Source organism: Buteo buteo, chromosome 8, assembly GCF_964188355.1.
Source record: "Buteo buteo chromosome 8, bButBut1.hap1.1, whole genome shotgun sequence".
NCBI classification, from domain to species: Eukaryota; Metazoa; Chordata; class Aves; order Accipitriformes; family Accipitridae; genus Buteo; species Buteo buteo.
The window spans coordinates 33,981,719-34,053,807 of NC_134178.1; the positions used below are offsets into that span (position 1 = coordinate 33,981,719).

General features: G+C 38.1%; 3 protein-coding genes across 9 annotated transcripts in view; 1 reads left to right on the plus strand and 2 right to left on the minus strand.

Moving 5' to 3' along the window:
• Positions 1-11,153: 11,153 nt before the first annotated feature.
• On the minus strand, positions 11,154-34,206 carry NSUN3 (NOP2/Sun RNA methyltransferase 3). Of its 2 annotated transcripts, XM_075034055.1 has the most exons (7): positions 33,749-33,963; positions 33,031-33,189; positions 32,699-32,808; positions 30,800-31,143; positions 29,152-29,306; positions 28,509-28,630; positions 11,154-12,841 (listed from the first exon to the last, which is right to left on the minus strand). In XM_075034055.1, exons 2-7 carry the CDS (start codon positions 33,043-33,045, stop codon positions 12,580-12,582), a joined length of 1,008 nt encoding a protein of 335 aa, XP_074890156.1. In that variant the 5' UTR covers positions 33,046-33,189; positions 33,749-33,963; the 3' UTR covers positions 11,154-12,579. The 2 variants fall into 2 exon arrangements, with proteins under 2 accessions (XP_074890156.1, XP_074890155.1); XM_075034054.1 differs by lacking the exons at positions 33,031-33,189; positions 33,749-33,963 and adding an exon at positions 34,071-34,206.
• A 4,623-nt stretch (positions 34,207-38,829) lies between these two features.
• ARL13B (ARF like GTPase 13B) overlaps positions 38,830-72,089 on the minus strand; it is a 52,038-nt gene continuing 18,778 nt past the window's right edge. For 2 of the 6 annotated variants that reach the window (XM_075034060.1, XM_075034061.1), the window contains exons 5-11: positions 54,459-54,564; positions 51,592-51,794; positions 49,094-49,190; positions 47,009-47,240; positions 46,435-46,551; positions 45,899-45,967; positions 38,830-40,922 (exon numbers count right to left, since the gene is read on the minus strand). In XM_075034060.1, coding sequence (XP_074890161.1) covers positions 40,846-40,922; positions 45,899-45,967; positions 46,435-46,551; positions 47,009-47,240; positions 49,094-49,190; positions 51,592-51,794; positions 54,459-54,564 — 901 coding nt within the window. In that variant the 3' untranslated portion in view covers positions 38,830-40,845. Of the gene's footprint in view, positions 40,923-44,163; positions 44,208-45,898; positions 45,968-46,434; positions 46,552-47,008; positions 47,241-49,093; positions 49,191-51,591; positions 51,795-54,458; positions 54,565-72,089 lie in introns of all 6 variants that reach the window. The other 4 variants (XM_075034063.1, XM_075034065.1, XM_075034062.1 and 1 more) reach the window with 3 other exon arrangements.
• STX19 (syntaxin 19) lies at positions 57,941-70,612 on the plus strand. Its single transcript, XM_075034742.1, has 2 exons — positions 57,941-58,693; positions 68,879-70,612. The coding sequence occupies exon 2, from the start codon at positions 68,965-68,967 to the stop codon at positions 69,841-69,843; it is 879 nt and encodes a 292-aa protein (XP_074890843.1). The 5' UTR covers positions 57,941-58,693; positions 68,879-68,964; the 3' UTR covers positions 69,844-70,612.

The following is a 72,089-nucleotide window of genomic DNA, read 5'->3' on the forward strand; positions in this document are numbered from 1 at the left end:
CCGGGTACGTGGGCGAGTCCTCTCACAAACCACGCACACCTGTCACCAAAACAATACACCTTATATTGAACTCACTTATGCATATTCATAAGATTACAAAGATGTCATTTGCATATTCATCAGATTTCCAGGAAATCATTTGCATATGTTAATGTCCATCACGCAGGCGCACTAAAGGTCTCTGGTGGTCTTCTAGAGTCCTCTGGTTGTCTTTCGTAGTCTTCCTCACTCGTCCGCTTCTTGACCTCTCAGGTGTTTCCAAGCAGCAAGCTGGTGTCCATAACGGTTTCCTTAGCCTTTAAAACAAACACTATAAGACTACCAATCTTTGTCAAAACTTCTGTGGTTAAATGATTTTGAACGATACTTAAATTCTTATGGTTACACATTACACATTTTCTAAGCTCCTAAGTTCCTAAGGCTACATTTCAAACTTAACACTCCCATACTTATACTTCACAATTTTCTACTTTTTAGTCAAACCAAACTCTTTTATAATCAGATTTTAATTTCTTTTATCTTGTTATCTAAGTTCTAAATGTTCCTACTAGATGATCTTAGCCAATTTCTCCGGCCTTGGTACAGGGCTATACAGGGGATTTCACAACAACACTGGTTGTTGGTTAAATATATAAAATACAACATACATATAATTTTGCTAAAATATTAAAATTAAATATGATTAATTCTAACTAATAACAAATCAATGACAAATCAGTAACATACAGGCTGTTAGAGATGAGCTGGTATGACGGCATTTCTACTGCAAAATTTAACACCCATTTGTGCCTAGTCCTGCTGTACTCATCATAACAACAATCAATTAAAGAGTGTAAACCAGTTGCAGGTATTCCACCAGAACTTAACCTTTTCTTTTCCGAAACAATTCTACACAATGTTTTCATTAAAATCCCTTATGGCAGATCAAATGCACTTTCCCATTCACCATCAGCAATAGCAGTTGTGTACCTGAAGTAACCGAGGTAGCAGGAGGAAGAGCTGCCTTATAGAACTAACTGAAACTCTGTCCATTTTGAGCTTTAAGTTAACATTTTCAAAGTGCTGAAATGATTTTGAAAGCCTAAGTCTCCAAGGAAGTGAATATGACTTTGACACATAGGTCATAGCCACTGTTAACCTTACTCTGTTTCAGACAGACTAGAGGTATCATGTAAAGAGTGAAAGAGTTCTCATTCTCCTTTTAATGTAGGGTTCAACAGAGGATGTGCTTTCTTAGAAAGCTTTTTATATTCCCCTTGTTTTATAGCCTGTTTCAGAAATAGCAGTTTTGCCACTTTCTTTAAGAAAACAAACAAAACAAAAAAAAAGGAAAAGAAACTTTGGAAAGCTTAAGATTATTAAGACATTTATCCCTAGCATAGTTTGTTGTTGTTTTTTTTTTCCTTCCAAAAGTTCTGCTTATTCAAAATATACAAAAGAAATCAATAATCCAACAGGGGCAGAAACAGAAAAAACAAAACACACCCCAATGCATTTAATCAGGTTTCACTTCCTTATCTCTGATCCTATGAACCTAATCACACTCTAGCTATTTATAAGTATTTTTCAGGCAGAAAACTAAAAGGCTCTGCATGTGTGTACATGTGTGTAGTGGGCAGCTGGAGCTTTTTTGTTGTTTAAATACTGTTTGGACCATTTTTCACAGAAAGACAGATATTTCCTTCTCGCATCAAACAAAGCCTATACAGTCAAATCTAGAATCCCTGCAAAGAGTCACTGTCAAACACTTCAGAGGAAAACGTGGATCCATTCAGTAGAGCTGGCAAAGAGCAACTCTGCCATGTCATCTTCCGTATAGTTCTCCAAGAGACTGCCCAATGCATGATGTTAAAACAACTCATCCAAAATTGGTCACCAGTAATGATAATTCTGTCTCTTCTGAGTCACAGCTTGTTATGCCCTCATTCTCAGAAACACCTTGTGAAAAAGAGCTTCCAGTTGAAACACAGGCATTGCATTTCAACTTCCTGAACTTGGAGCTTCCCAAGTTCTAATGATAAAGATCTTGCTGCTTGCATAGTATGAGAAACGCCATGTCTCAAATTTATGCAAATCAGACCATAGAAAGGGGACAACCCCAGAAGTTCAGAGTTCCGTTTTGTTCCTGAGACTCTTTTTTTCACTTAAAGCCAGTGTTTCAAATTTTCTGTCACTTGAAAACACCTGGAAATAACTGACAGATTGGTATTCCAGTCAGTACAATAATTATCTTAATTTTCTTTTTACCCGTTCTTCCAAATAGTTGGTGCACGCTACACTATTTTGGTTCCAGCATGGGAAATTTGGAGCTCAAAATCCATCTTATACATATTTTTCTATTTACCAATATGTGTAATACTCATTCTAATCATAGCCCCTGTGAACTTCTTTAACTATAGAAATTAAATCTAGCATAAAGTCTGATAATTTTATTTTTCTTTAGCTCAACACAACTCTTCTCCTGTTCCTTCTCAGACATCCCTTCTTGTCAGGACTAGCATCTATTTCCCCCTTCCAGAAACCCACTTCTGCTGCAAATCCACGCCAAAAGCCACAAAATGTTGTGTTCCTTTAAGCAGCAGAATAGCCTTCAGAGAGTGAATTTTTATAACGTCCCCTTTTGACATCCCCTGCCTCTGCAACCCCATAACTGTAAATGCTTTTCCAAAACACTTTCTCTTCTGCATTGGGACCAAATTTGTATGATGCAACTTCAAGAAAAATAAAACATGCCCTTTGTGTTTCTTGGGTCAAGCATCAATAATTTAAAAAAGCAGCAGCATAGCTCTCTCAGACTAAAGCAAAACTGAGTTTAGAAGTTAGGGCATTTTGTATTCTGCAAAAAGGAAATGTAAGGGAGACAGGCTTTTGTCAGAAGCCCAGGCATTTATAATTTTTTGTCTAAGAAATAACATTTATAGCTTTTTTTGTTTAACAGCTTTCACTTATTTTAGTCTTTGACATCTCTGGAGTTCACAGTATACTGCCAACTGCCACTGTGACATCTGCTAGGGAGGGCAGAAATAATTTGCAGGCTACCAACAGCTGCTGTGGGTTGCAAGACTGTCTTTTAAGAGAGGACACATGAAGAAAATGTGTGGCAAAAAGCTTTCCTCATCCCCACCCTCTGCTATTAAAGCATTGTACATTCTCAGTAAAAATAATGAATCCTCTCATTAAAAAGTAGCCTTATAATTTAAAAAATAAATTCCCAGGTTAGTCAGCTTCTGGAAATTGGTGGAGTCAGTCAGACCTTTACAAAGTAAACAAGTGCTACTGGGCCAAGCTTGCTTTTTGTTCTCTAAGATCTGTGTAGCTCACACATATCCAAGAATTTATCCTCGCATCATTTCTATGAGTAAAACACACAATTCTCAGTAGACAGATGGAAAAATGAGACTGGGAGACTTTGAGGACAAAACTTCCAATGTGCTTCAGTAAGTCTTTGTTTTCAGATAAGTCAACAGGAATTTTTGATTTTCATAGCAGAGTCAGGCCTACACTAAGTGTGTCTAAAAATCACCTCAGAAGCAAATTACCCAAAGGAAATCAATAGAAAAACTAGGAACTGAACTTGGACCTCCTGAACTTCAGGCTAGTGCTATAGGCACACCACCATCCTCTCCACAAAGCCATAGTGGTGGTTTATAGGTGCTTTACAATGAATGGTGTTCTGCTGCACAGTTCAGCACTTGAGACATAGCTCTAAGTGAAACTGTTTTCAGCACTTTGTGTTTTCAGTGCTTGAATTCAACATCTGCACTCCCTTGAGAACCACCCAGGAATATAAATTCCGGCCTAACAGTTCAAGTCAACTTTGTGCCTATAATTTAAAAAAAAAAAAAAGACTACTTATGTATTTTAAAAAACAAACAAACAAACCTCTGAAACTACCAAGATGGTGAAAAACAGCCAACCAAAACCAGTCAATTCCTATGTGTCTTTGATAACTACTGTTTTCCAAGAGTGGCTGTAAGGGACTGGATGCAAGAGGACTGCTTGTACGTTTAGATGATGCTTATGTCCTTCAGAATGGTCGTGGTTGTCTCTCCAATTACTGTGTCACCCGAACATAGCACAGCTACTTAAATCAACACATTCATAAAGAGATACTCTTCAATGTCATGGCACTAACTAAAGGCAAGCATACTTCAACAAGCTGCAGATACTCTTGCATACATCCAGTCAAGGAAAGAGTTCGTAACGAAGTCTTTGCATAATCCAATTCTAGGACCTGTGACTGCAGCAAGCATCAAGTGGAAGAGTGTATTGTACGGTAAGGCTCGGTGATCCGTCACCTGCTGTGCAGTCTGCTGAATTATCTAGTCTCTACTGGTACATAGCTCACAACTACATTCTAAGAGTTTTAGTTAAACTGCAAACTTCCCATCTGAGTCCTCTACAAATCCTGTTCTCTCATTAAGCTGGGAATGTGACTGTTCTCCAGCATACATTATTGTGAAGAAAGGAAGCTTCTTGAGTGAAGACAACAGCCTGTCAAGCAATTCCATTCAGCACATGCTGAATGCTGCTATGAATCCAAATCTTTCAATGCGTAACCAACAGGGTTTACAGCTACTAAAATATGGCTTATACATTGTACATTTTCTTTAAATATGGTCAAGGATGATGGATTCTAGAGGGAACAGACACCTTACCACTGTTTAAAATGTTTCTCGGTAAGAGCACTAGCTAAAATATCCAAAGAATCAATAATTAACCTTTTTTTTTAATTGGTTTGCATCTTGCTAATTGAGTGAGTACCTATCCAAACAGATGCTTTCCAAAAGGGACCTTTCTCATCCTCTAGTGCTGCAGGCTGTTGTGTAATGTACTAACCCACTGATCCATGCTGCCTTCAATTTTCTTTGATGCTTCCTATTTTTCAAACGCTGAAGCATAATGTTAACCTTGCAAGTGTAACATCTATTTCTAACATAGTTACCTCCTACAATTTATTTGGGCAAATTTTTCAAAGACAGTACTTTGTACATGGAGACCTTCTACGTGCATACTGTGCCTAAAATAAATAAATAGATAAATGTCAACCTTTAAATCTCGTTTTGGAGACAGATCGTGTTATCTCATCAGCTGGAGACTACATCAATGGTTGTGACTTAGCCATTTTATAAAACATTCTCCGAAACTCAGACGAGAGGCACGTTATACACAAAATATAGTGTGTGCAGGAAATATACATTGTATATCTACAAAATGGGCCATATCCCACCGCTATTAAAATTGATGGGAGTTTTGCCATTCACTTCAATGGGATCAGCAGCAGTATATAAAGATGAATTGGCTATAAGCGCACACACTGGCGCTTTATGGGCGTGACAATATAAAAGCCCTGTGTGAAGTAATGGAATGAATTATAACAGTGCTGGGTATGTCAATCTTCCTTCTTCTACCTTCAGTTGCTGTATCAGGAACATTAAACATTTCCCCGGTTAGCCATAGAATCATAAAAATTACAGCTAAAAAAGTACTATTAAGTCTACTTCCTGCCAATGCAAAATTATTCCTCCCTGTACCTTTTCTAATCCTCTGTGCAGTCTGGTTTTACACCACTCACATGTTCTGGCATCTTCTCCTCTCTGTAAAGAATTATTCCGTCAGCTACTTAATCACACACTCAGCCAAGCTAGATTTTTCCTAGAAAATAAATCAACAAAGCAAAAAAACTCTACCAAAAACCCATGATATATCACTCTGAATTTCCTCTTATCATCTTATTTCACTTTGGAACAATTAGAAAAATGCTTTTTGAGAATGTATTTCCCTGCTTTTCACAGGCCACCACATCCAAATGCAGGTAATAGTAGCTGCTCATTTGTTACTGGTGTGATGGTGAACACCAGAAGCAGGCAGGGAAGTGAACTGATCATTTAGTTCTTTGTATTTTGAGTAACATAATTCCAGAACTGCATTCCAGTGGAGACAGAAAACCTGAAATCTTTGTGGTAAAGTTTTAGCATTTTATGGCAGGCATATTGGAGACTTACCAAAGCAGGGAAGTGGAACTGGTGATACAGGCAAACACAATGCTAAATCCCTTGATACAGGCAGTCTTTATTTTGTCAGCCAGATTGAATGAGGAGTACGGGGCCACAGTTATTTCTGGACAAAATCTAATGAAATGTTCAGTCTAGAAACCACTGTTTAATTCTCAGCAATATACACATGCTTGTCTTACAGTTCTCAATAAGGCTGAAATCATTAAAAAATGAAGCTATCATTGTTACTTTCATGTTGCTCCTTCCCCATCTACTCCCTACTGCCTTATCACACTTCTGGACTTCACCCTGTTTTAGTTAGGGCAAAGACCACCAGCCTCCTTTCTCTTTTAGGGCAGGATGTTTAATAGGCACTGAGTACGTTAAAAAAAGGGGAAAACTCTGTCTAAAATATATGCTACGTTTTTAAGCACCTTCAAATCAAAGGACCTCAAGCAGGTTAAGATACTACAGGAACACCTATTCAGAGATGAAGTTTTGCCTTGTTAGTCTGTGCCACACTAAAGTACATCAAAAGATAGTTTGAAAGCCATTCATTCACAGATTCTCACTGAAGCAAGACAGGCACCTCTTGAAGTCTCCCCAGTAGCCAAGAAATTTACGTGATACAAAGGGACAATCAGGGGGAGTCATGTCAGGGCCCATACCGGATCTAGGTGCTGCTATACCAGTATTACACCAGAATAGCATGGGTGGCCATGACACAGCACCAGTTAACCCAAATCTCTTTTGGATCGTTGAGAACGCTACTCTGATGCTGCATGTAAACAAGCCTCTCGCCTATCTTGACTGCTTTATTTGATTAGCCTTGTCAGAAGTAAGGTCAGGCCAAACTCTTACGGTCATTAAAGATGAAAGCCATACATCAGGGAAGCATCACTTTGTAAAGAACAAGGTAAGAATGTCACTAATCAGCTGAAGTGCTAGTGTTGCAAATATTTTGATAAAGAAATTAAAATCTAATTATATAAAAGAGTTTGGTTTGATTAAGAAGTAGAAAATTGTGAAGCATAGGTATGGGAGTGTTAAGTTTGAAATGTAGTCATAGGAACTTAGGAACTTTAGAAAATGTATTATGTGTAACTATAAGAATTCAAGTACTGTCTAAAATCAGTTAACCACAGAAACTTTGACAAAGATTTGTTGGTTTGTAGTGTTTTGTTTTAGGAAACTAAGGAAACCACTATGGACACTAGTTTGCTGCTTGGAAACCCCTTACCCTTCCCACCTCGATCTAATTATTGAGGATTCCAATCAGTAGAGTTAAGTGAGATTAACCAATGATTGTTTTAACATAATAATATTAATAAGATGGTGTGACTTAAGGACCAATTATTAGAAAGGTTAAATTTAAAAATAGACATAGTATATATTTTTATGTAAACTAATATAGATGATGGTGAGAATCGTACTGCGTAGAATCACCTAAGAGAGGTCGAGAAGCGGACAAGTGAGGAAGACTATGGAAGACCACCAGAGGGCTTCTGAAGACCACCAGAGACCTTCACTGTGCCTGCATGAAGAGACATTTATATATGCTAATGATTTATCGGAAAGTTAATGATTATGTATAACATTTTCCAGAAATTTAGTGAATATGTATAACAGGTGTGTATTTAACCTGCATCATTAGACTAGCCAGGTGCACACGGTAGGTGGAGCGATCCCCCATGTTGCCCAGCGCTGCAGTAAAGGAGTGCCTGCTTCTTAACTTCTCATTGCTGTTAAGGAGTTTTATTCTGGATTTTGGTAACACTAGCCTCATTCAAATTTGGGTAGCTGTGCTGCCTTCTAGTGCTTCTATCTTCTTTAACAAAAGACTTAGTTCTGCACAACTTTTGGAGCACTTCTTACTATTCAATTGATTATTACCTGTGGTTTTAGGGTAGCAGATCCATTTCCTTTTCCTCTGTGACCATGAAGGGTTACATCACCACGACACACTGCTGAGTGACCACAGTACTGCCATGTCCACACTGACATGCTATCACAAAGTGAAACAGCGAGGAAGCATTTATGTAAGTGACGACCTTAAACACAGCTGTAGGGAGTGGAAATTCTTCAGTGAAATACAAAGGCTGGCAAGAAACCCAGGTTTATGTTCCATCCCTTTCTCTCAAGAGTAGTTGTGACTCTTTGATCGAGGCATTTTATTTTGGTACCACCTGAAACACATTTTTTAAATGGAGCCATGGGAGCTCTATGATGCTTGCCCCTGTTGAAAACCATGTACAACTACTAAGAAAATAAAACCTTCCAATGCCATTAGGCCTTGACCTTAAATCTTAGGAGGCAGCCAGGAAGATCTGCCAATGAAAGCATTTTCTGACAAATGTTTCATGATTGCTGTGATCTGTCTTATAAAAACCTATCTTTAGTAAAAAATCATGTGGTGGGGATGCAGCAGCACCATCTAAAAGCTAAGACAAGTGACTGCATATGCCCTGTGCTCTCTGATCCAAGTTTGACAAACTGGTAACTGAAAACTTAAAAGTTTCACTTTTACCTGAGTTTTTACGTGGCAGTTAAGAGACTACACCAATATATGCTGTTCAAGTTTCCCCTGGTAGCCAACATTGCATAAAGTTAAATTGGCTTACCAGCAGGCCATATTCTATGACAGAACAGAGTATTTAAGCCAGATCAGATTCTCAAAATTTCCTCCCACCAAATAGATTTGTCCGATAGGAACACTGCACTGATACAGCTATTCATTTTGCAAGAAACAGCTAGCCATGCTCTATTTAAGTGCTCATGGCTAATTTAAATACCCTGCAAATTTAAAGCAAGCCCCCTGCACTTTTCATGATTGATGTCCTCAAAAGACATTTTTCTCCTCAGATAGACAAATGAAGTAAGGGGATCCTCCTACCCCAGCACAGGTAACTGTGGCTCCAACTGCCCCAAAGGAACTCTCCTCTTCCCAACACCCAGAGACTCACAGAGCTTTTCCTGTGCAGGGTGCAACATTGCTGCTCTTCCATGCTAAAGGCCATGGCATCTCCTCTCCCGTATTTCACATTGTTCTTCCACTGCTGTATTCTTGATCTTTTCATTTCACCCCTCTTTCAGTGTGCTTCACCTTCTCTTTGCACATCTTAGTAAGAAAGCAAAGAGTTTGTTAGTCCCCTAGTTGAGTGTAACAGTCCACTGCCATTTGTGTGTAATCTGTTTTTCCACTCTATTCCACAGTGGAGAATGCTTTTGACAAGCCATAATTGAATTGTGTCAGATGTCACTGAATAAAGGATAAAATTTGGCAAATACTGAAGTAGCCTTTATGTAAGGCCTTCATTTCTTATTGTGCCAACCCCCCCGAAACTAACAGGGAAATTACTTTTTGTATGTTTGAAAAGGGAATGGCAGAAAAGCATGATAGTATTTGAGCTGCAGTTATCTCTGCTGCCTCTGAGGTATACTGGCACTGATGTGTGCTATGCATATGATTGTGAGTAGTCAGACAAACACTCTCTTAATTGCCTTCATTAGAGATTATGCAGATTTCTCTGGCTACTCCACGATCCAACAAAAATGGTCATTTTCTTGCCCTCAGCTTGCTTTCCTGCCTTTTCCCTGGGGCTGCAATTTCCTCCAAGTTAGACAGCCTGACTTGTTTGCTACTTCATTTCCGCCAGAGTTGCTTGTGAAAGAGGAGGCAGGACGTAATAGAGGCATTAAATCACAATTCCCTGAGAAAAAGGTGTAAAAAGGGAAAATGTTGCAGCCTTGTCCTGAAGGTGAGCAGAAGTTGTCTTCGGACATCGGAAGTATCTAAGAGCTACCTGAATGGACACGAAAGCTTTTTTAGTACCCTTGAGTGGATGCTGCTTCCCCACACGTGCAAACCTTTTATCCGTGTAGATGCCCTTACACCCACAGGCACGCTTCCCATCATTTCTGCTTTTCCCTTCTCACCCCCCCTTTCTCCACATGTGCTTACCAAATCCCTGTCACCAGCCAGAACTGATTAGAGCAGAACAAAAAACCTCTGCAAAATAAGTATCACTTATTAATTAGCCTTGTTTTTTCTTGCCTTTTTGGTGCACTTTTAGACTAGTTGAAAAGAAACTCCAGGAGATCAGCAAAGGGTTATGCAGAACTCTGCAGCTTTTACATACATCACGAGGCCTTGCTGCATAATTTAGGTCTAATGCAATGCAGTTCACAGGGACTCGCCCATATGCTGAGATTGAGCGAAGTTCAGTTTTCAAGGATCCCTTTGTTCTTTCTGTGATTACCTAGCCCACGTTCTCCTCAACCATTCAGTTTAACCACATATTTTAATTCCATCCCTGAGTAAGTTACATTCTTGGCTTTCCATTTCAATTTCCACAGGGCAACTAAAACTGATGGAAAGCGTTTTGACAAGGGTATTGTTATTGCATCCAGTAGCCTGAGATGACTCCAAATCTGGATATTACATTTAATGTTTCTGGGACAGATGCTGTTAGGTCTTTTCATAGGAACACAGTATCATCTGCATACATTAGTAACTTCTGTGCCTCAAGTTGCATACGCTTTATATCCTCTTAAGTTTTCAGACACACTGCTGACAATTTAATGCTGCAGGGGCACCTCAAACATTTTTCATCACAAAGTAGGGGAAAGGATAATTGTGGAAGCTCATGCACCAAAGGGGCTGAGTACCTTGCGCATTATTTATTTCCTTCAGCAAAAGGTGCAGCAGTGAGAAAAACTGCCCAGCCCATCCTCTTAGTCACAAAAGCCTGAAGAACCAAAGCTACTGCTCACAATCAGCATCTGCTTTTAGGCAACTAAGACTTTCTTCAGTTCAGGTGCTGTGCTTCTGTACTCTGCCTTCTTACTGCGCTAGATACTACGGACAGGACCTTCCCAGCAGCCACGATGCTCAGAACAGGGACAAACGTTGAGTGCTCCATGACTACGGGTGTACTGACAGAGAACTGCCATGAATGCAGAGTCAAGGCTCACCAGTGTAACAAGGCAAGTAGAGAATAAAGGCAGTGACAAGTCAACTGAATTTTTCAGAGACAAAAGGCAATCAACTTTTTTCCTGCCTTTGTTAACGAGGTGCAGAATCACCAATTTGATAGTTTTTCCAGTATTTACATGTTGATGTTCTTTTGTATTCAGAAAAAAATAATCAAATCTGCATTAACAAGTCATGTTTGTGATTGTAAAAACCGTATAATTACATATATACACAGACAGATGTACACAGTCTCACACACACAATTTCTACATGAACAACTCACCTACCAGAAAAAAATTCTGTTCTTTAAAACACTATTCCTTATAAACAATTATTATAAGTTTCAATCAGGGAACAGACCCCTCTTTGCTTGGAAAGGGATGCAAGGGCTCCATTCTGCTTCAAGACAAGCATTTGACCTAATATATACACCGTTACATGATCCACTCAAGCATAATTCAAGCACTGCTGGGTCAGAAGTTTTTACAGGTTTTTATAGGAAGGCAGTTTGCCTGTGCATACGCATGAACATGTGCACATGCATGAACATGTGCACATATGTCTAGATATTTATCCATAGCATCGTGTGACAGAATTGAGGGACCCTCTAAACAACATCAGCACTCACTGGGACTCTCTTTCCTTACACACCACGGATACAACATCATGAATTCACGTAACATTTCCTAAGTCGGTGGATAAGCCACTTCTCCAGAATGTGTGTTGCTCATCATGACTGTAAATATGTAACAAAACTCTGAATACTGTACTATTACAGCAATTATTAATCATTATGCTTCTGTTTCATATAAGTGCTCTAGAGACTGCTGGATATACTGCATTATGCCACAAACTAAACTAAAAAAAAAAAAGCTAAACCGAAGCTAAACACATCTAAATCTACTGTTTTAAGGACATTTCAACATAATTTACTCTTTGAATTTATATTTTTGTAAGCTCAAAAATATAAAAAAAGAAAAAGCTGGTGTTGATATAGCTGCTGACCTTTGCGACTGTAAACAAAACACAGTTTTTAACCAGTAAACAACTTAGAAAATGAAACCTGTTTTGCCAGTGCTTGGAATAGTCAGCGCTTAAGATGACAAACTCTGCATACAAATCAGTTCTTACAGAAAAACAGATTTCTAGATGTGTTTGAGGGAGAATGCAGGATTTCCATGCCTTCAGACCATTGAAACAATTTATTTTAAAATATACTGTATTAAAACCAAATTAGTAATTAAAAAACAAACAAAAAACCCCCAGTGCAAAAACCCAAAACGGTGCAAAACCCCACCACATTAGGCCTCTATTCTAGGATACAAATCCATTCCATTTAAGAGCATCACCTTGAAAATAATACAAAGCTCCCTCAACTTCATAAGGACTTCACAGAGGCCCATTAGTCCATATCAGAAGACACATTCAGTATTTTAAGCTAAATCAAGTTGAGTGTCTAGCTTCCTTTTTATTAGGCAGCAACGAATACAAAACTGCAATGCTTTAAATTCAGTTGCCTTGGACATGTTCCTGTACACACACTATACTAGAAATAAGTATTAATTTTTCACATATCTCTTATAAAAAACTAACAGACATCAGATGGGACTACATTTTCTTTAATTTAGCTACATACATTGGACCCCATGCTCTCCCTTTCTCTGGGAGAACCAGAAGTTCATGCTGTTGCATACCACTGAGAAAAGTGAATTCCTGAGAAACAGCTCTGGCCATTTCACTTATGTCTACAGGCATTACATTACTGCAGGAGTTTAGAATGAGATTTATTACATCGCTGTTTTCTGCCCTTGAGAGAGTGCACGTAGAATAGACCAATGATCCGCCAGGACGCAGTGCTTTAATAGCAGACCTGCAAATAATGAAAAAAAAAAATTCAACGTAAGTGACATACTGGGGGTGGGGAACATGTAAAGATTTACAAATCTAGAGTTATAAATAGGTATAAATAAATATGAGAAAAATAACATTATGAAAATGTCTTAACAGTATATAATTGACAGTTCAGGAAACTACCTGCAACACATTTTTGCTTTCTCATTTATTAATGTATTCTCAGTTAACTGAAGGTATTTTTTATACAACAGTGACAAGTAGAAAGCAGCATCCATTCGGAGTTGCAGAATATACTTCAAGCATTTATATGCACAGCACAACTGTGAAAATGCTGCAACTGTGCATACAAAATGGGTTACACCACATTGAAGTGCTAGTTAGATACTTAGCTAGCTGCTTGTGTGAACAAATATCAGAAGGTACAGTTGCAGTAATAGCCTGAATTAATTACTGGGCTGTAATTTTACAAACATTGGTGCAAATTCTGCAACTTAATTAGCAGGTAAGAGGACTCGGGGGTTTCACTGAGACAGTGCACTTCAACCAGATTTCCTAAGGAAATATGACTTATGGGAACATATTGTCTGTTTATGTGCCCTTCCCCTATTAACCTGTTGACAAATTTTAACTAAACAAAGGCAAAATAGTGGCTTAGGATTTCAAGTACCCTAAAAGCTTATGAATACTGGTAAACAGAGGTTCTTTTTCATATCCCTGCTGAAACTGACTTTAAACAGACTGTTCACTTTCCATTAAACCAGATCTGCAAGGTCCTTTTTCAGACGGACAAAATATAACCTATGAGAGTACAGAAATGAGATATGCAATCCACATTCACCTACTGCAAATTAAAAGAGTAAGGAGAAAAATCCCAAATCTTGCACCACAGAAGAGCAATCTGGTACCACCACATAACTGAACGAGGAAGCTACACTGAAGGTTAATTTGCTATTAAAACGCTCTCTTAAAATAATCCCTTTTAATCATACACTTTGTAGCCTTCAAGGACATAATGGCTCAAAGACTGAGTTGTAAGCTAGTATTCAAACAGATCACCTCACTGCTTCTGGAAAACAGATACCACTGGGTTGAAGCAAATACCACATTAAAATACAACTGTTCCCTAAACAAAACTTCTTTTGTTTACAAACAAGAGAATCTGAACAGGTGAATGCTGTTACTCAGCTTGCGAATGTCAGAAAGACAACAAGGTAGGCGCTCAGGGGACCACAGGTGTGTCACTGGGAATTTAGCAGGTGCGCAAGGGCAGGGCAGATCCTGGAAGCACAATGACACACACAGTCATGCTGCATGGAAAGACACAGAATAATCTTAGATTGGTAGATATTACCGATAATACAGCATTGACCCAAAATAAAAACATCTTCAGGGAAAAATAAAAAGAAGAAAAAAAAAAAGAAAAAAGAAAAAAACACCGTATCTTCAAACTAGATGAGGTGAGAAGCCCCCAAATGCAGCAAGCCTGATTCTGAGCCCAGATAAACAAACACAATGCCATTGAAACAGCAATTCCTCCAGAGACAAGCTGAGGACTTGCTAAGGGTGATATCTGGAAAAAAACCAGGTGAGAAAGGAAAGAAGAAAATACAAGGGGAAAAAGGCAAGTCCTTTTAACAGGATTGGGCCTTTTCAGGAAAAGAATCAATAAAGAAAAGCCTCATCACAAGCAGCATCAAAGCAGATCACAGGTCAAAGCTACTCTGAAAGTCCTGTCCAAAATAATAAGGAAACACCAGGACAAATGACTGTTTCAGACAGAGATAATACAACTCTGTTCACCTTCCCTGGTGAAAACTTCTGTGTATTCTACCCAGTCTGTTTCTCTGGGGAGTGTACACATTATCTTGCTCAGTTCTTCTATGAGTCTTGGTTACGTTAATCAGCAAGCCACATACATATTTTACTGGAGTCTATAGTACTCCAATTTTAGTTAGTGTAATATAAAAGAACAAAGCTCTATCAACTGATGATGCTCAGAGAAAAATCAGTGTTTAATGCCTTTGTTGTATCAGTCTTCAGTAAAAAGATGGAGAGTGAGCAGATGGCTAGCACATTTAGCCTAAGTGAGTGAGCAGTTCAAGTTCAGCCTGTTATAGGTAAAGAACAGGTTAGAGAGTACTTAAGCAGTCTGAATACTTTCAATTTAACTGGGCCTAACGGACTCATTCTAGAATAATTCCAAAATTAGCTAAAGCTATCACAAAACTGCAAGCTTATCTCAGACCTCTGAGTAGCTTTTGAGAGTCTGCAAAAATGTTTAAGAATGTTTTAGACACAGGTTGATATAGGATGATGTTTACAATGTCACCTTGAGACAGTAAAACAGAGCAGGTGTCATCCTAACGTCCCTTCCAGATCGTATTTTCTAAAATTCTGCAGTTACCAGCATACATTTGAATTGCCTAGCTCCAGATATTCATCCTTCCTCCCCTCCACATTCCAACACACATATACTCCTTTGCAGGCCACAAAAGCGCCAGTACTGGACCCCAGGCTCTAAGCTGTCTCCACGGTCTCTCCAGCTACCTTCCTTGCCTGCGGCTGTCCTCCTGTGGCTGCGGCTGTCCATTTAAAAGGGCAGGGCTTATCCTGCTGCTCTCTGGCCTGTCTGAGCAACTGCAGTGCGCCCAGATGTATGGAAGGTAACTATTGTAAAGCAGAGCAGGAACATACAACCTTCCCTTCTCAGGAACAACAAGCCAGCAAGAGAACTGCACACTGATCCCCTGTCTCCTTGGCCTCATACCAGTTCTGGAAAACATAAAAGCGTTTTTTTTCCTCCATGTAATAGTTGCTTGCTTTCTAGCTTTCACATCAAAACTCAAAGACAACAGGGCTGAAGTCTAAATGGGCTCTCAAAGTTGAGCAGATCTTCACAGTATTATTAGAAACCACCTACTGATCTTCATAGAATTTCCCCCTACAGCTACATGTTTTCCATGCATACAGGAATGCTGAGCCATGAGAGGACAGCTAGTTGGCTTGAAAATGTTTTTGCATGACAATCAAGATGTACTTTTAGCATACCTGATAACGTTACACATAGAAGCAGATAATGACAACTACTTTCCTACCTATAAGACAGATACTACATGAACATTTAAATAAGTGAGAAAATATTTTTACCATGTAAAAGTGGAAAAGGTAAAAGGTACAGGTATATACCAAAAAAGTAGGCTTACACAGTTAAAAGCTTGGGCGCTTCCCAAGTGTCCTTTTCTTACCATATATTAAGTAACAACCATTCAAGACAATACTTTCAAAGGCACCATGCTTCTACAACTGAGTCACTGGGGCAGTGATTCAGAGGAAAGAGCAGCACAGGCTTCTGAATGAAATCCTGAAAATCTCACACCAAACCCCCCGTAACTCTAAGCTTTCTTAGCTTGGGAATCTTCACTGGCCCATGACCCAAAAAGGTCAGGCTGCTCAGTGCAGTTATCTTTATTCTGAACCTAAGTCACGAATTAAAATATCTAAGGAGGATTACGTTACGCTGCAAGGTTAATCAATGTATCTATCCATCTTGTCAAGTTCAGCAACAGTTGTTTCAGTGGCTGTGTTCAAAGTCAACCGACCGCCATCCCTGATTAAGCCGTGCTTGGCTTTTGATAAACCTGCACTGAGCTGCAAAATTCAAAGTGAAGAAGTGCTGGGCTCAAAGTCACAGGGTGATACTGTGCTGGGCTAAGCAGATTCAGGGAGTTTGGTCTCCTCGTCACCAGCATGACAGAGAATTCATTCGTAAGAGAATTTGTTCAAATAAATTTAAGAAACTAGTCTTCCTCTATAATCAACGGAGGGAAACAAGCTTATCCAAGGGATAGGCAGGAGGTGGAGCATAATTTATAGACATCTAGCAGAACCCACCACTGCTACTATGACTCCACCATCTAAGAATGTAAGATTCCTCTTACATTAGGCATCTTAATTATCCCCCAAATCCTTACTTAAAGCTCGACTCTTAGCTGAAGGAATATGGTACCTGTTATAAGGTACTTTGTAACTTCCAAAACCAGGGTCCAGATCTAGAATGATTAAAAAGGATGCTAGTGCAAAAAACCCTAAAATATTTTTTCACCTTCCCCTTATTACAGTATGTTGGTTAAAAATAAAACACATTACTTAAAGGTAATTAATCTGCAGTTATTTTGCTCTTAGTGGTACAGATGACCTTCAGGTTTATTAAAGAACTAAAATTTTCAGTTTAAATGTAGAGCTAGTTATAATTAATTTCATAATTTTAAATTCAGGTATATACATTTACCATAATGGATTTTACAAGTTGCAGGAACTAATACTGCAAAGTTTCAAGTTTCATATGGAGAAACATAAGAACACACAGTAAAAGCACAGGAAACTTTTCCTTGGAGCCTCATGACTTGCTCACCTTTCTCTATAACCATTTTTGCTTTCATAACATGACAACACCTTAGTGCTAGCAAGGTCCTTTGGACTCTCATCTCAGTGGAGGCAGGGGATGGAGATCCATGCCGCAGCAAAGACACAAGGGTTATTCATGCTAGAAACCACGGAAGCGTCTGAGAATGGTCATGTAGGAATTAGGGCTTCTCCCCCCAAAATGGTGGTGGGATCAATAGCCCGACTGAAGTGCATCTACACCAATGCACACAGCATGGGCAACAAACAGGAGGAGCTGGAAGCCATTGTGCAGCAGGAAAACTATGATATAGTTGCCATCATGGAAACATGGTGGGATGACTTGCACAACTGGAGTGCTGCAATGGATGGCTATAAACTCTTCAGAAGGGATAGGCAAGGAAGGAGAGGCAGTAGGGTAGCCCTGTATGTTAGGGAGGGTTTTGATTGTCTAGAGCTTAATGATGGTGACAACAGGGTTGAGTGTTTATGGGTAAGAATCGGGGGGAAGACCAACGAGGCAGATATGATGGTGGGAGTCTGTTATAGACCACCCAACCAGGACGCAGAGGCAGACGAAATATTCTATAAGCAGCTGGGAGAAGTCTCACAATCCCTAGCCCTTGTTCTCGTGGGGGACTTCAACTTCCCAGATGTCTGCTGGAAATACAGTACAGCAGAGAGGAAACAGTCTAGGAGGTTCCTGGAGTGTGTGGAAGATACTTCCTGACACAGCTGGTGAGCCAGCCAGCTAGGGAAGGCGCCCCGCTGGACCCGTTGTTTGCGAACAGAGAAGGACTTGTGGGTGATGTGACGGCTGGAGGCCATCTTGGTCATAGCGATCCCGAAATGAAAGAGTTTTCGAGTCTTGGAGAAGTAAGGAGGGGGGTCAGCAGAACAGCTACCTTGGACTTCTGGAGGGCAGACTTTGGCCTGTTTAGGAGCCTGGTTGACAGACCCCCTTGGGAGGCAGTCCTGAAGGGCAAAGGAGTCCAGGAAGGCTGGACATTCTTCAAGAAGGAAATCTTAAAGGCGCAGGAGCAGGCTGCCCCATGTGCCAAAAGATGAGCCAGTGGGGAAGAAGGCTGGGCCTGGCTAAACAGAGAGCTTTGGCTGGAACTTGGGAAAAAAAGGAGAGTTTATGACCTTCGGAAGAAGTGGCAGGCAACTCAGGAGGGACTACAAGGATGTCGTAAGGTTATGCAAGGAGAAAATTAGAAGGGCCAAAGTCCAACTAGAGCTTAATCTGGCTACTGCCGTAAATGGCAATAAAAAATGTTTCTATAAATACGTTAGCAACAAGAGGAGGGCTAAGGAGAATCTCCATCCTTTATTGGATGCGCGGGTAAACACAGTGACAAAGGATGAGGAAAAGGATGAGGTATGGAATGCCTTCTTTGCCTCAGTCTTTAATAGTAAGACCAGTTGTTGTCCAGGTACCCAACCCCCTGCGCTGGAAGACCGGGACAGGGAGCAGAATGAAGCCCCCACAATCCCAGGGGAAATGATTAGTGACCTGCTACACCACTTAGACAGTCATAGGTCTATGGGGCCAGATGGGATCCACCCAAGGGTACTGAGGGAGCTGGCAGAAGTGCTCACCAAGCCACTTTCCATCATTTACCAGCAGTCCTGGCTAACTGGGCAGGTCCCAGTGGACTGGAAGTTAGCAAATGTGACGCCCATCTACAAGAAGGGCTGGAAGGAGGATCCGGGGAACTACAGGCCTGTCAGTCTGACCTCGGTGCTGGGGAAGGTTATGGAGCAGATCATCTTGAGTGTCATCATGCGGCACGTACAGGACAACCAGGTGATCAGGCCCAGTCAGCATGGGCTTATGAAAGGCAGGTCCAGCTTGACTAGATCTCCTTCTGTGACAAGGTGACCTGCTTAGTGGATGAGGGAAAGGCTGTGGATGTTGTCTACCTAGACTGTAGTAAAGCCTTTGACTCCGTTTCCCACAGGATTCTCCTGCAGAAACTGGCCGCTCGTGGCTTGGATGGGCGTACTCTTTGCTGGGTGAAAAACTGGCTGGATGGCCAGGCCCAAAGAGTTGTGGTGAATGGAGTTAAATCCAGCTGCCAGCCAGTCACAAGTGGTGTTGCCCAGGGCTCAGTACTGGGACCAGGTCTGTTTAATATCTTTATCAATGACCTGGATGAAGGGATGGAGTGCACCCTCAGTAAGTTTGCAGATGACACCAAGTTGGGCAGGAGTGTGCATCTGCTTGAGGGAAGGAAGGCTCTACAGAGGGATCTGGACAGGCTGGATTGATGGGCTGAGGCCAAATGTATAAGGTTTAGCAAGGCCTAGTGCCAGGTCCTGCACTTGGGTCACAACAGCTCCATGTAACACTACAGGCTTGGGGAAGAGTGGCTGGAAAGCTGCCCGGCAGAAAAGGACCCGGGGATGTTGGTCGACAGCCGGCTGAATGTGAGTCAGCAGTGTGCCCAGATGCCCAAGAAGGCCAATGGCATCCTGGCTTGTATCAGAAATAGTGTGGCCAGCGGGACTAGGGAAGCAATCATCCCCCTGTGCCCTCAGCACTGATGAGGCCACAAATCAAAGACTGGGTTCAGGTTTGGGCCCTTCACTACGAGAAAGATATTGAGGTGCTGGAGCACGTGCAAAGAAGGGCAATGAAGCTGGTGAAGGGTCTAGAGAACAAGTCTTATGAGGAGCAGCTGAGGGAGCTGGGGTTGTTTAACCTGGAGAAAAGGAGGCTGAGGGGAGACCTTATTGGTCTCTACAGCTACCTGAAAGGAGGTTGTAGTGAGGTGGGTGTTGGTCTCTTCTCCCAAGTAGCAAGCAATAGGACAAGAAGAAATGCCCTCAAGTTGTGCCAAAGGAGGTTTAGATTGGATATTAGGAAAAATTTATTCACTGAAAGGGTTGTCAAGCATTGGAACAGGCTGCCCAGGGAAGCAGTTGAGTCACCATCCCTGGAGGTCTTTAAAAGACATATAGATGTGGTGCCTGGCACATGGTTTAGTGGTGCACTTGGCAGTGGTTGGTTAGCAGTTGGACTTGATGATCTTAAAGGTCTTTTCCAACCTAAACAATTCTATGATTCTACTTGCAATCAAGACCATAAAGAAGAAGCACCATTGTCAGCAGCTAGTATGTGTAACTTAAGCTTTTATGTTACATGCTATCATACTACACTGCACAAGTATGAGGTTACTGTTTTAGTACCATAAGATAGTCATCACACAGCAGAAAAGACTAAAATCGGTGAAATGCATGGCAATCCATTAACATGCCCTATTTACCAGGAAAGGCCCGTATAAAAAAATCTCCAAGGTTAGTTCTTCCAGGAGATGATATAAAACAGTATGCAAAAGAAGTAATTATAGAACTGCAAGTACTATCACACGTTTGTTACAAGACAACATACATGCTGAACTAAAGAAAAAAAAGTCAGCCCTTTTCTGGGGTTCTGAACACAGCTTTAGTATATATCAGCATATCACAGCTTAGGAGACTTTACTGATATCAAATAGTCCAAAATTTTAATGACCTTTTCAAATCATCAATAGCTTTGAATTACAATAGCTGAAAAACTGCAGGATAGAGCGAGATTCACTGACATATAATTCTATAGAAATTTGCCTGATGTTTTTTCCACACTTATTTTGAACTATAGACATCACTTTATAGCCACCAAATCCACACTTAAATCTTTCCAGCACAGTAGCGCAAGACACCTCTGTAATCCAAACAAAAAGGGTGGTTGATGTCCATCCCATTCAGGAGGTACTCTAAACCAATTCACACACACAGTTTGCTCCCCTCCTCATTGTAAAAAAGGTTTTAAGAAAAAGAAAAAAAAAAAGAAAAAAGGAAAAAAAGTATTAGCAATACTTCATATTTTTGCAGAGTGTGTCTTTGGATACAGGTTCAATGGCACATATAGTACTAAGGAAGTCAGAGGTAGGAAAGATGCATTAGAGTAATCTATCCTAACCCCTTGTATTACAGGAGTACTGGATGAGGTTTTTTTTAAAGAAATATGTTATTTTAAAGCAGTTTATTTTATTTCTCAAGATTTACTTTAAATCTAACAACGGAGGAGATGCTAACAATAAACTAGGGAAAACAGAGCAGTATTATTATTTAATATCTCAGGGAAAAAAGACCACTCTAGAGCCACACGACAACTCTAAAGGGAAAAAACTCTTTCAAGCAACTAAACATACTTAGCCAGAACCCAAAAAGAGGATTTTTCACACTTACAGAAAATTAAACATGATAGGCTGACATTTTGTTCATTCTAAAAGTCTTGGAGTCTCAAACATCCTTTTAAAAATAGGCAGACACTAAATATGTATTTCATACTACAGCTAGCACCTACATGTCCAGCCTATTCCTCCTGTGCTTGGGTTTATGTTGCATGCCATTGGAAGGGTCAGCTTTAATTATGTTAATCATTCAACCATTTTCAGTATTAAAGTAAAAAGATTACCTATATTTTAGGGCAATTTTAAAATAATACAACACTTCAACAGTGCCATCTTTTGGCAATTGGGATGTATTTCTGCTCAATATGCAAGATAATGTCTGATCAGAATAAAAACTACCATACCAACCCTTTTATAAGCTAGTCAAGAAACAAAGCATCTCAAGATGCATTTGCTTTTATCTTCAATCCTATTCTTTTTATTGACTAAAGATATTACACATTTCTTTCTTCCTCTTACAAGAGTCCAGATACATCATGGTCATATGGCCTGCAAGTTAAAGGTTTTGCTTTTATTTCTCCAAACCAAGTCAAAAAAGGTAAGGAAATTCCTCCTGTGTCAAAATACTGATTTTTTTTTAATGCTTTGTGATGGGCAGTGACAGAGGTGCATAGGAGACAGAGACACTAGTTTAGGTATTCTCTCCATACCCCAAGCATGCACTCCCTCTGCTTCTCTCTAAGTAAGCTTTGCTACTGTGGAGAGAGACATTGCAGCTCAGTATAACACGGTAGCAAGATGAGAAACATGAAGTGAACTGCTTTTTTTAAGCATTAGGATTGGACTATAAATAAAAGCAGACATAGCCACCAAAAAACCCCACCCAAACAACCAAACACCACAAAATCAAAAAACCCACTCTGTTCTGCTCTAGCCAAAATTTGTCCCCAAAATTATGATAAATAACATTTCTATAGCAAACAACTTTAAATTCTTTTAAAGCAAAGACCAAACCTTCAGTTTAACATTACTGAGCTTTCTCCTCTAATGCATGGTGACTTTTGAAATACTTATCCTGTTAACACAGAGCTACAAGATATGCTTTACAATACTAAAACTGCAGTGCCTTTGTAATGGTAGTAGAGTGGTTTATTTCCCATTCTCAGATTTAAGAGCCACAAGCGCCAACACAACACTCAAGAATTTTGCTTCCACTCTCCACGTTGCAGTTACCTTGCTCACTCACATGCTGGGGTTCCACACACTCAGTAACACTAACAGAAGGGCTGTTTCTAGCTGGCTATCCTCCAGCAGCCAGAGGTAGTCCACTGTAAGAAATCTTCAATCCTTCTGTCGTTTCAGTCATCCCAGAATTACCTTCTTACCTTATACACTCTCAGAGGTCCATTCCTCTTCCCAACTTAAACCTATCATTTACACGAAGAAAAAAATATATAGCCCAGGCAGAACCTTCTCAGCTAGAGAAGGGAGAACAGAAGAGAACATGGAGCCACAACAGTGGCCACAGTACTCACTCTTTGTGAGAAATTCAAACCAACCATGAGTCTAAAAAACTCAGTAAAATGACTCATACCTCCAGCAACATAACCAACAGTGTTTTGGGGAATGGCACAGTGCAAACATGCCACGTTTATGCATACACAATTAGACCAAAAACCAAAGCCTCCTTGTCCAGTCAGCAGCTATCTAACCTTTTTCATCCTGAGGGGCAAGGATGCACAGAGAGTGAACACGGTTTGCACAGCAAGACACCCTGGACAGCACGCCCAATTTGGAGCCTGGGGCCAGCAGTCTATATAAACTATTCAGCTTTTCCAGCATAGAAAGTGGTTAAAGAAGGAACCATCCACACAACCCATATAAGATTTGTTGATCCAACACTTGCAATTCTAAAAAAATTCCCAGTGGAGCTAACTGACTAAATGGTTATGGATAACGAGTGGATTAAATGGGCAGCTACAGAAGAGCAAAATTCCAGGGAAAGACCTGAAGAACAGTGTGATGAAGCCATCCTGAATGTGATTTTCTCCACTTTCCTATGCGCCTTTTTTCCCTTCTCCACAGAAAATGGCATCCACTTTACTACTTTCCTCAGCTCACCTCTCCTGCACCAGTACTGCGGTTCAGAATTCCCTCAGTCACTCCAAAACACCCCTGAACTTCACCCAGGGAGGTCCTGTGCAGGAGTCCCATGCACACTGAAACAGAAATCTGTGACACAAGATGGCTGCTGTATTTCTGGAGGGACTCCTTTGTGTTTCTCCTTCCCTCATGACATTCAGCCCTGTCATCCTTTTAATGCCTGACACAAACTCAAGCAACTTCTACGATGGTAAATTTTTTTAAAGGTTCGAGACACTGGCTCTCCTTGCTTTTGCAATGAACATTAAATGCTGAGATTTTTTTCATCAGTAGCAAATCACAAACAAAACTGAATCACTTTGCCTGGACAGGACAACTAGCTAAATGCAAGTATCTTCCTTTTTACTTCATCATTACACGTCCACGTGCTATAAAGGCTTTTGTCTTAATCAAAGCAGAAATGGTACAGTGGTACCATATACTAAATATATGATGGTATATTTACAAAAAACCAATTTTTGCCTTCACTCTACAACAACAAAAAACCCCACAATTAAGAGCATACAATTCCTCTTCTAGGTACATGTGGAAGACTCCACATTTCAGTGAAAACAGAGGTGGCACTGAATGTGGGAAGAGTGATATCAGGATTTTTCCAGTAAATCACAGTATTTACTACACACTATGTGAAAAAGACTCTTTTTACAACACATAAATCTATGACTATATGTATTCTGTGAAACAACGTCAGTAATTTTCATATACCAGGGAAAACAGAGCAGCTGGTAACTTAAGGTTTGTTATATTTGCATCCTATGTTCCACCAAAAGTTTTACCATTTATTTTAAGATATATTTTCAAAGGTCTGGACTGGAGATAATAAAGTGGGTCCTGTGGCATGTAGATTAGCCTTTAGAGACTTCAGTTGCCAACTCTACCTGATGACTTAAGGGAAACAGTCAATCTCATTTTACTTCCCATGTGTGCAGACTGGTAAACCACCATACAAAGTGGCTGCATAATCAGCAGTCTCTGCTCCAGGACTGAAGCAACAAGACAAACACAGATCAAACGCTTTATGAAGCCGCTTGCACAACAACAGGTTACTTACATATGACAGTAACTGATGGTTTAAGTACCCTTTAATTCAGAAAAATAGGTTCAGAATATTTGGGTTGAGTTTTTTTTAATTTTTCCTTCCAAGTAGCATGTGCACAACCCTCCTACTTCCCAAACTATTCAACGAGAAAGAAAAAATAAACCCTCAAAACTTCTGGTAACGTTTTCATGAAAAAGATCAGTAATTTCAAATACCATGTTATGACTGATACCCAAAGCAAAATTTGTTAGTACAGAGGGACACATTCATTTTGTCTCACTATTGTGCTCCACTTGCATAGGATTTCTAAGAGGAGATATGCATGTTATACAGAACCAGACATAGTTCCTTAAAAATCATATTTATAAGCAAAACAGCGATTGAAACATCTCATTAGCTTGGAAGACTAAAGGGTTTTCTGGATTTCTCAAGCCAAGTTTAATGCTTCATCCTGAGTTCTGAAAAATGAGAATACATACACCTCGAAAGACATCAACTAGGAAAATGAGCATTTTGTACAGCTTATTTTGCCACTAGTAATCCAAAGCACACTTCAAACTTCTCATGCACCCTGAAATCCCACAAATCTCTTAACTTTCTGTGTGCATGTCTTAGGTATTCAAAACAATCTTCCTTGTAGCTAACTACTAGGGAGAAAAAGAGGTGAAGAAGGAAAGTCAGCGAATATGTGTCTTCTAAAGTTAGCCTGAACTCCTGTGGACCAGAACTCTATTAAACATCAATTACAGCTGTTTAATTACTTGGAGATGTTGTGTATAGAAGAGTTACACTAGTCTGAATGCCTTTACTGTGTTTTCTAAATTGCATCCTGTTGGAATTATTTTCAGCTGAACCCTAACACAGTTTCTTTCAGCTGCAGTAACTGGCCTAGGAATAATTATAACATCTGTAACAGTTTCACCACTAAGTTATTATGCACTTGAGCTTAATTCAAAATTTAATTTCTATCTGAGAACTGATAACATTGGAAAATTCACTTACAGGAACCACTGCATTTTGTGCTAGCATTCAGTATCAGGAAATGAACATTCCTTCCTTACTTTGCAATTTGTTTTCTGCATGAACACTCCAAATAATAACAAGATTTGCAGTGTGTTCTTGGATTATAGCACTCAGCAGGGATGCTTTGGTTTTGGTATTAACAATCATTACAATCTCAGTTTCCTTCAAATCAGTGGTGCCCTCACTGCTTATAAAATTTGCTGTTCAGCATTTATGCCACTTATTTACATTTCAGATTTTATTCAGGCTGGAGTAGGAAAATCGTTGCATCAATTTCAACTTCTTCCATATCTTCATTCTCTGAAGCCTCTATGTACTTAATAAATTACACTGTATTGCAAAAAATACTTTTCTTTCCTTCACTTCCTCTCTGATGTCCCCAGCTTACGCCCAAGCAGATCTGCTAACAAAAAAAACCAACCAAAACCAACAAACCCACACCCAAAAAAGAAAAAAAAAAGTGCAAGATGACCAAACGCGGAAAAACAGATTACAAGATTACAGGTAAAGCGCTTCCTTAAGAAAGAGGGAATCTTTAAATTTTGGGCTGAGTGTCACTTGATAGAAATGAAAATAGAACTCCCCTCTGCATTTCATTCTTCTCATTTGTGTGTCATCCTTATACTTAATACTACTGCTAAACTGAAATAATGCTTGGTCCTCATACTTTAAGCTTCATCTTCAAATCATACATTATTACTTACACTATTTTCAAAAAAATTGCTGGGATCCAGCTTTATACTTGTTTTTGTTTTACAGATACAGGAACCAAGGTGAGAGATGCCCACAAGCATAAAGCACTGGGTAATCTGAACAGATAAGCCAGAGGTAGCTCTGCGTGAGCTGACTCACATAAAATGCAGTATAGCTGGATTAATGCAGGTTCAGCCTTCCTGAATATTACTGGAAGTATCAGAGATGGGATTCAAACTCAATTTTTCATTTATAATTATGCACTCTAGCCATAAAACAAAGGCTTGAATAGGGTAGCATTCCACAATTTTAGTTTTGCCAAACTTCTAATGCACTTGCATGAATCATTTAGCCTTTCCTGGTCTCATTTTATCATTTCCTTTTTCCCTTTCACACAGGATCCAAGATGTCTTTAGTATTGGATATTCATTCTAAAATGATCAGATAAAAGGAACAATAAAAATACAGTGGACAGCTATACCATTTACTAAGTATATGTCAAACATTTTACCCAGTAACACTTGCAATCTCTAACTCTTGAACCACTTATTTCATATGCTCCAAAATCTTGTAAAAGACAAAAAAATTCCAGTATGCATAACAATAGATTGGCCAATCTACAGAACTACTCACACCTATGCTGAGCAATGAAATTGAAATTACCATCCTTTTACTTCCATTTACATATCAAAAGTATTTTGTCCTTACAAATCCAATTCTTATTTCTGTTGCTATAGTAAAGTATACTTTCAACAGAAACAAAGTTCTCTTCTTGATTTAGGAATAATTCAATTAATCTGATTTGGGCTGACAGGAATGTCTCCTTTTTTAAAAACAAGGTTCCTGCTGTCATGAGTTTTCCACTTCACGATTACAATCTGGAGTGATTTATGCAAATGCTCAAAATTTCTCTGCATGATATATGCTTTCTTTTGGTAGGGGTTCACAAATTGGATTTTATATGTCAAATATTGAAAAGGAAAAACTGAAACAGGTCAGTGTTTTAAATGTGATTGATTTCTTCAAAGGAAATGGGTGACATGATGCATTACTGCAATAAGATACTCATATTTCTGTTATAAATCATAGGCTTCTGCTAGGCCTTTTTCAACTGGAAGTCATGCAAAAGTATCTTGAACTGCTGCAATGGGAACTTTCCATAAAAACTTTCTTTTTTATAATATGTTATTTTTCCCTCAATTTGTTTTGACAGATGGACTTCAGGTGGGACTGTTACTTTGCAAAAACCACTCAAGTCTAGAAGGTATTATTGGTAAATCACGGTCTTTTTTTTTTCCCAGTGAGAAAAAAACTGTGGAGTTTGAGATGCTTCACAAATGCTAGCCTATGGCTGGTATCGTTAAAAAGTGTAATACATGACAACCTTGATTTGGATTATCGGGTGGATGTTCTTGAAAAATAAACAATCCTCTCTCCTGCACTGAACCCCACATTCTTTTACTTTTTTACCCAATCATGATCAGTAGTCTTTCTATGCAACAATTAGTCAAATGGGTATTAAATTCAAGCAGCATGTAAGAATGCGCAATAGTGGACTCAATCTCTTCACATAAACAGCCCAGAAAGCAAGTTCTGAAGCAGCATTAACTAGTGACCTAAGTGACATTTGGTAACCAGTCCTGACTTACAGCTCAGTTATCGAAAAGACTGTAATGAAGAACTGTAAAGGGTAATTCTGTGAAAGAACAACAACAACAACAAAAGAAGTTTGGGGAAGAATGCCCAGCTTGGCAGGTTTATAGACTACTTTCACAGACAGTTAAAAAAAACTATTAAAAACTATATGTGTGTGTTTGCTTCAGCTGAGGAATATATCTGAAACTGTTTTAGCTGTGTCCACTGAAAATATTTTTATATGGTACCAAACTGTTCTGTGTCATCTGAATGGACATGTATGTGAATAAGCGAGTTACGAGGACTGTACAGCAGTATGGTAGTAAAGGACCTAGGCCTCACTGCTTATATTACCCCATACAAACTTCCATGTTCACATTAACCTAGATCAACTGCTTATTCTAAACAGCATTGCAACAACATATTCTTCACATTCTTTTCACATGGTGAAACCTGGTTTTGGTTATTAAACATGACAAATCTTGCCCCCATGTCACTTTCATTAATTATGAAAAGCTCCTTTAACAGTTTTCCTTTGCACTTCTCACCTTAGCAGCTGGAATTGTAGAGATGGTAACTCCTTCCTTTGCATTAGCCTAAGCGTAGCTTGCTGAATATCAGAAGAGAATAGCCAACTTCTGTCATTTGAACAAGGAGCATCAACCAGTACCTACACAATAAATAAGAGCAAATAAGACAATTCACTATAAGGATACTCATTTTCTGAACAGCGTGCCAAAAATCTACTCAACTTACTTTTGCAAATACTTACAGCATCCTTTTTATTTGCCATTTTAGGTGCAGAAATGATCTACTTACTATTTTGAGATGGTTTTATGGAGTTATCGGGGGTGGGGAGATAAGAAATTACTGCTCCAAAAGCACCCTCTACCTGATTAGCTCTCCCTTGTTCGCCCCCCCCCCCCCCCCCAATTACACATTATGCAAAGAACACTGCTGCAAGGTCTTCAGAATTCTCTACCAAGGCTAAATGGGTAACATCATCTAACACATGAATAAATGCATAACAGTCTTCATAAAGTGATTCCTGAGGCTCTGCAAATCCTGTACATGACCTTGGTTCCCCTTGATTTTTGTGGGGGCCAGAAAAAAAAATTAAAAAAAGAGCAACATAGGAAGAAAAAGCAGCAGAATGCAGAAATATAATTTGCTAATAAGTAATAAAGTTACCTTTTCATATAATTCAGGCTTAAGATCTCCGATCTGTCTACCATCCAGTTTAGAGACTGTTATTAAGTTAATCAAAGGATATGGGATGAAGGATTCTATCGTCTGTTTCAACCATCTTGACCTCAAGTCATCATATTCGTTACAGTGAAATTGACCTTAGAAAATTAAAAAAAATATGTAAACACCCTAAAATAAGTCTTTATGTTTTTTCTGTTCTTTTTTTTTTTTTTACAGATATAAGGACCTACACTGATTTCAGAAGTTCCACTGTTTTGCCATGACTGCCACAGAGTTTACACCTCATGTGCTTATGTTATTGCACATTTTATAACACTGCTGAATTTTTATAAACCTGAGTAAATTTCAACATGCTCTTACAGAGCAATCCATAAATATTTACTAGCAAATATTTACTGTAGCAATAGACTTCCACAGTAAAACAAACTTTAAACATGATCCATATCCAAAGACCAGTGCCAAGTGAGTGCCTTTCTGGGCTCCTTGAGCCACTGTCTAAATGAAGTACCTGCTCCTTATAAATTAATTAACTGCCTTTTAAATAAATAAAACATCAGTTTTGCATATCCTAAGCTGAGCAGTCCAACCCGTTATTTATTTGAAATTTAAGCTGTGTTTTAACATAAGGGATGTGGTTGCACTTACTTTTATAACAATGTAGCCAGAGTAGTTACCCCTTCAGAAGAAACACTGCTGTTGCTTGTACCCAGACCAGAAACACAGCACAATACTTTTTCCTCTTAGTCCTGTTTTCTGATTTAATAAAATTTTTATTTTCATGGTTCCACAGGTTGTCCTACACCATGTTTGCCACACACAATATGGTACATCTTAGCATTCACTGAGGTATATAAAGAATCAACTTCCTTACATCTTTCTTTCTCAGCAACAATTTGATATCGTCAGAAGCAGCCATGGGATAAAAGTGTTTTTTTTAAAACCTTTTGAAAGGGCAATCTGCATTTAATTTACCTCATTGGTATCATTCCTCTAGAAGAGGGAGGGAGAACTAGCTGTAATCAACAGGTGCAGCTGGTTATAGTAATGGTCTCATCAGTAAGAACATAAGGTGCTGTGAACATTTTGAGACAATTACTACCCAAGCTAACATATAAACTTGGAAACAGCAATCACAGCTTGCTTTAACTCCCTGGCCTGGAAGAACTGAGCTGCTGCTTGCTGTTGCTTTCTAAACACTGTTATTATCTTAGTGCCCTTCTGCAATATCTAGGTGGATTGAGACACAGAGCTTATTAAATACTGATATAGACCAATTCCTCATCATTAGCTTTCTCCCTCTGCCTAGATCTTGCACATTTAATTTGTTATGCTCCATTTTACATCAGTACACTTAAATTTACTTATACTATTTGCATAGCTACTCCACTTTTGTCTGTCAGTCTGCAGTAACCTATATTTAAATAACTACTGCATTTTTCATCCTCTTTAAGGTAAACAGACTTCATAAAAGAATCTTACTAAACAGCAAGGAACTACTTAGAATATAAATATAAATTGTTGTTTGTTTTTTTTTGCCCCCAATCCAAATCATGTACAGAACACAGGCACAACTGAAATAGCCCAGGCAGAGAGCCAGGGATCAGCTTCTAAAAGCACCTCAATACATTACCTGGATAGGCACACTGCAGTATAGCTATTGATTTACCCCCTGGGGCAGCACAGAGATCCAAAACATCTTCCCCGTCTTTCACTTCCAACGCCAGCACTGGCAGCAGCGAAGCAGCATTCAGGAGATAATACTCTTTCAGTTTACCAGCCTGGTGCTTTTGTGCAGGGAATCTCCCAGGAGTTCTCCTGATGTAACACTTCAGCAATGCGGGAAGGTAAGGCAAAGGTCCTTGAAAGGCAGGGTGATATCCCTTCACACCCAAGGTGTTCTCCAGTTCAGAGGACTGGCTGAACTTGTTAAGCAGGATGGCGTACTGCCAGCACAATGGGTATGTGAGTACATCTCTAGATTGAAAAAAAGAAAAGCTATTTAATAACTTGGCAAATAAAATGATCCTTCCATAGTGTAGGAAGCCTTTTCTTACATAAGGGTAACAACCTCACCATTGGATGGTACAATCAAAAAAGGAATCATTTTTATTAGATACGATTAAGAAAAGTATGCAGGAAAATAATTTTAATTTCAAGCCACTGTTTTCTCCAATTATTGCATTTAAAACACTAACTTCTTCTAAAACAAGATGTTCCCCTATTTTCCCTGATTATTTAACAAATGACTGTAGAAGTTATAAATCATGAAGCATAATGGTCTTTCTGACTATAAAGTACTTCCCTAGGGACAAAGAACAACAGTAATATTAGTTGTAAATATCACAACATAAAGAATCACATTGGCTTTGCAATGGTTATTCCAGCCAACACCATAAAATGCAGTTTTTACAAGAGTTCTTTTCTAAATTTTGTTTTATGTACTGCAAACATTGAGCCAGAAAAACTTAAACCAATAAGATATGCCTGGAGATAGTAAAAAAGCAGTGCTTATATGGTAAGAACACGCTTGCTCATATTTCAGTTCACTTTTTCAGACCTTTCTTACATGGAATTCCCCCATTTTCTCTTTAAACTTCTCTCAGTATTTTTTCATTTAGCCTCAAAAAGTACTTCTCAGGCATATTCACTACCTAAAAGAGAAATACGCATTGATCCAACCTAAAAGAGTTTTTAAGTTAATTCACTTAAACTAATGCTATACATCTATGCTTTTTTTTCTTTAACAATGGAGACACTTATTTTAAACTACTTTTTAATCCAAACAGGCTAAACCAAAGAGGTCACTCAGACGAATCACACAGTTTATAATACTCTGAACATGTAAGATGCTTTTTCCCTTCAAAGTAATGTGGCACTGATCCTGGGAGCACTCCTCATGCACTTTAGGTCTAAGTCAACTGATTTTGTTCAAATCCCTGTTGAAAAGTATATAAGCTAAGCAGTGAACTTGCCCAGAAGGGCCACCAGCTAGCAAGGAAGGGAAGATGTCTTCTCTCAATATCACAGCCAGTTCTTTAGCAGCTGTGTAATCAAGGCCCAAATTAAGTGATAGCCTTTTCTGTGCATGTTGCTAATATTCAATTTCTTCTGATGAAAGAAATCAGGGGATGTCCTTCTTTTCTAACATCTTTGTCCCAGTCTCTCAAGATACTATAAAGCTGTAGGAAAAAAACCAAACCCTAACGGCAGCTGTTAAGTATAAAGGGATGCTTTTTGGACCACATTTTTACAAAACAGTCAACAAAGACTTAAGATGGCAGTCCTCTTGCAGTGCATATGCATAGAGAAGAACAGAACCTTCATCACGTCCAAAATACTCAAGTCAATGAAAAAACCTAAAAAATTCCAAGTTTTAGTCTTCTGTTACGTATTGCTTTTATGATAGTTCTACACTGAAAACAAACTGAACCAGTTGTTACAGTCCATGACTGTTTTCAAAGTTATTTTATGAAGCACTTAAAAAATAGCAGAACCTCTCCTCTGCCTCCCCCAGTTCCCCAAAACAGACCTGACACTGGTCCATGTATGTCCCAGTTCCGTTGTGTACTGCTTCTCAAAATGATCCAAAACAACTTGACAAATCTGCTTTTGAGGTTTCCCTTTTGTTTTATTTTCCAGCTTCAGAAAGAGAAGGAACAAAGAAAAGCAGTAAAAACAAACAAATGAAACCTTCCCTAGTTCTCATTAGAATTATTAAAAGAACATTTTATCAATTTAAATCAACTTAGTAACGGTGATACTAGGATGCTCAAACATCAAGGTCACATCACACATGTGATCAAGACGTAACAGAAATTTCAGATAACAAACTAGTTAAGCTAGTGTACCCCCTGTCCCTACCTGCGAAGAGGTCATTGGAAGCTTGCTGATAACACTCCTCCATATCCTCTATGCTAACAATACGGTGGTTCCTGGGACTCTAATACACCAGGAGCAAAATAAGCAAGGCGTGATTATCATCCTGCACTACGATCACCTCTGCCAAGATGTACCCATGTGCTTAAGTAAAAGAAAGAAATTCATTTGAACCATTGCGGAAATCAGCTGGAGTTGAGCCACAAAGCACCGCAATAACTAATTTATTCCAGGAATAAGGAAAAGAAAAAAGAAATCGGCTATGCTTTTGGGTTTTTTTTTAAACCTATGAAAATTTTGTATTTTATTTGGGGAGGGGAGGGGAAAGAACTTTTAGTTTCTAAGCAAACTCGTGCTACTCAGAAGGAAAGCCCGAAGACAAGCACTAGGTTTTGGCGGACTTCCCCCGCCCGGGACAGGCAGCCCCCCTCCCCTGCTCCCACCCGTCCCCCTGCCTCCCCTCTCCGCCCAGCACCGCTCCCCTCTCCGCCCAGCACCGCTCCCCTCCCGACGGCAGCCCCCGGCAGAAGGCAGAGCCCGACGGGGCCGCCAAGCTGCCGCCGCCTCCTCCCAGCGAAGCGCGGCGGTGCCGTTGCGGCCCCGGTTCCCCCCGCTCCGAGGCGAAGCGGCTTCCGAGGGGGCCAAGGACGCGCAGACCGCTCGCAGCAGGGACGAGGCGGGGGTGTCACAAACCGGGTCTCACCGTTGCGGAGCGGGACCCCGGCGCCGCTCACCGAGGCCCTACCGAGCTCTTCCTCGCAGCTAGCGGCGCCCCCGGCGCGATAAAACACCCCCTTCCGACCCGAGAAGCCCCGCTCTCGCCCCTCCGCCCTGCCCGCAGGCGGGCGCCGCGGCCCCCCTCAGGCGGAGGAGAGGAGAGGAGAGGGGGGGAAGGCCGCCCGCCCCGCCGCCCCGCCGGCCGAGGGGAGAACTCGCGGGCCGCGCCGGAAGGCGCCGAGCGCCATCCCGCTCCGCTTCCGGCTGCCGCCCCCCAGCCGCGCCGCTGCCCCGGGCCCCCGCCTCACCTGCTGCGAGGCCCGGGCGGCCGCTCGCCGCGGCAGGAGGGCGGCCCCGGGGCGGGGGAGCGGCGGCGGCGGCAGCCGGACCATCCCCCGAGGCAGCCGCATGGCCGGTGCCGGGAGCGGGGCGGCCCCTGGCGGCTGAGGGGGGTGTCCCGTGGGTCGGGCGGAGGTGGTTTGGGTGGTTTCTTTGATGTTGGGCTTCGTTGTGGTCGTCTTTTTTTACCGTGGGAGGCTGTACTGTCTGTCTCCTCTGCCTCTCCAGGAGATAAACCAGGACTAGGCGGCAACCGGACCCTCCGTTAATCAACTTACAACCCTGACGCTCATCCCAGAGCCCGCTCCAGGTGCTGCCGCCATCCACGCCACCGCCGCCAGACCGAACGGCTTTTCACCAGTCCTTAACGCCTGGCTGGTCCCGGCTTATGCAAACTTTGCAGCTGCTATTCAGCTGCTCAACAGCCTCCTCTAAACCACACTGGAAATCAGCTCTAGCATAACCTGCAGCTACTGGAAAAAAAAAAAAAAAAAAAGAAAAAAGGATAGAAACTTATGACTTATTCACACAAATGTCATACACACGTTTTCAGGTAACCCATTCTCTGGGAACGGTAACCAGGAGAACCGCCAGACACCAGTTTGCCAGCTGTAACTGTTTTAGCAGCACTCCAGTCCGAGGCTGCCAACACGCTCGGGCAGTTCCTCCTCTGATCACTTCGTCTGAACAGAACCGCCAAGACCTGCAAGCTCCTCCTGTGAGAAAGGGCATCTTGCTCTGTTGGCCATCTCCTGCTGCAATCGTCATGGCCTGGCAAAACAAAGTCGCCACGTACCCTCCCTTGCTCACTTGTCCATCAGCATTTGCTGACTCCTTTGGTAAGAGCAACCCCTGCGGAAACAGCAAGTTTGCTTAACAGTAGTTTTGATTAAAGTCTGCCCACGCAGCTTCTGCGCACTGAAACCGGCCTCTGAAATCCAGACTGGAAGAGGGTGCAAAGGTAAAGGCAGGAGTGCTATCGTACAGATAAATATTTGAGTTTCGGGCACCGACTAATGAAGATTAAGAACATTTATGCAAACCTCATGCAAATTACCATCAAACTTGAAATCTTATTTAATCTTATTTCAGTCAGGATCCTGACAAAGAACCAGTAGGCAAAATGGAGACCTCCGACATATCAAATGTGAAAGGAAACCAGAAAGGCTTTTTGATAAATGAGTTGTACCAACAGATACAGAACAAAACTGGTATAAAAAGTACAGTTCTCTGCGGTTATAATTCTGCCAATACCCATAACATACAAGAAAACACATACAATAATTGACTTTTACCACACCGATAAAACAAAAAAGTACGCTGAACGAGTCACCTCCCCCTAAATCTAGGGCTATATTCCACTTGTAGATGGTGCCATCAGTGTTGATTGATGTGTCTGAAACCAGTAAGATTTGCAACGCATCAGAAGCAAAGAAAGGACTTCAGTTAAACAGTTTGTTCAGTAGCATACGAACAGCAACGAAACAGTATACAGGCAACTGGAACCTGTATCTCTCTCACATGCTGCTGAAGAGATGGATTGACTCTAGGGGGGATTAACTTCAGTACATTTTGCAAGGCAGGCTACTGTTCTTCTTAATAAAAAGCAATCCAAAACTATGCCATTTCTGTCACCTAAGCAACTACACTTGCCATGGTAAGTGACCATGTGCATGCCCGGATGCCCTGTTAAACCACAAACCACAGGCTGTATCTCATTTCTGCAAAATCCATTGTATCTCTGCAACTCCACTATAACCTCAGTCCACAATTCTCTTAAGCTAATGCATTTCCTTTTAACCTAAGTTACCTTATTTCAAACTTGTGTTTTCTAAGTGTGTCCTTGCATTCGGGAAAGCAAAGGAAGAGGACACAAGGTATGCCCTATTGTCCCCTGATACTTTCAGAGAGTGGAGGATGGATGAAATGTCTTAAAATTAGCGAGTCAATATTCAGAAATACCACCACCACCAGCACATCAACATCCTCCAAGCCTAGCAAACAGAAAAGACAGGCCATTACTGTGAATTTCACTGTTTAGTTTCAGGTGTCCACAGTTTCCTGGAGCAAGCACAAATTGTCTTCACCTTCACATTATTATAGAGTAATTTAGAAATACACAAGCAAACAATATTCTCCTTGTTTGTTCTATTAAGACAGACTTAGCAAAAGCTTGCTAGGTTTTATGGAGATCAAGGTCATGGACAGCATGACTTTTAGGATAAAAAATATGTAGATTATAAGATCATGTAAATTAATACTATTGGGATGTAGTATTTCTTGGGAAACTTTTTTAAGACTTTTTTTCACATGATAAATTTTAGGACACTGCTTTTTGCAGTAGCAAATGCAAACATGATGGGAAGACTGACTAAGCATCACTTTGAGGTCTGCAAAATCTACTACCTTCTGAAGAAAATTTTTATGTGTACGTATACACTTCAAAATCCCAAGTCTCCTATTCTATTTCAGTCCTTCAGTCTATCATCTAGTTGCTTATCAGTGAATCATTATTTCAGTAGCACTGCTAGCTTATTCAGGCTCACCTGGCTTTGTTGGTCTTCACAAGTTTAACCCACATAACTCCACTTGATGCAAGGACTTAATTTCTTGTTACTAATCCTCACTCAACTTTTCTCTCTCTCAATCTTTCCACTAGCCCAGCAGGAGGAGAATCTGACGTGATTATAAATTCTCATTCACTGTGGAGTATACATAGATTGCTAACCATTCCATGGTCCACTTTCCTAAAATCTTCTGGAAAGCAGATTTTGTTACCATAGGGCAGTTGACAGAGCAATCCTAAGTAAGAAAATACAGCTTATGTGAACAGCAGGGGGAGAAAATAGAAAAAAGAAAAACCACCACCAAACCACCCCCAAAAACCATCACAAAACCAACCAAACAAGAAAAAGATTCTTCTGTCCCAAGATGTCTCAAATTACACTTACTTTGAAAATATAGTTCCTCACTCCATTTACAGATGCATCTATTGAAACACTGTGGGGTACGTTCTGTTCAAAATAGTAAAGTACTTTAAGTTGAATGAATTCCAGAAGCTAGGAAGCTAACAGACAGTATGGCAAAGTTAGTGGGTAGCATCCTGAAGTTACAGTACTAAGCTCTCAACTAAAATACTAGAATATCTTAGTGGAAAAAATACCATTTGAATGTTATTTAAAGAAAAAAACCCCTACAACCTATGCTGCTTGCTTTGTTACTGTCCATCAATCTTTTCTAATGTGGCATCATTATATCCAAAAGTAACTGTTCTCAGGGAATATACTGGTTTCTACTGGAGAAGAAAATTGTCATGAGACCACTCCTGGCAGTCTTATTTTAAAAATCATCTAAAATAGCAATACTGAGAAATCCATTTTTAAGTGACAGATGGGCCTCCAGGGGATAGAGTTGCGGTTCTTTGAGTTTCAGGGAAAGGATAATCACCACAGCCTTTATAAAGCTCATATGGAATTCACAGCCCAGAAAGTGAGAGAGAACATGGGCTCAAAGCCTGTTGCACAGGGGCTCCCGCAGCCCCACTGGTAGCCAGCGGGGTGGTGGACGTGCTGGAGGATTGCCAGTTGCACTTGCCTGGCAGGGCTCTCTGCGGGTGCCTTGCTGCTTCCATCGTGATCCTCATAACCAGGGCTCACGAGAGGGCCATTAGAAAGCTGGCATCAGCTGTCTTTTGTAGGTAATTCTTTTAAAGCTTTCCAATTCTCCATCAGGACTGTGGAATTTAAATAGAAATCTCACAAGATTATCAAATAGCTTCCTCTAAAATCACAGTGCTTTTCTCTCGCCTCAACACGAGTGCCCCTCACTGTGCATTATTTACATGGACAGACCACGTCACAGACGTGAAACTAAACCTAAGGGATATCAAATATACCTACTTTTAATAGTACAATTATAGTTACTATTTTCTATTTTAAACCTTTAAATCTCTGAGTAAGGTTCTTCTGTGGATTCTAGGTTTTGGCTAAAAAGGAAGACAACAATGAGAATGACATATTTTGAAGCACTGATTACCTTTCACACTAATTCAGCTCATGAAAATTACTATTCCTTATCTTAGAAGATACATTTAACTTACCTTTAAAATATTTTGTCTAAAATGTGTTTAAAATCTTGCACATGGATAATGCAAAATGTTCTGCTTACATAGCACATTTCTGTGTTCTTACCACTCGTAAATACAAATACTTTGATCTGAATGCACTGATGTATTTTGAAAGTGATATTCTTGACAATGAAAAGCATCAGAACCTGACAAAATCTTCTAATTTGTGCAATAATTATTACCTCTCAACTTGCAACTGTGCAATTTATAACCTGTCAAATAAGTGGACTATCAAAGCACTTTATATGTATACATATATACATAACTTAGTGCCAATCTATCAATATATTCTCAATTTGACCACATTGCAGTTGAAAAATATGCAAAGATTCTGTCTATAAGGTCTCTGTTTTGTACATTTTAGCAATGTAAATGAGACTTGCAGCCATTAAACATTTATGACTATACATGCTTCCAAAAAATTGCAAATTTATGGTAATATGGGAAACATGTTGATGCTGTGCATTAGTTTTATTCTATACATAAATGTCACCTTGAGCAAATAAAGTCAAGGTAGTATAAATTACTGAAAAAACTACTGTAGTAAATAATTATAAAGCATATTAATAAACAAAACTGTATGAAACATTTTTGAATACTTTGGTCACATATTAGTAAAATTTATTTTAAAAGCAGAAACAAAACTGATACATGTGTCCACACACACAACACACATAACACACATTTCACATGTAAGTATCAACATCTTACATTTCAGTTTCTCAAATTTTGTTACCGCAGCAGTATATAGCTTTATTTTTAATAAAGACTTCCATTAATTTATTTTAGATAAGTGTTAAAATAAAAGGGTAATACTTTCCTAGAAACTGAAGCAGTAAAAAAAATAAGTCTGCGAAAGTAGAGCATTTAAGCCGAAAACTTTAAGTGGTAACATAGCTAAAGATAATAAGATTGAGATTGCACACAAACTTTTATGCAACCCCCCTCCACTTAATATTGTGTTTGAAGTGAAAATGCCGAAATCCTGAGAATAATCAAACCGAACCATGTCACACTATTAGAATACAACAAAAGTATTCTCATGCCGACAGTCACATACAAATGGTTTCATCCTTACACTAAACTAGCAAACTTGGAATATTCCTCTCCACCCATTCCAAACTTAATATTCATAAGACTGAGGGTTTTTCCCCCCACTCAAACATACTCTTTAAAAATCTTAATTAATAATTTCATTTTGATTAATGTGGTAGACGTTTATTTGTGCAACTCATTGCCATAAGTGGTATATGGCAAAGATTTCTAATGTCAAAGTGCCGAATATATACTTTGCATTTTTTTAACATTTACTAAAATCATTTGGTAATACCATGTTATGGAAGACTGAGAGCGTAAAAGAAAATAATCAAGTACTGCTACTTCAAAAAAACTTTGAATGGGGGTTTCATCCTTGCTGTAACTAAATGGCATAATGATATACCTTTACACAATATTTCAATGGTTGTCTCCAATGTAAGAGGAAAAACATTTAAATAAGAATATAACCAATTGTAACAGTTGTTGTTTATGTATCACTTGCATGTGATTTTTTAAATGTAAAATTAACAAATTACATGGAAGCATTATATAAGTCCTTAAAAATCTGTGGTTTCTTTAGTTTTCAAGATGGTGTTTTAGTATTATAGAGATTAAAAACTGCTGGAGCTTATCTGCATACCGGTTGATTCGGTTTTCCATTAAAACTGATGACTGAACTAGTGCAAAACTTTTACTATGTGCAATTTTCTTGTATGTTGTAGCAGACAATACAATATTCAGCTCTATTTTTTCAACTGAATTTATTACCTATGCCGAACTCAGTTAACAAAACAAAGAAAACAACACGTAAGAAAACATTCAGACAATCAAATATAATTAATTTTGTATAAAATGTCTTTAACTTTCCTTTCTACACCCCCCCCCCCCTTTGGGTTGTCAGAAATATGAAATATGCATCTGGTAATGTAATCCCTAATAAGAGATATTGCTACCGTAAGAGAAATTAAGAGTCAAACATACTCTATTTGTATGTATTTGACTATCAGCTTTCTAATACTTTTTAGGTATTTTATTGGTAGTAAGTATGCATGTCCACTCAAACTTTCAAATAATTTTATAAAAAGTTAGAAAAATATACTCAATATTTGTTGCATAACCTTCCTATATTCACCCTATCATACAGGAATCTTACAAAATGCATTAGAATCACTTATTAGCTGCAAAAATACCAACGACTGCACAGCACGTGGAAAAAGGTCTTGGTGAGAATGTACAATCCGGTATTATGTGATCTTGAAGGTATTTTTCTTCAGGTTTACAGCTATGTATTTTCACAAGTAAATCCAATAAATACTCAATACCATGTTCACATGAGCATCCATGGACACATAGACCTTCCTCGATTTCATGCTAAATCCTGAAGAAGAGCTGGTGATGTGAAAAGTAAATGATAAAGTCTGATCAACTAAGTACAATAGAATGAACTCCATGTTTAATTGTCACCAAGTTATTTTGCAACAAGCTGATAGAGGGTAATTTTAAAAATTTTTCTTCAAGGGCAAAAAATGTTTCTGTTATAATTTTTTGATTTTGTTTTTTAAATGCTATTTGTGATCCAGTTAAGCAATGACATCATGGGTATCACTGTTGGGTCTTTGGCGTATAGTCAGCGGGGGCAGAGGCTTTCCATAGAAATCTGTATAAGAAATGTCAGAGAAGAAAAACACATTAATCTGTCATTTACCATCTCCCTTACTTAAAGGATTTTTAAATAAGGTAAATTCTTGCTTCCTTAGAGAAAGCTAGGTAGCCTACAAGTTTAGAGCTAATTCCTACAAGCAACTTTCAGACAGTGCTAATCAGTGTCTGGAGGTGTATTGGCCAAAACAGATTTTAATTACGTTTTGTTATACATGCATCAGCATTTGCAAGATTAAGCCCAAAGGTGATCTGTAAACATCCCTAAAAAGAGGAAATGAGACATCCAAAGAGTGCAAATAACAAATGAAAAAAAGAAATATCAAAATTTGAATGTTGCTGTAGTCAAGTCTGCATTGCAATAGTTTGCTATGCAGCATCCAAAATTTTGGGACCATCTATGCACAGCATCTATGTTGAAAGCCATACTAACTTCCTAAAAGAACTATATTAAGAATTTTTAGATAAAAGTGCAACATTTCCTTTTGGCAGTAACAGAGTTTAAAGTAGTAAAATTGTTCAAGACAAAATTAAGTACACCAGCAGAGACTAACAAGTATTCTCAAACATTTGTAATTAATATAAAAGAAAAAAAAACATGTAGACTGGTACGTGCAAAGAATTTCACAAGCAAAATAATGTCATGAAAGATGGTAAGAGGAAACAGGTAGAAATCAAGAAAAAATAAAAGCAGCTTTTTGAAGCATTCAGGTCTCAGTTTTGCTTATACAGACAACCTCCTTCCCAGCAAAGCCTTGATAGCCTGCCAACACAAAATTCAGCCTTAATCATAATTTTCCAAGAAAAATGTATTCCACTTGTTCTACATATGCAACAACTTGTGTTAAAATTGCATTCCTGAGCTAAAATTAATAAAAGCAAGCAAGCTGGATAACATTAAGAATATGCGTACCAGCCTGTAGGATCAAGGTTTTCGTTATCCTCACATTTAATCAGTCAAATAACAACATTTATATTATTGTTGTAAATTTTTTTATTTTAATAGAGCTAATTCAGTGTTACAGCAGCATGTGAAAAGCAACAAAACTGCAATAAATGATTATAGGGTAAATGGAAACCTGTACAATGGATATTTTTATTAGTTTCTTGAGGTCTGGCAGATGACTTTAGGATTGGCAGACAATTTTACTTCCTATAATGAGAGAGATTTATCATTCTTGCAAATGTGTCCTCCAGTGACAATAAATAGACGCTCATTACCTAGTGTTGTGCTAGAATCATTAGCATGACTGGAAAAATTGCAGTTTTTAGTGAAAATAAATGTATAATTAAAGATTTATATAATTGACTCTACTGCCTGTTAACTCTGCCTAAACATCCAACATAATGTTCTCTGCTAAGAATGGGACAAAAATGACTCAATATGTATACTAAATAGCTTACTTACCAACATTTACATTTTTCAGTTTGCACATTAAATCATTAAGACAGATTTGTGTCTCTGAGAACACCTAGCATTAAAAACCAGACCTTTGGAGGTTGTTTCAACCTCACAATACACTAATTTTATATATTTCAGCAGCAAGGTCTACCACATATCTGTGACACTTCCAAAAAAATAATTTTTAAGACAAAAGCAAATGAATAACTGCTATCCTAACTGACAAAGACCTGTAGTAGAATGCATGGGAATACTGAGAAGCACCTGTTCCTGTGTTTTTTCCAGGGACTAGCAGAAATGAACATTACAAAAAGTCATATCTGTTTTGAATCTTAAGGGGATTGACTTACATTGAGGAGCTATCAAATGTTTCATTGATACACTCTTGGACATAGAATTTGAGAGTACTCCTGACAATAACCTCTATGTATAACCAGGCTCCTTAAACTTTTAAAAGCAGATTGTTAAATACTTTTTTCTTTCCTTGCTCTTATGGACACTAACAGTTTTACCTGGAGTCCTGACAAAAGCATCTCCTGGGCATCCTACTGGAATTGAGGTTTTTCACTCTGATCTACGTGAAGGTAGGTGCTCATTTGCCCCACATACAAAGACTTTTGAGCCACTTGGCTCAATAACAGTTTGTCAAAACAAATTGTTCAATAGAAAGCAGTATTGTTATAGAAAACAGTGCACTTCAGAGAATCCAAAAAACCCCACAGAAAAGAAAGCCTTAGTAAAGTCCCAGCTAAAGGAAATAAATAAAAAAAGTACTTTAAGCTTTCACTGCAAATTGTACCTTCAAGCCATTTAATATCAATTAATCATGAAACCAATATGGAAAGTAGGCCTTTTTATTTCACAAAAGTTGAATGCCTGAAAAACTTTTAAAACCACCTTTGCAGTGGATTTTGGGCAAAGCTGGGGGGTGAAAAAGAAAAAAATCAAACTGGATTTATTTTTCTGCTGAAGGGACAGCCAAAAAGAAGTTGGTTTTCAGAAAGACACAATTCAGGGAATATTCTAAAAAATGGATCAAAGTTAGACTCCACTGGTCTTAGGAAAACTCGAGTGAGTTTCCAAGCAGGAGCAGGTTCTCCATCTGCAAAATATATAAAAACTCATTGAAAAACACTGTTGCGTGACAGAAAACGGGCAAGGACAGATGGCAAGCTAAAATTGGTGCAAGATGGACTTGGTAGTGTTAGGTTAACAGTTGAACTCAATGATTTTAAGGGTCTTTTCCAGCCTAAATGATTCTATGGCTCTCAAATGGTCTGAGTAAAAAAACAACTGCTTTTAGCAAAGTAAGTAATTAATGCTCTTTGATATCAGGACCTAACTAAAGGTTTGACAGTGCTGGACCATACGTTTGAAGATCTTTTTTCATTTACAAACAGTGCTTTCCTGACAGATGTTTTCTTGCTTTCTCAGGGTTTTCTGTATCTGTGTGAATCTTGTGAGTGTCTCAAAATTCCTGAAAAAAACAAATGTCAAGCAAAGAGCAGGCAATGTCTTGAATTCAGCTGCAAAGTTCTGAGCACTCCAAGTTTCCTCTGATCTCAATGGTTTCACCTCTGGTCAAGAGATCATTCCCCTACCAACATCTTTTCCATTGTTAGATTCCAAAATACTTTCATTATTATCCTTATTTTACAAATGGACTAAATTAACACAGATCTCAGGTTACTAACTTACACACCTGTGAGTAGGGAACCTAGCTTCACCTTTTTTTTTTCCTCTTTGTCCCACCCATGCTCTTGCTACAAAATGCAACGCCTCCCTTAGGCACAGATAAAAATTGAGTACCACCTCTTCCCTTTCTTCCCCTCCCTACCTCTTCATCTGGCTTTTCTTTCTTGCCGCCTTCTCTCTATATGCCTTTAAAAAAAAAGAGCAAGATGGTTTTATGATTAAGACTACAAATTATATTTTATGCACATGAATTACACTCCTGTAAAGAATAAATATCTAGTTTTAGAGATTTTAATTGCCCTTCAGGCATCTTTTGATTCTTTGGCAGAGAAGCTTCATGTTCTGTTCCTTCAGAACTTCAGCAGGTATGTCCACATGGTGCTGTACTACATGATAGTAGTACAATCAGTTCAAGTCAGGGTTAAGCTCAAGGATCACTACAGCCACACTGAGCTCCTTTCTCTAGAAGTTCCTCAACTAATGTTCTCTTTGTTCAATTTGTATAAGTGTTGCCATTGCTGTAGTTTGGTTATTATCCTCTCATATTACTCCACATGTCTTCATATTCACTTCGCCTTTCAAAATTAAAAAAATAAAAATGTAAGAAAAATAAAGAAATTATCATCTAAAACTGAGAAAAAGCTGCAATATGAGCATATGAAAACCATGAAAATCTTCCATAGTCTTCCAAAAATAGAAAATAGTCATTATTCAAGAGAGAAATCAAGAATCTGCCTACTACACCTTGACATATCCAGTTATTAAACTTACTTTTCCTATCAGTTTGTGAACTTGCAGGGACACCGGCTCTTCAGGTAAAGTAGCAGATCCCAAGCTTTATCACTGACACCTCTCCTTGCAGACCAATAACCTAGTTTTCAGTTGGAAGTCTCACTACTTCTGCAATCAAATTTATGTTGGAGCTTTTCATCATAGCTGGGATTGCAGTCTCTCATTTGGAGTTGCTAACGTAATGCACTTAATTCAGAGGTGCCCACATGTCTTTAGCTTGCCTTCTCACAAGAAAACACCCCCAAATCAATGACAAAAGTCTTAGCAGACTATGCTTTTAAAACCATATGGAAACAGTAGCAGTGGGTAGAAGAAATTGTAGACTATCTCAAGAGGCAACACAAGCAGTCAGCTTACACACAGCAAGTTCATCGGGACGTGGGCTATCGTTCACAGAACTACAGAAATACCTGGGGCCCGTTTGGGCTCAGTATTGTGAAGTGATTACCACTTCCAGATCAGATCATAAGATCAGTGTGGAAACAAACAGGCAGCTTAGTGCAGAACCAGCCTGGATGTGGAGAAGCCACTATGGATGGCAAATTAATAAGCCCTGATGGACCTCTGTAGTCCTGCTTAGGTCTTTCTGCAGTGTCCTCTCTGCTGAGTACCTCAGACTTCTTCCAGTATCCAGGTAACCCAACTCCTGTCCCCACTGCATCAGATAATGATGAACTGTCTACATATGGACAATGGAAATATACTTTGAAATTTTAACTTTGAATGCAGTGTGTGTTTGGACTTTTAAAGTAACTGGTCCTGATACTTTTTGTTATATGGCATTTTATAATATTTAGGTGCATGCTGCTGTGCAAATAACTTCAGATCAATAATAGCTTCTGATACCCTATGCCACTTTAAACTTTATAAGGGAACCTGAGAGAACTTATTCTTTTTAGTAAAAAAAGAAATAAGACTTGAAAAATCAAAAAGATGCTTTCTACTAAGCAAAAGTGTTAGCTTTTTGTCAATGAAAATTGGCATTAAGAAATTAAAAAAAGATGAAGAATGAAATGAATGTAGAAGTGAATGAACAATGGAGAATGCTTTAAAAAAAGTACAAAACCCAAAATATTTTCAATTACCAGCATGATGTGTTTCACCAAGAGGCTCAAGTTTTCGAAGTCTATTAAGTTTGGGAGTTCCCCAGCCAACTAAAGGAAAACAAAGACAGTCAAAACACGCCACGACTGCACTTGATTCTGATGAAAGGTATGGAAACCAGTTCTTTTGGGAAGAAATCAAAGCATTTAGAAATGCCGAAACTATGTAATATATTGTACATATGGTGAATAATGATGAAATACTTTAAAAATAGACTGATTTACTGTTAAAAATATTGATATTTTTAATCACTTCTTCATCAGTGAATAGTCAAGTTTCTGACTCTTTTTTTTTTTGTGAAAATAACAACATCCTCCCCCACAGATTAGATCAAATCAATACTGCTGAAAGTTCATATCATGCAGTGGGGAACTGCATCAAAGATTTCCTAGAGAGTAAGGTTTAGTAGCATAGCTCTGTATGAAGACCATTCCAGTTTCAACATTCACAAATTAATATTTTAAAGAATTATTAACCACAAATTGAGACATCGATTATTGTTTGTTAGTACACTTACCTGGTGGAAGAGCTGGTGGTGGTGTAGGATTTTTGGTAACAGTGTCCTCTGTATTAACAGGTTCTACTCTGTGGCCCCTTTTTAATTTTGGTTTTTTATTTTTTTTCTTACTGTTATCTATACCAAACAGAAAGAAAGCATTACATATCCTACAGTTATATTCAGAGAATATCTTAGATCATCTAATACAATTGTTGGGGTGAGATACATCAGAGTTTTCAGTACAAACTTATACACAAAATGATGTGAAATGTAAAATTCACACAACATTTTCCTACAGAAAATAAACTGTAAGCATAAAATATAAGTAAACTCAATATTTTAATAAAGAAATTCAACTTAGCTTGGTACTGATGGAAAGTGGAACACAGATTTGATTATGATAAAAATGAACCTAGTTTCAGCTACAGTATCAGTCACACTAACACACACACACTTTCTCAAAGCAGATTTTCCAATACAATAATCTAATGGTGCATTTTTATGTTTTCAGTAGATTGACATGTGGTATCATGAAAAATAATACAGACGGAAAAACTATGTGAAATGACACATTAAAAGGAAGCAGTTTTACCTGAGTCAAGGCATTCTGTGACTTGCTGCTCATTCTCTTCTTCATGCTGCAAAAGCTGTGTAGTTGTAGAATTGCATGTTTCTAGTCTACTATCATTTGTGTTTTGGCTACTGCTACTTGATAAGTGCTGGGCATCCGTTTGTTCCTGTTCTGTTTGCGATTTAGTGACAATCGTAGCCTTTTCAGTCTCCAACCTTTGCCGCTTCTTTTCCTTTTCAATTTGTTTTTCATTCTAACAAAAAGTAAAAGAATTTTTCTTTTTTTTAAAAAATTCTAATGCTGTATACTGACTAATAAGACAGGAAGGTTATTTTTAAAATGAAAATATTCCTAAAATACTTTTCTGTCCCACATCTAGCATAGAAAATATTTTTAAATAGGTGAAAAAATTAAATTTCAAATATCCTGTCCAAAGGAAGTGTGTGTGTGTGTGAAGATTAACAGCAAAAGAAACGACCTTTAGGTTTATAGCCTGTTTTCTTGCTTTCTTTTTGGTTATATGACAAAATGAATGCTAGCTATACAAATCAACATCAACAGTCCTGAGCAAAAGGTTAGATAACTCCTAATTTCCTCCTCTTCAATTATCTTTTTTTTTTTCCAATGTTTTATTTGAAACATAATACACATGCACAGAGCTTAAGTATCCCGAAAGTGCTACCGTGATTTGGACAAATACCAGTTGTGTCATACAGACTCAATGATAGGCTGTTTCACAGGTTGTGTATCACTAAATCACCATCTTTGCAATACTCGCAGCTATGCCCTTCTCTTCTTTACTCTGCATGTTATTATAAAGTGTATTATTGTGCATGTAGCTGACTTTACAAGATATATGGACATGGGTGCTTTTCTCCTGGAGAGAAGCAAACGTTTGAATTACTGGAAAAGTCTCTGAGAGTTTATGTGTTTCTTGAGATTATGTTATCTCAAGCCAACTGAATAAAAAGATACAGTACAATAAATAAGAACTACCTGAACTCAGAAACAAAGGTTAAGGAAACTTTATATATTAATAAGCTAAGGAAGCTTCTCAATTGTCCCAGTTTTCAACAGAAAACAGGTTATGCTCAGAAATCTAAATAGCTGAATTAGGGAGATTTTATATGACTCACTACATTACTAAAACATTTTACAAGAAACTAATAGACCTTGAATATTTTCCATGCCTGAATATCCAAGAGTTTAATTAGGAAATGTGTTCAGCCATCTGTTTACAATACCTTTATTTTACTGTGTTGTCATGGTTTAAGCCCAGCCAGTAACTAGGCACCACACAGCTGCTCGCTCACTCCTCCCACCCCAGTGGGATGGGGGACAGAATCAGGAGAAAAAAAACCCCAAAACCTCATGGGCTGACATAAGAATGATTTAATAACTAAAGTAAAATAACGTAATAATAATAACAACAACAATAAAAACAATAATAACAATAACATAATAATATAACATTTAAAAAAGAAAAAAAAAGAAAAACAAAAAAGAGAAAAAGACAAATGATGCACAATGCAATTGCTCACCACCTGCTGACCGATGCCCGAGCAGTGATCCACCCCTCCTGACCAACCCCCCCCAGTTTATATACTGACCATGATGTTCTATGGTATGGAATATCCCTTTGGCTAGTTCGGGTCAGCTATCCTGGCCATGCTCCCTCCCAGCTTCTTGTATACCCGCTTGCTGGCAAAGCATGGGAAATGGAAAAATCCTTAACTTAGGGTGAGTGCTACTGAGTAACAACCGAAACATTAGTGTGTTATCAACATTATTCTCACACTAAATCCAAAACACACTGTACCAGCTACTAAGAAGAAAATTAACTCTATCCCAGCTGAAACCAGGACATGTGTCTACAAAACTTTTTGTCCCCACATCAATAATAGGGGATTTTCTTAACAGGAAAGCACTGATTCAATGCACACAAAACAAGACGGCCAAGATTGGAAAAAAAAAAAAAAAAAAAAAAAAAGTTCTGTGCATACAGACTTACAACAATTCTTTTAAATAAACCATTTTTCTCATTACCTCTCAGACATTTGTTAGTGGTAGGTCTAAAACGATCCAGATTTCCACATATTCTCATACCTCAGAGATTACAGCAGATATAGGTTGGAAGGGGTTTTCAGAGTTCCCAGGCTCCGGGTCTTCTTCATCAGGTACACTTCTTCCTTCTTCTCTTTCTCTTTGTTGTTGTTGTTGGGTTTACGTTGTTGTTGTTGTTTTAGTGTTTTGGGATTGGTTTGGGGTTTTTTTGGGGGGGTGGGAGTGGAAAGAAGGGGGGATGAACAAAGAATTATGAAGAAGCCAAGCCATAAATTTTACATAATAGAGAACACTTATTAGGTCACCTAACTTATCCTCCAGTTTATGCTAGCTGATTTTTACAATATACTTCTGTATTTTGAAAAACATTCTACAGAAATCACAATGACAGGCTAACATCAAGAAAGCATAAGGATATGGTATGGCAGAGGTAGAAACACATGCTGCTAAGTGCCAGAACGTTCAATCAGCACTTCAGGAAGTAGAAGCAGTTTCTGAGGACAGGATATGTGACAGCATACATCTGTAACTGGAAGGTTTTGATTATTCAATAGCATGCTGAAATTTTCATGCTGAAATTTTCACACTGGTAATCCTTTATAACAATTGTTTCAAGGTATTCAATTGCTTACAAAAAAAAAACAAAACAAAAAACAAACAACAATGTGGTGGGAAACCAGACTATCTAAACCCTATTCTTCTATTTTTAATACACCTCCACTTCTCATAATTCTAGATTCTTCTTAATATACGTAAGGGAGAACTGGTACCAGACTGTTCAGTTCATGTAGTAACAATTAGGGAATCATATTTGCTTCAACTAGACTCAGAAAAGTTCAGAAAGACACATAATGCTCAGTACACTGTCGTTGCACCAGCACTAGTTATTTTTCATGTACCAGATCTCTATGGTAAGAAATATTAAACTACTATGTATTAAATAGTATATTAATAAAGTATATGCTCATCAAATACTTTTCATCAGTCAACCTGATGGCACCTGTGCATACGAAGTCACTGTTTCACCTACTTTACAGCTGCAAGTACTGAGAGATGAAGTAACCCTTTTGTTCAGAGGCACCGATGGGACTGAAAAGGAGGTCACCGATCTACCTATGAAACCATGCTGCTTGGAAGGAATGGCCAGTGCTGTTAAAACTTATTGGCACTACCCGTCTCTCTGGTTTTCTGTTTGGAACAAGATGATCGCAAGTCACATTGTGGAGGAAATGCACTTTCAGAAAACATTCAGGGAAGCAAATCTGAACAAAAAGCAGTCTGGGGAATTATTAAAACCAAGAACGAAACAGAACTACACTTGAATCAAGATTAACCTGTTTCTTACAGTAAGAAATCAATTTGATGTAAAACAGCAAAATGAGAATTAATGCCATCTTGTATCTGAGACAAGCCCTCAGCTACAGGTAAAACCAGCAGAAGTTACTAGTTAGCTTTCTGCTAAGACACAAGAAGTTAAGCAAAACTTTTAAGCTTTTAATCCAATTCAGACCCAACCAATTCTTCCAGTGAACAGATACAATCAAGATCACTGAGCAAGAACAGGATATATGGAAAATGCCCATATTATCAGACAATCTCCTTGAGACATGTTTCAAAGTCAGTCCTCACTACACCTCTCAACATGGCATAAACCCAACACAAACCAACATGGTCAGAGGGTTTTGTCTATGCAGAGACATCTAGCAGACTAACAGTATATGAATTTTGTATACATTTGTGAAATATGACCGTGTCAAATTCCAGGTGTTTAAAATGTTTAAGTAATTTACTTGCTGAAGTAAACCAAATCAGCAAGACTACAAGCTGAGACTTCACAGTAGCTTCAGAGTTACTTCTCAAAGTAACTGAGACTCACAAAACTCTGCATATATAGGGCAGACGGGGGGACAGGGATGCTCAGCAAATTTTTTAAGAATGCGCTAGTAAAATGATTCACATCAGTCTCTAGTAGGAACTATGGTGGGCTGATGATGACCACAAAGAGCTTTGAAGGGAAGTAATAAATCACTTGCCCTGCTTTCCCTCCCTGCATCAGCTTAAGTCTCTCCATGCCTCGCCCGCTAGATATCCTGAAGTTTATTAAGCACAGTGTTGAATAAAGTTTCACATCTAGTCTTTGATATTCACATATGGGTTACAAAGTCTAACTTAATAATAGTTTATTTTAGAACACACTTGAAGGTAACTTCAGATTAAATGACAGGAGTTATATTTTAGGTTAGCCTCCTGAGAAGGTATATTAGCAAGGCCAAATTTATTCCACGACTACCTTGGAATTCTCATTCACAGTACATTTCCAGCATAGAGTGAATAAAACAAAGGGGATGAACCAGGCAAAAACTTGTAGTTCTTAAAGAAAGGCTCTAGCATTCAGGTCCATACTTTTAATATGGAGACTCTTGGCTTGTAAGCTTTAAATCCTTGATAGCTTGGTTCCCATAAGGTTTATATACAGGAATGAATCAAGTATCGTATAGAAAGGGAGGAAGTGGAGGTAGGAAAAATTACAGAGAGAATACCTTTCTTCTCGTATCCTTCTCACTCGCTCAGCTCGTTCTAGTTTCTTTTGTTCTTCATATGCTTTTTGTTCTGTAGTATCTCTTTGGATGCGCTCATTTAAGGCATCAAAATCTTTTGCTATGATATGTAGAAGCCAGTATAAACCCTTTTTTATTGATTTATCAATTTTTTTCCCACAGCCCATGATAGCTGAGCAAGGTTCCTGTAAATATAAGGACAAGGAGGGGAAAATTATTTGCACTTCAGATCACTTTTCTTGACTGAAAACAAGAAATCAGCCAAACAATTACTGTTTACTGTGAAGCTTGCAAAACACTAAGAAGTATGGGAAATAAATTTGTATTTAGGTATTCTATAAATTTAGGTGCTTTTTTTGCCAAGATACAAATCACAATAGTTCCACCAAATTCCATTATTTCCCATCCCATTTCAAAAATACTTGAATACTGCACAGAAAAACATGTTTGCATATCTATCTCTAGACATATATATATACACCTCTTACGTATACAGAGCTGTTACATATACACCTACTATGTGTATATATGTATATTTACACGCCTGTTTCTATACATATCCATATCTATGCATCTCTATAGAAATATAACTTATCAACCCCAAATATGTATGCAATCAGGGAAAGAATAATTTTCTCTTCATGTTCATTGTCAGGAGGACATGGAGAAGGACTAGATGACCTCTCAAGATCTCTTCAGAACTATTTTCCAGCATGTTTTGGAGCACTATATGGGTCTTTTAAACTGTTCTCTGAATAATAATTGCGTAGATCCAGCTATGTATTTGACATGAAGAAATGATATTTTAACACTATTTGTCTTCAGAATTTGTGTTCATGAATGAAGGAAGATTAAAAAAGACTAACTCTCCAATGTTAACACCTAAAAAATTCTCTGTGTATATGTCTTCATTTGACAAGCATTTAAATGGCACCTAAGTGCCATCTGCTTAAAAGTCAGCTAAGGTATGTAGGATTTACAGCAGAAAAAAGAAACAATTCTGACTTGTTATGTCCCCCCAGAGTGCCAAACCTAGTTTGCATTTTAATACATTCCTACTTTGCTAAATTAAGGTTCAAATATGAGTGTTGTTCACTATGGAACACTACCATACTCTCTAGCAGAACCTAATCAGGGAGAAAATTAAGATGAAACAAGAGACAGCACTGGGGCAATTTTATTCTTGGTTTGCACCAAGATTATCGTTGCTGTAGTTTAGTTATAAAATACAGAAATTTAGAAATATAGAACATACAGACACGTTAAAAAAGAAAAAGAGGAAGGTCACTCTCACTGACACTGTGTGACAGTGAGACAAATGACTCCTTCCATTTGCTTTAATATTTTGTGGGGAAATTTAAAGATCCAGAAGAAAACTAATTAAAAGAATAAGAACAAAAAAAAGGTTTTTTGGTACTTGCCTAATTTTACTTAAATCTTGTTTCACAACACTCCTGTTTAAATTCACCACGAGTCATCACATTGAAATAACTTGGGACCATGTTTACCTTTAATGAGCCTAGTAAAGAAGCTGCCCATTTGAGTATGTAAGACTCTCTGCTGCTTTCCGCTAAAATGACTGAGAGTAAGAGATCTAGTTTCTTTATTGATTACACCCAAGATATAAATGGGGAATAAGAACTGGAACATGTCATAAATTAAGTAATTCTAAAGTACTGGGAAAATACACTAGAATCTTTTGGGTCTTTTATACTGATAATGTTTTGCAAGAAACTATTTTTGTCACAGAAGTCCCTTGGAAAAAAAGGGTGAATTTGCAATTTTTATTTTCAGGATTGCTACACACGCATAGTGCAAAGTATACTGACCGAAGAAATGCAGAGTCATGACATAATGAACATAGCTATGCCCTGCTACAACTCAACTTTCTGAAGAAAATAATAGCAATATGTATTACCCTATGAATTTTGCAAATCTCCCTAGGGAATTAGAAGTTTGTTTTAAATTTTAAACCCCAAATACCACCTGGAATAGTTTTGCAAAATTGCCTTCTAATTTTGGTTAATAACAGCGTAACTTTCATTATCTTTTAAAATGTTTCTTATTGCAATTAGAAAAAGATTATAAAAGTAAAGCCCACAAATGGTTAACTAACAAACTAGTCGATTAAAGCAAAGGCTTAAAGAAAACTTCAGGGACTACTGATTTGGATAAATAATCTGAAATATTGACCAATATTAAGTAGCTTTCTTACAGATTTCTGGTTTAGCCCCCCCCCCCCCTTTTTTATGATTTTTTTTTTTTTTTTAACATGACTATGAATACTACTTCTGAAAGGTAGTTATTTTAGGACAAATATTAACTAGCAACTAGCTCTAACAGTGTTCTTTGGTGACTGCTGTGCTGGGAATTAGATGCCCTAGGAATTAGATTAAGTTCTTGCTGTTTGCCAGATGGTGACTCAGACCAAATGATGGTTTTAGCTATGAACAGAAATGAGACAAACATCATATCTGAATAGTGATCCTTCTTGAATGTCAACATAGGCAAATTCAATTTCCTGCTTCTTTTTTAAAAAGTGGAATACTAAACTTGCTGTCCAATTAAGCAAGTTTTAAACCACATCAGTAACTAATTATTCTTACATGGTTTCAGAATGGACCAGCAGGTACACTTTGAGGATCCTTGTTATAAAGATTTCTTCAACAGATCCAGAAGCAGAACGTCAAGGTGAACAGTAGAATTGCTTGCGAAACAGATACAGGTACTGTATCTTTGCTGGGATTGCAGGGTTTTAGTTTCAGTTTTATGCTATGCAGCATGATCTTCCACCTTATTGCAAGCTTTAAATATATATTAGAAAAAGAAGCATCTTGAAATATACTTACAATTTGACATAGACACTTGTGTTCATTGACAAGCTTTTCCAGAGACAAGGACTCGATTACATCTGCTTCTGACAGAGCTCCTTCTCTGTCCTGCTTATTTGCCAGCCTAAAGAAAATATCAAAAGAAACACTTAGCACCCTGACACTAGAGAGACTTTCAGATCTCCAAAAGCTAAGTTTTTGACAAAAGTAGGAAGAAGAAGGGGAAGAAGGAGAAAGTAAAGAGAAAATGCCTTGTTTCAGCTTTAATTCTGAATTGTTCTTTCTATTTAAAAAACGTTAGTCCATGCAATATTTTCTGCAGATACTTACATTAAATAATTACTAAGGTGCTTAGGAATTATTTATTAATTATTAATAGACAAAGAAATTATATTTTACAGCTAAGATGGATGTAAAAGACTGTACTGTTCTACATCTAAAGCTACACAGTATAATCTGTTTTAGTCTGTACATCAAAGTTCAGAACTTTGCAACTTCCCAAACCATGTGCGTAATACTGCTTTATGATCATCTTGCACTTGCCTACTATCCAGAATTTCTCTCTGATGCCAAACGATTTGATATGTAATGTTTTGAACCTGCTTTTCATAAGTAAAACTTAAAGCTCAGAGGGAGGTAGGTGCACGAATAGCTCTAAAAACCCACACTGTATTATTAAATAGAGGGAAGCAAAAAAAAAAAAAAAAAAGTATGAAACACATAGCTTACAAAATAAGTGTTCTGTAAGATTAAGTGCCATCATTGCCTTATTTCTTAGAAATATGGTAGCAAAGAGGACTCCAGAAAATAAACTTCATAAGTTTTGGGGGGACTGTTGTTCTTGATCAGATTTGCCTTCCATATACTCTGTAGCTGCATCCAACACTACAGCCATTAATGTGTGTTTTTTTAAAACCAGATCTGATTTACCACCCACGGTATGTTATTCATTATTTCATACTTTAATATGGACATACACCCTGAAGCAGAGGCTGTTATGTTCCTTTCAACACTGTTATCATTAACTACTACAAAGATAAGAGGGCTGTCCAGAATTGTAAATATCCCAAATGCTTAAGTTCTTCACCTCAGCAAACTCCTGGTGATACCATGTTCTAACAACAGAAATGAAAGTTACTTCCTTTTATCAAGACTAATTTTTTAATGTTTCAATGAAAACCTCTCTATATATGAAATAAAACTGGAAAAACTCCCAATCTAAAGCCCTAAAAGGTACATCACAAACTACATGTAAGAAAAAACAAGGGTAACTGCCAAAACCCGTATGGAACCACAACTCACAGAAAGGCAACATCTTTTCTTTTATGGGGATTTCTCTCAGCTATCCAAGTAATAATTTTCATGACACTCTCAGGACTTGACTGTCCTCAAGACCTCAATTTCTCGATTAAAATGGATTTAAATTGGTCAACATCCAAAAAGGCAGGATGGATTAACAAGGTAAGTTTACCTAAGTATTTAGGAAGGTATTAGCCAGGCAGATGTATTCCCTAAGAAAAAAACTTAAAAAAGTAAACTTGCAATCATGTTGGCCAGTGATTTTCTGAGTTCACTTACAAGCAGATTTTAAGAACAGATGGAGAAATTTAGATAGGAATCCAAAATATATATTTTAAACAAACAAAAATGACAAAAAAATCATAGGAAATCATTCCTGTTTCTTGAGGGTCTGAGAGTTTTATAAGGAATAAACTAAACTTCACAAAAGAGGTCAAGTCAAAAAAGAGTTGTTCCCATCTTCCATGAAAACTCTTTGTGACAATAGGATATATAGTCTTTCCTCTCCTATTATCTGCTTTCAATTAAAAGCTAGTATCGTAAAACTCTAGGAACTATGAAAAGATAATATCTTAAATTTCAATTATATTTTACAAGCAATACACTACTCTTCAAAGTTATTACTTTTCACCATGAAAACTGGTACTGTTTGCTTTGAACCTGTGTAGAACGTTTTGGAATGTAATCTTACTTTGCGCTTTCTACAACAGTAATTAAATTATCCAAGCTAAGTACAAAAGCTGCAAAGAGGAGTATTGCATAGCATTAGGGAATCTGAAAATTGCACTCGCCTCTCTTTATTAAAAGGAATTCCACTAAAATAATGTTGTTCTGAAATTTAGCAACCCTTCCATTACATGAGAACTCTGATTCAACTTTCTGGATCTAATCACAAATATTTGGCTTCCATGAACGTAATGGCAGATGGTTTTGGAACCAGACAACATAGTCTTTCTTTTGAAATCTCAAGTCATCATCATTAACTCAAGTGGCTTGTAGGGAATGTTAGGCCAAAGCTTGTACTTTGGATTTATCATACTCCTTCCCAAGAAGGAACAGTGGTAAGAATTCACTCCATAGTTAGCAGAATTTGTCAGCACTTCAGTTTGATCTAAGAACTTATCCTTTCCTATTTTCCAGAATCGCAGTACGAGAGCCTGAATTCTTATTTTATTCCCAAGAGAGTTTTTAGCTTCAAAGAGACATTAAAAAAAAAGCTGTGTTGCATCTACAGCTCAAAAAAACACTCCTTGTCACCATTAACCTCATGCACTGTGATTCATTATCTAATCTTTCTTTTCAAGAAGAGTTTATGAAGGAGATCAAATAAAGACAGCTTCTCAAATGTCCACTCTCTCTCAATCTTCATCAGTCTTAACTACCTGTGGTCTAAAAGGTTCACTTATTTATCATCATCTTGGGGATAAAACCCTCTACATCCTACTGATAATCAAAACTTTGCTGACTTGCCTGCAGAGCTAGAAGGAGCATAAGGCTCTCCTCCCTGTCCCTGCTTTGATAATCCTTTCCCACCTGTCAACAAAAAGAGTACTTCTACAGTACTTTGTATGATTTAGTGCAGAGATTCCCTAACTGTTGTTCAATGCATATACAGAACCTATGACATTTTCAGTATGCTTATGATTCTCTGGCACTATTCCTTCTCACCAACCAGCTAGAACAAGTAACGTCCTCTCAGTATTTGGCTATGAAATAGGGCCAAAGCTAAACCAGGAAAAAACTGAAATGAAATTCAAGAAAGCTACGGAAAGTAATTAAAAGACTGGAAACAATTATCTCCACTTTTTTTTTTTTTCACATAACCTATCTTTGTTACAGTCTGAAAATCCTACTGCACTGCCCCTTAGTCTCAAAAAGGATTCTTCAGCAGTGCTGTCAGTTCATCTAGATCTAATTGAAGAAAATATTTCTGAACACAGAGTTTGTTGCCACAGCCTATTCCTTTCTCACCTGAAGATTAAATAACTGCACTATTTACAATGTTATTGGACTGCACGTTCTACAAAGCACAGCTGAAGCAGAATGAAATGTTGGTAAGCTGCATACCTCAGTGTGAGTGTGACACTAATGTCCTATAACTTGCAGTAGCTGCTGATTTTTAACCTCTAGTACCTTGAAAGGCGTAAGATTTGTGGTTTTGGTCAATTAGCTTCCATTTTCTCCACAGCACTTCTGTTGCAATACTGACTATATTCAAAAAATACAGCTGAGGTGCTGTACCTGGAAAAGTAGCATATCCAAATAGCTGTCTCCACCTTATGCTCCCCAAGAACTGAAGTGGTTCTGCACAGGTCATACATTTCCTGCTGTACACCCCTGCCTGCTTCAGCCTTTAGGTCAAACTTACAAATGGAGTTAAAATATTTTTAAGATACCGTGATAAAGGGTATTATTTTGCTGTTTTGTTTTTTTTTTTTTTTCCTTTTCAGGTAAGTACATTAACAGATCCATGACCTACCCTTGCCTCCTTTTCCCTTCGTGCTTCAGCATAGAAGAAAGCAATCCCTGCGCTTACACTTGTGCTTCATAGGTAGGCAGTGCTCCACTTCCAGCTTACAAGGTCTCTCTCTTGGGAGCTGCTCCTAGACACTTCCTACTACTGGGCAGCTCCAGCAGTGATCCGCCTCTCAGCAAGGCTGGGTTTCAAACAGGCAGAACCAGATTCCCCAAGTAGAAAGTAATCAATTTGCCTGTCTACTGCAGTTGCAGAAGTCAGCTTCTCTCTCACACCACCGCTCCTGAAGATGAACCCTTGGACAACTAAATAAGAACTAGAAGCAGAAGGCATGCAGAAAAGACTTAATGGAATGCCACTCAAGACGCATTACTTAGGCAAATATTCGAAACACTGTTTTTCAGATTATACTGAAGCTTAACCTCAGTAGTTCCTCTGTAAAGGATAAAACAGAAACCCAACAGCACAGGATTAAAAGGTAAGACTTTTCTTTTACTTAACATTTATAAAGTTGCAAATATCAGAAAAAGGCTGTGTAGTGTGTTTAGAATGCAAAAGTGTCAAGACATGCAAATAATAGATGTCTACCCTGCAAAGAATTGAATATTTCTCTAGGTGAATACAGTCTCAGAGCTCTGCTGCTCATGCACAGGAATGCTAGGTTTTGAGACAAGTTTTATGCATAAAACTTCCTTCCTTAGGGAATACATCAGAGTTATCTTAAAGGATAGACCTTGATTTTAATTTTCCAAGTCAGTAGAACTTCATATATAGCAATTTTTCATGTTTAAAAAACTGTAGGAGGCATATATCAAAACATACTTGAAAGCACAGGAAAGTGTCTGTTGGTTTATCACATTAAGTCTGCTGAGTAAGAAACTTTCGTATCTAAAATCATGCTTGGCTTATTTCAATTTCACATAAAGTATATTTGGAACCTTCTCAGTGTAACAAACTTACTTTACACAAGAAATAAAGAAAAGCTAGGCACCAAGTGCTTTTATATCAAGTAGGATTTTTTTAAGCAACTAGAGAGCTTTTGAACTTTAAGAGTCATGGGAAACAATGTGGAAAGGGAGTGTATGTGTGCATTGGCACAACTGACATCTGCAGTTCAGTAACAATATTTCTCTTAGAAGCCAGAAGACATGCCAGAGAAAAACAGTCTAAACGCAAACTATGTGTGTTCCTTGACCTGTTTCTAAAATGTAAATTACTGAGCAAAGAGGAAAAAGAAAAAAAAAAAATCAGTATTACAGTTTACTTTATAATCCAAAAGATTTGGTGAAAAAAAAAATCCAGTATGAAATGGACATATTTGTATCTCAGCTTTCATCAAAAATCCAAGAAGTGTTACAGAAAGGGTTTATTTGGGAAGAGGGTATTTTGCGCGAGTGTATGTGCACATTCGCTTTCTTGTTTTGCAGACTTGGAGGGTTTTTTTAAACGCTTAATTTGTAATTTACGCCTTTTTCTCCACTTGTGTGGGATTCTCATACAGTAACGTAACACTGAAAACTAAATACTGTAGAGGGTACACACTGACACAGTGGCGGGGGAACATATACACTTAAACTGTAAAAGTGTCTCAGAGATGCTGCTTTCAAGGTTAGTTTAATCAGAGCCAGTTATCACAAACCCAAAATTTTGAGTCAAACCTGCATGGTGGCCATCAAAATTAATGAAGTGCAAAGCAACCCTGATGTCAAAGTATTACAGTATCAAACTATCAACATGATTAAAAGCAACTTTAGGAAAATGTATCTTTATGAGAATGATTTATCTAAGATCAAGAATATCAGTCTTTAAGGCTACTTCAAGAAGCCATAGTTTTAAGTGGCTGAATTAGCATTCCTGGGAAAATGAAGACAGAGAACCTTTGAATTTAACAGCCGTCTACACAAGGGAAAGAACAATGCTGTATTCTTCAGTCTATGGTCAATCTCTATCAAAAAATGCAGTTCTACCCTTTTTCCTTCAGAAATTTCATCTATTAACTTTTTTCTTGGGCAATCCTGTGGACAGCAATCAGTAGTTTTATCCTAGAGAAGTGAGGCCTCAGCAGATATAGCAAGAAAAGGTTTGTTAGTCTTTTTATGTTTTGCTTATGTTAATATCCATGAAAGTCAAACTCCTGATCCACAAACAGGCAGATTTCAGTTTGTCAGTTTTGTTTGTTCTTTCCTCTTCAGTTACTAGCAGTTCATCAGCTTTTTGAGGAAGTCGCAGAAAACAAAACTCTTGACATTTTTAACAAGCAGACAGGAGAACTAGCCAACAGTTTTTTGCTCATGGTGACCATAAGGTACTCTAAGATTAAGCTCTGAGCCACCTCTTTCTGAAGACTTTTTGTGGATTGCCTTTAAGAGCTTTTAACTACACTGAAATAATCCAAATGGTGGGTGTTAACAGATCTTAAACTACATTCTTCTTTAGCACTCGAAACCCCTGTGCCTTCTGGATTGTTGACAACAATTACAAACCCATTAGTAATTTTTTTACTGATTGATACTAGGCTTTTTCTCAAATAAACCGGTTTATTTCATTTCTCTAGTTTGCTTTTCATGCCTTCAATTCTTATGCAAAACAATCCTTTGAATATTAGGGTAAACTATAATGAAAAACTGGTGAATAAAGTGCTACAAGCTTATCTGCCTGTAAACATCAATTAGGAATTTGCTTTCATGCAGTTGCAGGGAGATATGAGAGACATTTCTCTAATTTAACCTTTTCCCTAAACAGTTCCTCCAGGTCACATTTAAATAAGAGAATAGTTAGAAATAAGATTCTAAACTTATCCTGTTTATAGTATCTCTAGGCAACTTTAGAGCAACTTCATTGTCATATTACCTTTTGAAGTGGTCACAAGAATGTCAGCAATTATAATTTGTTTAATTTTGTTTAAGTGGCCTCATTCTCACCTCAGGTCTGAATCATATTCCCATTTACTGAAAACATGATTCTCTGACACACTCTGCTTTGCTACCAGTTTAATCATACTTATTGATCAAATAGGCTGCATCCAAAGAGATGTCTGAGCTCACATCAAGAATATTATGTTCAGCTTCCAGATGTGTAATTCCAAAAGCAATGACAATGATATTGCCATGCATTTTTGTATGAGATTTAAAAAAGTTGTAAATATGAATTATTTTCTTATACTCTATTTCACCTTGATATATCAATACCTAGGCAAACATTAAGTTATTTAGTCAAAGTTGCCTATAAGAGATGTTTTTAAAAAAAGCTGCCTGGAAATCCTTACATTTATTACAGGTGAGTTCCAAGGTTGTGATACATAGCTATATGGTCTGACAAGATGAAATGGGAATGTAAAGTACGTGGGATGTTGCACAGTACAAATTTTGAGCCTGCAATTCTACTGTCAGGAAGACAAAAATCTTGAAACTGATTTATAGCAATACAAAGTCATTAACCAGGAGTTCAAACTATATATCCTATTAAATGGAAAGAATTTCACCTGTCCTCTATCCTCTTGCAGCCCTTTCTTGCTCCTAATTTATTGTCAAATACTGCTTTAAAATATATCAATATCTGGACCTTAATTACGTGATCTTTTGGCAGAGGAGATTATGATTTTCTTTTTGGATTTCTGTGACCTATAGGTGGCCGTCACATTTGCACCAACTAATTAAGTGAAGGTACTGATTTCTAGTATTATCCTTGCTGGAAATAAACAAATAAACCCAGGCATCTACAACATATAAATTGACTTCTCTCTACTGCTCATTTCTGAGGTCTCTTAAAGAGCACTACTGACAGTAAATCTCTGGTTTAATAGGTGAAAAAAACCACCATCAAAACATTAAGTAAATTCTTCAGTTTTGCTTTTAATCAAGGGATACTCCATTCCCTTACAATTACAGAGAATAACCTACAGACTGATTTGCAGAGTGAGATCATTGTTTTGTCAGTCGGGACTTGTAGGTGCAGTATGTGTCACCGCTACTGTGACTTATGTCAGTGCAAAAGCATGAACTCACCACCTTCCATTACCCAAAGTATCAGTAGGGAACATGGGAATTGCTGGTAGATGCTTTTCATCAAGTCTTCCACATTCATAACAGCATGCAGCCACACATTCATAACAAAGGTCCCAAAACTTCAAGGAACAATCTCAGATTTGCCACCGATTCACTGTGCATCTTTGAACCAAACACTTTATAGAATAGCAAAAACCCCCACATTTTTTTAATTGGAATGTAAGAGAAGTACTGACAGTTGTAGAGATTTTCAAAGTATAAAAGCTTGTAATAGAGGTGATTTACAAACTGCTATATTCTCCCACTCCACTAATGCTAAAGTCTATACCTTGTATTATTCCTTTACCTTCTCTCTCAGGATTCTTTCCCATATCATGCCACAACCACACAATCAACACAACACAAGACAGCTACATGTCCTGCAACATGATTGTGTTACAGATTTCTGGCCAAACGCCCAAGAACATGTGAATTATTTTAAGTAACTAAAGTATATTTTCCCCCTCTACATGTCCCTTGGAGGGCTTACTCTAGCAGCATGATTTGATTACAGTTTTCCAGCAACTTTGGACTCATTCTTCCCCATCTTACAAACTTCTTGAATAGTAAGACCTGTTTTACTCCATTTAAATCTCATGGTTTTACTCAGTATCAACACTTCTCCACCTCTCATGATCTATTTCACACTAATTAGAGAACTCCCAAGCTACCTTGCTTCAAACACAGCATTTCTATGCTCCTGGATACTGGTCATTTTGGTTTCACTGGTAGTCTTATGGCAGCTATGGTGGGTAACATTGTCTCAAAGGGACAAGCCACCAGAATATATTTCCTCAATGTTACGTAGTAGGCAATGCCAGAAGCAATGTGCTACAGGTTATTTCCTAGAGAGAAAGGCTGACAAATTACTTTTGCATGTTAGTATTTTTTAATATTAAGAATAAGATACCTATTAGCACTTAAGTCCTCTGTGCTGAAAATGTTACTGATTTTGCACTATCATATCATGTAATAGCTACCTTCCACATATAATGGCATCTTTTTTTAGGCTTATAACCAGGGCAAGCTCTCTGCCTTTGGTATTTTCCTGTTGAGCCACTCCCACGCTTCCCACAAACAGCACTTGAACTTAGAATTATTTTTAAATATGTTTTTCTAAGGACTTATCATCCTAAGACAGAGATGCTTTAAAAGGATAATTTCATCCAACCACCTTGCTGTGTAATAATCCTTGATTTAAGCATGTTTGTTTACAAGGTATTTAAGTTAAAAGAAAGTTTTTAAACAGAGGAGAAATTAAACATAACCTGTAGCAAGATTGCTTACTTTAGTTACTTAAGATATATCTTTGGGTAATAGGGCAAGATTCCAAAAGACCATCAAACAAGTTCCTTCTTTTCTTGTGAGAATATACGAGAGAGCACAGGCTTTGGAGAAAACTGAAATTTAACTCAAGCCCCAAGTTTTCCCCACAGACTACTATAAGTAAACTGTAGTTTTAACTATAAGTTAAACTGTAGGCACTTAAATGGTAGATGTGTCTCACTAATTTTTTCTTGCTAAACTTAGGACACATAAAGCAGTAATCAAGTTCCAGACCAGAGTATGAATCCCTACATTACTCAGAGCCACTGTGCTCAAAAATAACAGTTATACAGGTTTGTTGGCACCATATAACAGAGCTATAATGTAATTTCACTGCAGTCTGGAAATGGATTTAAAAAAACAATAAAAAAAATATATAAGATTACTTGTCCCTAAGGAATTTCAGGTTACATGTTGCTTGAAACTGTCCTCTACCCAGTGCCCTTAATGGACTCATAACTACAGAACAGGAAAACAAACTGACACTTATTTTTTTGCAATCATTAAAAAAAAAAAAAAGGTACTATTTCAGCAGACATAAAGAATGAGTATGACGCAGAACACAGATCATACATCTCAAAGAGCTCTTTAAGACAGATTTCTGTCCCTTGATTGTCTGCAAGTCCTCTTCTCCTGGTGGACCACAGTATGTTAAAATGAATGCACGAAGGCATGCAAATTGCATCAAAGATCAAATACAAACAGAGGCTTTTGTGTTAGGCATTTTAATGAAGGTGCTGAATAACCAAGAAATAGTGAACAAAACTATGGAAATTAAAATAAATAGGAGGTTTTGGTAAGTTGAGGAGTGGGAGGAAATAAAACAATTCATCAAAGCCAAAAGAGAAGACAATATATCTAATTATAACGAGTAACAAGAGTTCCATATTATCAACTTATCTACTTCACATATCCATTTATGCCTTTTAACTTAATGCAGCCCAAATGTTATTTTTGGATGTAGGCTCCCTGTTTACTGGGTCTACTGATAAATTAGACAGGTGGAAGAACATTCTATATGGCTGCTTTGCAATTAAGCGAAAGGATATTTCAACTTGCTTTTTTTTTTTTCCCTTAAAAAATGGAGAGGATAATATAAAAATTTTCATTTCCGCCAAATTCATTATCTTTGAATTCAGGACATACTTTATCATCATGACAGATTAATAATGGTGGTCCAGTCATCAGGATCTATTATTCCCCTAGTCAGTGTGCTGAGGTAATTGTCATTATAAAGACTTTCCCAGCCACATATGTCATCAGTTTGACTGGAGAGATTCATAACCCTGATGAGCAACACAGTAAAGTTATCAGAAGGCAAAGATTCTTGCAATACCCTTAAAATGTATTTGACAAGGATGTGAAAATTGCATTTCTGAACCTGTCAACTATATATAACTATATATAAAGATGCCTACCAGAAGGACAAATACAGACTTAATCACCAGTGGATCTGCATGATAAAAACACTGCGAGGGGCGGGAAGGCAAACCTTTCTAGAAGATAAGGTATGCCAGAGTGACCAAACTGAAACACCGCATGTGCATTCCTAATTTTTCTCCCCAAATATGTGTATGAAAGCACACCAATAACCCTTGAACTCCAAGTACAACTTAGGTACTGGGCAAAACTGGGCCTGATTCTTCCTCCTTTCCCTTCCTTACCCCAGCCACCTCCTGCCCAAATCCATCCTGTAGCCCTGTCTGTTCTTTGGCTATGTTTTCAGTCTTACATTGATTCTAAGCGTGAACAGAGAAGACACAGTGCCACATCAGTTTGCCTAAGTTACTGCAGCCTTATTATTAGAGCAACTCCATTTCTACAGATTATCTTTTATTGAAGCCTGGCCAGCAGCTTGTGATCCCAGCTCCAACCACATGGTTTCAGCATCAGTAACAGTTCAGATAAAAGATGACACAGCAGCATTTATGACACAGGAATGGCCAGAAACATGGGCAAACCTCACCGAGGCTCTTCAGATTTATATGTGTAAGAGCATTTAGGGCCATTTCTAAACATAGTCAATGATTTGAAGCTACAGTTTAACAAGCTAATGCTTTCCCATCTACTGATTTGCTTTGCCTTTACTGCAGTCTCTTAGCTGTTTTAACCTAAATTTTCCAGCCTTCAATGAAGAAAAAGTTTGATGAGGATGTGCTAGGCTGTGCTACTTTATCGCTTAAGAAGGATCATCTTTTAAAATATTTTTTTGAATGTAGGGGACACACTAAGTCACTGGAGTGCTTTCAGTCCACATATTCCCTTAACTGTAAAAGAATAGGCATAATCTCCCTCTCTTGACAAAAAATTCAAGGAAATAGATCTTTCATCTCAATCAAAAGAACAACAGGACGTACCCCTATACATACACACAAACATGTAGGACAACAACAAGAACTTAGTATATGAACAAAGCTTGTTGTGGAACACTCAAGAAGACAGGCCAACAATTTCCAAAGTTATCTTTGTCATGAAGACATCCTTATTTATTTGAAGCCAGCATGCGTTTCAGTTGCCAGTATAATCAACAACATTTATTGGCAAGCACGTTTAGTGGCAGGTTTTGAAGTCAAGCCCGATAGGATATAAGACACAAAACCAGGGTTCAATTGCTTAGATTCCACTCTTTAGGGAGACTGATGTTTAAACAAACAAACAGAAAAATCCATTAACATCAAACTTAAGTATTTTCTGCTTACTTCTTTGCAAATTTGATCTTTGAGAATATTTGCAGATTTGCAATTCCATTGCTTCTCCCCTCCCCCCTACCTCCCCTAGGAATACGGCTATTTCAAGACTGATGCACCCAAAACATTAAAAAGTAGCTGTCAATTGTTAATGGATACACAAATTGAAGATGAAACCCAGTATGGTTCTTATGCTCCTGTGTTTAACTTACTTTCAAACCATAAGAGAATCATCATATGAAAAAATCGGTAACTGCCCTTTCCAGAAATTGTACTGTGTTCTGAAGGAGTAACTGGATGACTGGATGAATGTTTTAGAGTTTTTCAGTAATTACTTGCATTCTCTTAGATACAAGAAAGTCTTGCCACCTCACATCATAAGCATTAATGCTGCCCTTAGAACTTGCTTTTAATCAGAGGCTTGTCAAGCCATGCTAAATTAATATGGGTCAACAGATGTGTTAGGCTATACTAAAACAGATTTTCAGGTCACTTGTCTGAAGCATTGTTTAGCACTCCTGGTTCCTTTCACATGCCCCAGACTGAACTTTCCCTGCAGCAGTCTCCTGGTGCCAAACAGCTCTGAAACATTCCTAAAGAATGTTACCTTGAAGAAATTGCCTGACTTCTGCTGTGGGGAGATACACAGCAAGTTAGGCAATGAAGGGGAATTACTGTAACAAAATTAATATATGTTGCATTTTCCCCACCCCAAAGTGATGTTTTCCAATAAATTGCTATCAAGCTTACCTGATCACAAGTCTCAGTACATTACCGTAACTTCTAATGACTGCCAGGCTTTTTGGATTCTCTTGATGTGAATCAACAAACACTAAATTCAGATACTAAGGCATTAAGGGGAAAAAAACCCCAGCCCCAAACAGTAAGGGAAATCCACACTAGGGTAGCATTTCAACGTTCTTTCTCATGATTGATCTCTGCAGCATTTCAAGTTTTGTTTTTCAGCTAATCCTCCTGCAGACAATCAGACTTAAGTCTGTGGAAGACATGTTCAGAGTGTTCAACTCCATGACTTATATTATGCAAAAACCTATTTAGGGACTTTAAATATGCATAAGGGAGCAGAGATACCACAGCAGTATCATTTGAAGCTCTTCAAATGTAACAAAATCATTTGCATATTGACAGGTTACTGGATTGATCCTTTGCAGTTACTACAAATGAATCCTTTTGGATACTATAGAGAAATACTGCATTTGCTTACTAAAATAAATAAATAAATCAATGTTTACAATTGGGGTTTAAGAAAAAATGTACCTATCAAACACTACTATTTCAGAAGACTGCCCTGAAACCTCTGAAAACAGCCAGGAGATACAGCTGTACTGTTTAATGTTTACGCTTGAACAGTCCTTTGAAAGACACACATTTGATTTAACCAGAAGACCCCAAGTAAAAATCCCATAACATACTGAGCATTTTACTTTTTACTGAAATTTTCCATTCTTGATCATAGTCCAAGGAAAACATTCATGTAGAGTTTGAGGAAAATACTTTCTTCCCCATAATTAGAAATAGTTGAACTTAGATATTTTCTAAAACATACACAATAGAAACTTTCCTTAATTATATCTCCAGTAAAGCTTGCACAACAGCTAGGGTAGAAAACAGAACTAAATCCACTTTCTATTAATTAAGAAACAGTACTGAATTGTATCCCACTATGGTGCACAAAGTATATTTGCATAAATTTTTTGAAGACTGCAAATGACAATGTAAGAATAGATGACAGTAATCCAAAAAAGTTTAGAAAATCTTCAAGTTGCAACATTAGTGATATGGATCCACCTCTATGAAAACTCAGACATTAAAAAAATAAAAGTATTTTCATGCTAAATTATTAGAGTTCTTTAATTATTAGAGTTCTGCTGTTCTGTTTTGCTGTAGAGTTAACTGCTTCAGTTACTATCAGTTTACCTCCCCAGGCAAGGGAAGGCAAGGAAAATGGAGAAAGTTTTTTCAGCATGGCTAAACTAAAAGCCTGAAGTAACTTATTCATGCCAGAACTCTGATTCATTAGTCTATCTCATAACCTCAAAAGCTGAAGTGTGTGTTTCCTACTGAGAATCCAAAAATGGAGCATCACGTTCACTGTTATTTCCAAAAAAAAAAGAAAAGTTGATTAATTTTCATCAAGTAAGGAATTACAATAACGTAAGAATTTGAGTTACTCCTCTTTTCCTCCCCAAAATAAAAGTCCTCTCCACATGCCATATTCCTCATTGTTCTAAGTTCTGGACCCTACACCACAAATCTACCACAAAAACGGGCTTGGGCTACAAATCACTGTATGTGGAAAAAAACCCACTATAGTGAAGAAGCTGAGGGAAGAGTGTTAACCATACCCACGCGAAGATAAATTAAAATCTTTAGGTTATGATTAAGTCCTACAGAAACTGGATTAAATGGTGGATTGCACTGATGCCACCTATCTTGTACATTTGTTCAGAATACCTACAACTTCCAATTCATTGCTACTTTTACTTTACTTTTGTGCAGAGGGAAGAAGTAGCTCTAATCTCCAAAACTACTTTTCATGTATACATATAACTGCTAACATTGATTGTTGTTACACTTTGATTACAGTGAAACAAGAAAAAAGATATTGGAATTAACTCCCTGTGTTGCAAGAGGGGAAAAAAAACTGAAAAAGAACCCTGAACACAAAAACCATGAAAGACCGCCTCCAAGAGCTTAAACTGAGAGCTAAGGAACTACAGCTAGCTGGAGAAAACAATGGTGCAACTGTACAAGAAGAGGAGCAGGAGGAGTTTGAACAGCAGGCCATTATTTATGAAAAAGAGCCCATAACTGAAAGGCACTTGCATGAAATCCAGAAGCTTCAGAATGAAATTAATAATTTGGTGGAGGAAGTTCATAAATTCAGTCAACAACAAAAAAGCCTACTATCTTCAATGAGAAGATTCAGTGTTCTTAAAAAGGAATCTAACATAGCAAGAGAAATAAAAATTCAAGCAGAGCATATACGAAAAAGTTTGGATGAACTGTCAAAAACAGTGAAAAAGGCTGAAAATGAGCATGGGCCATCACGTGCCACAGTAAGAATTTTAGCTTCCCAGCACGCTTTCTTATCCCAGCGTTACCTAAATGCTATGCTGTCATACAACGATGCTATAACTGCTAAGCAAGAGAAATGCAGAAGATTTATTGTTCGTCAGCTTGAAGTAGCTGGTAAAGAAGTATCTGAGGAAGAAGTCAATGACATGCTCCAACAAGGAAAATGGGAGATTTTCAATGAAAATCTACTCACTGAAGTAAAAATTACCAAAGCTCAGCTTTCAGAGATTGAACAGAGACACAAAGAACTAGTCAATCTGGAGAACCAGGTCAAAGACTTAAAGGAACTTTTTATCCAGATATCAGTTCTGGTGGAAGAGCAAGGGGAGATGATCAACAACATTGAAATCAGTATGAACAACACTCAAGAATACACTCAAGTATCTAAAGAAAAATTTGGGCTTGCAGTCAAGTATCGAAGAAGAAACCTTTGCAAAGCAGTGTGCTGCTGGTGTTGTCCATGCTGCAAATGACAAAAGAAATAAACTGTTTGAAATACCAATGGTTCCTATTTAGTAAACTATTCTTGTAAAGCAGTTTCAGGATCCCCCGACTGCTTCATTTTTCTTCCCATTTCCCCCTCCACAGAGCTCTCAGGAAAAACTGCATCTGTTTTTCCAAAGAGAGTTAGAAGAATGAAAAGAATTTTATGTTTTCACAGAAACACATGAACTAGGAGAAAGGATCAAAGGACACAAGTGACACTTTTTTGTTCTTCCACTCAAACTAAAACAATGTGGCAACAAACTACCTGTACTTTTGGGAAGCATTGAAAATATTGTTAATCTCAATGACAGGATTCAGAAGAACGGTTTAGTTACCTTTTACAAAATAACGATTAGTGGTTTTAATTGCCTTGTGGTTTTTAGTGCTCATATTTACTTGGTTCAAATTCTAAGGTTTTTTTTCCAGGAATCTGAAATTCTACAAAAAAAATCCCAAATGTACACATAAAGCAGACTTCGTTAGTAACAATCCAGAACATGATGCTAAAACCAAACAGAAGTCAGAAAACAGTTATTAGGAGTGTTTCAATACTACCTCTATAGGAAAAGTTACTTACAGGCTTACTTACCTACTTAACACCATCAAATATTGCTCATGTTACAGTAGGACAGAGTATACTGTCTTATGGAATGCAAAACAGACATTGGGTTATTTATTTTAATAACACCATGCTATTTCTTACAGATGGGTGTTGAACTGGTATTTTCTGAACACATTAAAGATCACTAGCAGCAGAAGACCACATCACCAAACTTGCAGGGACATGTTAGCAGCCTGCTGACAAGCCAAGCATTAATAAACTAACATAGAGGTATTTACATTATTCAGCTACATAGGCAGACCCCTACGAGGTAAGGATAGGGGAATATGACACTTTATTACACAGTGATAAGACACATTCTTACTTTTGCCTAGCCTATCTAAATATGCAGTTGCCTCTGCAGTCTCACCTTCACTAGTACAAAAATTAAGGAAAAAATATAATTAAAAAAATAGAACTCCATCCTTATAAAAATAAACATAATCTAGAACCAGAGAATGATTTAGGTCACAAGGAACTTCTGGGGGACATGCAGAGCAACCTCTTGATCAAATCAAGAAAGGAATTTCCCTGGCTGCAGCTCTTGTCCACCACTTCTCATCCTACCACCACACCTCTGAGAGGAGCCTTGTTCTGTTATCTTCATGTCTTACTAGTAGGCAGTAGGAAGATCTCTCCCTTCATCTTAAGTCCAAACAAACACAGCTCTCTGACTCTCCTCATATGTCACACACTCCAATACCCAAGCAGCATGGACTCACTATAGTATAATCAATATTTGTCTTCATGATCTTCTTGTATTGGGAAGTCCAGAACCGGCCATGGTATAGGACATGCATTTGTTTGTACTACTACAGGAGCAGCCAGAAGAACTAGTCAAGGGTTTCCAGAACTCTAAAGCGTTCCATGAAATTCTGCTAACTGTAGAAGCCTAGGATCCTCATGTAGGTATGCAAAACAGATGCTGAAGTAGTAAATATGAATACCTCCCCCGAGTACCTTAAACAGAGCAGCTAGCCATTGACTCAACCTGTCCCTGAAGATACTTTAGATGTTCTTTATGAAACAGCTGAATTAGCAAGACAGGAAGTATACCACTGTTTTATTTTGAAGCAGCAGTTATTTCTGCAGTGAAGAGAAGCAAGCAGAAGCAGAGTGCTTTTGCTTTCCATGGTCCCAATGGTTGGTTTCTGCCCTGTACCTAACCCCTTTTGGAACTGAATGAGAAATCATGCTCTAATGCAATTTCACAGAAAATAACAATGCAACTGAGACAAAAGAGTTATTTCCAAAAAGAAGAAAACTCACAAACACCACTAAAAACCAAACACCAAACGAGGAATGTTATTTCTGAACTCCGTTATGCCGTGCAAAGACATAATCAATACCACTATAACTGGATACAGTCAAAGAAGTCAGAGCAAATTGCACTGCAATTCTGCAAGACACTAAGTGAGCTAGATGTCTTTAATTGCAGCTAGCGTGTGTGTGTGTGTGGGGGGGGAATCAATCTACTATCAAAAGGCTCTATTGAATTATTTTTACACTGCAGTATCTATAAATAGTTGGGATTCCTTCCATCCCAGCTGAAAATTGCAACTGAAATTAACTGTTATCAAAGTACAATCAGAGGACTGAACCTTAAAGTGAAAAACACTATTTACAAAGTAG

Bases quoted from the DNA above. Each gene is read 5' to 3' on its own strand.
- NSUN3 (XM_075034054.1), bottom strand. From the start codon at position 34,172: ATGCGGCTGCCTCGGGGGATGGTCCGGCTGCCGCCGCCGCCGCTCCCC. The intron at 32,809-34,070 runs GTGAGGCGGGGG...CTCTTTCTGAAG, and splicing joins CCGCCCGGGCCTCGCAGCAG to CTGGAAAATAAAACAAAAGG. The intron at 28,631-29,151 runs GTAACTTTATTA...TTTATTGTGTAG, and splicing joins AGCCTGAATTATATGAAAAG to GTACTGGTTGATGCTCCTTG.
- STX19 (XM_075034742.1), top strand. From the start codon at position 68,965: ATGAAAGACCGCCTCCAAGAGCTTAAACTGAGAGCTAAGGAACTACAG.